Source organism: Prinia subflava, chromosome 16 (assembly GCF_021018805.1).
Source record: "Prinia subflava isolate CZ2003 ecotype Zambia chromosome 16, Cam_Psub_1.2, whole genome shotgun sequence".
In the NCBI taxonomy this organism is placed as follows: Eukaryota; Metazoa; Chordata; class Aves; order Passeriformes; family Cisticolidae; genus Prinia; species Prinia subflava.
The window spans coordinates 7,338,448-7,399,395 of NC_086262.1; the positions used below are offsets into that span (position 1 = coordinate 7,338,448).

A 60,948-nucleotide genomic window follows, 5' to 3' on the forward strand; every position below is an offset into this window, starting at 1 on the left:
AGATAAATCATGTCCTGTATATAAAATATCTTCCACAAAAATACAGCCTTCAGAAAGCAGAGTAGACATACAATCATTTCATGCATGATTTCATAAATCTTTCATCCCTGCTTAGAGCATTTCTTTGTGACAGGCAGTGAGGTATGAGTTATGAATTCCAACAGGAGCTGGAGCTTAGTCCCATTGAAAACTACGGCAAAATCCTCATTACTTTTGAAGAAACTGGAACTTCTTCAACACTCTTAAAAGCAAACTTTCACTTGGTCTCCCATGAGAGGTTATTTCTCTGGGTCTTCTGCTATGATACAGAGCCTTATTACACATATATATTATTCTTTACTTTTGTGCATCTAGTTGTCTGGTTTCTTTAAGCTGAATTGACTTACAAATTTGATGAGCTCTCCCTCTGATTTCTGTCTCATTGCTTTAATATCCAATACACTGAAGAGAGCTTGGGCTGACAGAGAAACTGAGGAAATACTTTATAAATCATGCACCCTGCACAGATATGTGCACCACTTTGCACATTTACAAGGGGTGTGGTCGTATCACAAGCCAGGTAGGATTTGATCAGCCATTTCACCGCCCACTGGGACAGGCACATCAATTAGGACACTGTGCTCCTACCTCAATGCAAACATTGAAGAGCTGACAGGCAGAGAGGAGAGGGGACGGTAGAAATTGCTCTTCTGTGTGCTCCTGATGACCTGTGCAGCCTCCCAAAGCCAGAACTCTGCTCATGGACAGGGCTCACAAAAGAAGGAGGAACATGCCAAGACAGGAGAGCTGCAGCACCCTCCATGGCATGTTTTTCTAAACTGGGAAATGTTCCCACTAGGAAGTGCCTGCTGAGATTCATACAGAGGCATTAACCTTCCCCCTAGAGCCTGTTTGTGTACATGAGTGCATGTACATGCACATATTTCTTATCCTAAAAGATTTTTGCTCCACAGTTGCAGAGGGCTGAGGTGTTGCCAGAACAGCGCACAGCCCCTGCAGCTTCGCTCTGTGTCCCTCATGACAGCCAGATGGCTTTTCCCAGTGCCTTAAAACCCTGCCAGAGTGGTTCTACTCAGGTTTATCAGTCTCTTAATTATTTTCCTGTGACTGGCTTTAACATCTGTGAAAAAAAGAGTCTCAGAGCCAGTGCAACAGAGTCAGACCCCACACAAACCACAGTGCACCCAGAGATTTGCTCCCACACCCCATCTCCTCTCATGCTTCCCTCCCCAGGACAAGTTCTCAGCTTGCCTGCACCCTGCCCTTGACACAAACAGTGCTCCCTAAGATAAATGCAGCATTTCAACAGGTAAAAACATTCCACTGCTGCCCTGTCAGCCAGCTCAAGTGAAAAGAAAGGGATGCAAAGTAGCACCAGGCAGCATGGTACAATTTCTCAGACAAGCTTCATAAATGGCTTCACTCTGCAGTCAGAAGTCAGAAAACAGGAAGGTTTCAAACGAGTTACTAAGGCAGGAAGTGAGTCAGCCCTTAGCAGGAGGGACAGCAAACACAACCCCTTCTACTGCAGACACCCAGCCACAGGCATGAGCCAGGCACCCAGAACCAGAGGGAGCGAGCCTGAGAGCAGAAAGCACAAGCAGGGCAGGAACAGAAAGGAAACAAAATTCCTTTTCTCCAACCACAGCCCAAAGGAGGAAAGATTTTCTTCATCCAGGGGACTGCCTGCTAAGCTGTCTTCCTTCTCCTTGCAGCCCTAACCACCAAGCCACCAGCCCATGCCCTCCCACCCTTGTCCAGGCACTCCAGGAGTGTCCAGGCAGTTCTGCTCAGGAAAAGCTCAAAGGAGTCCTCCAGAGCAGCTCAGCTGTGAGTGGGATTGCAAGTCCCCTCGAGCGTCAGGACATTTGAATCCTGGCCTCTCACACACTCATTTAGGTACTTGCTGTTGGAAATAGAAACACCAACACTTCCTCCTCAGCTGCCATCCCACTCTGCCCACATTCCACATGAGACAAAACTGCTCTGGAAACAGTCCCATCAGAATAAGGAGGCCAAGGAGCCAATCTTACCTTAGGTGTACAGAGGACTCCAGCTACTCATCTAGAAACAGATATTCATCAGATAATTCATCTACAGAAAAACAGAAGAGCCATAAGCCACCACAGCTGAAAGCAGATGTTCCCAGATGGGGACATTCCAGCACAGAGGGTGTCTGTGCCTGCCGTGACCTGCCCTATGCCACAGCCCATCCTTCTCAAACATGAGGGTTCAGCAGCACATGGAGCCAGCTCTGTGTCCTTCCCAGCACAGGGGCTCAGTGCTGCTCCTTGGGCACCTCTGACCCTCTGCTCACACCTCCCGAGCCACTTGGGAAGGAGCCTGGCCATGACTGATAGCAATTCACAGGCTGGGAGAGCAGTGTGTCTGCCCTGCAGAGCTGAGGGCTCCTGGGCCCTGCAGCTGGGATTTCCCTGCAACAGTCCCGGGAACGTCCCCTGCTGCAGGGCCAGGACATTGGGGCTGTGTCTCTGTGGACAGCCCGGAGTGTACCAGAGAAGAAAGAAGGGGAAGATTTGCACTTTGTGCCCCCAGGTCAGCCCAATCTCCCCGCACTCCACCGAGGGCTGGCTGATCTCCCCTGCACCTTCTGAAGGGCACAGGGCACACAGCAGCTGGGAAAAATACTCTAGGCAAAGTGAATATTTCCTAAATATTCCTAAGTATTTTCCTAAAACCCACGAACATCCAGCATCCCAGATGGCTGATTACAGAAGACTGATACAGCACCGTGCATAGATGTCAGAAGAAATTTGAGCAGCAGTAGAAAGAAAAGTAACAAACATGAAAAGGCACCTCCACTGCTGTGCAGCCACCACAGACACATAGGGGTCAGTGCCTGAGTCTCTCAGACCACAGCAAGTATCACCCTAGGGATACTTAGGAGGGCATTGTTGTATTTCTACTACAGTATTTTGCTAGCACCAGTAAAACTGCAGTATAACTCAGTTATGAGATTCATGGCTTTGCTAACCCTGGAGAGACCAATTGCCTCCAGGCTTCTCACTTCTGTTCTTTTTTAACAAGGGAAGATGAAAAGCGCTTGGCTGATGGCCTGTTCCCCGCAGTCACAGGGTGAAGGCGCTCTCAATTCCCTAGTGCCCGCTCTCCTCCTCCATTTCCCGCTAACGAGGCGCTGCGGCCACCGCGGCCGCCTCCGCTGTGCGCGGGCACCGAAGGCAGCAGCGCTAACACGGCTGCTGCCATGGTGCCACCCACTGCCCGAACACGGCACAGCCTCCTTAGCTGATGTGCACTGAAACAACTCACTCAGCCTGCTGAGAGGTTGTTTGCATGTGCATCTCCAAATTCTCCTTAGCAAAGTTCAGGTTAGGGGTTAAAGTGACTCACAGACAGCACAGCTCCTTTGCAGAATGATAAGCAACTGAAAAGGTTGCACTCCGTGCATTTCATTACAATCCTCAGCTCCCAAGCATGGACCCATGGGGTGTTAAAGGCTGCCACCACACAAGCGGTCATTTCCATCACAGCCATGCATTTTAAATCCCCAATCTCAGATCTTCGCAGGAAGCATACACTGATCAAGCAGGTAAACACAAATATTAAAAGCAGTGTTTAGTTAGACGGCTGTTGTGGAGGAAAGTACTCAAAGAGCATTTTGAACTCAAGGTGCTCAAGTCAGTATTGCTGACAATATCCCAAGAGAAAACAGAACTTGGCAAGTATAAAGAGCTGTGTGTGTTATAGCAACATTAAAGCAGTTAAGCTGATTTTTTTAGTCACCAGTAGAAGTCAGTGTCAACACCTACCTGAAGCAACACAAAATTCCCAGTGCTCCCGTGTCGGCCCTGTGACATGGGCTGGCACTGAGCAGGCTTGCAGCTCTGAGGCCATGAGCTTACATTTCCAAAGGCAGTGCCTTGGGAGTGGGAATTCTTGGAGTCACCAAGGGCAGGAAATTCCATCCATAGATGGAGTCTCACCACAGCTTTGTCCCAGAAAGTCTCAGGAATGTGCATTTCCCTTAACCTTGGTCAGAGGAGTGGAATAGTAAGAGATGAGGAAAATAAAAGCTAGCTGAAACAAGTGGAACTTTCTAATGAATGTTTAGAAAATTAAGCTTGGTAAAAGCTAAAGCTCTGACTTGCATTAAGCCAGAAATCCTAACGAGGGCAAAAAGCCTGAGACAAGGTTCACTGTAGCAAACAAAAATAATTTAATTCTACCACTACCATCTTATTTTCTACACCACAGCAGCACTCATCCCTATGCAGACCACCAGTATTCCCAAGCCTGACTCACCCCATTTTACTGCACACCCATTGTACCAGCCCCACAAATAAGTATTCAAGCTCCAAGATCAGTCTATCTGAATCTGAAATTTATCACCTCTGTAAACATTATGCAAATACTTGTTCAGTTTGCTACAAAATTCTACAAGCATGTTTTAAAGTGCATGTATAGACATATGTGGACATGGCATAAAAGGTTTATTTGATTGTGCTAAGAGATCTAGGTCCTTGATCATAGTGACTATTTCAGAGTAACAAAAAAATCTTTTCACCCTGATAAGCTTCCATAATACATATGAAGTACCAGTGTCTCTCTCCCAGTGAGGTGTCTGTTTGTACATACCTGAATTTGTTAGTGTCACATCCACACTGTCTCACCCCGCTGTCCTGAGGTCTCACACACCAATGCGTTTTTACCTGTGTGGCTGCCTACCAAGAGGCCATGTGATGGTACTGTGTGACCACTTTCAGTGCCTTAGTTACAGGCATTTTTCTGTAAAAAGTAGTCTACAGCTGCATGAGAACCCAACATACACCACCTTAGTCACTGTGAAGAGTAAACAAGTTCAAAGGGAAAACACCAGAAGAGTACCAGCTCTAGGGCTAACTTAACACTAGATATACAAACTGCTTCAAGCCCTTGCTTTACTGGATGTTTACTGGATCAAGCTCAGCAGTGAGGTCGGGAGGATTTCAACCTATCACACACACTCCAACCAGCAGGTACCACCTCCTAGATATGGGTGACAACAATGCATCACAGCCTTGCTTAGAAGCTTATCCAGGCTCTGCTTTGCCTGCCTGTCAGATAACCTCCTCCTCAAAGCTCTATTTCACTGCCTACATCTTGGGCTCACTGAGAAAGAACAAGCACAAGAGTATATAAGTTAAACTAGTCTTTATTGAAATATAGAACTATATGAAATTTGACCTCAAAAGAAACTTGAGCGCACACACTAAACATTATAATTTGGAGGTGGCATGTCAATGATCTCATCCAGGGTAGCAAGGAAGTCAGCAGTTGATTGTAGCAAGTCTGGAAGTTAGAAATAAATCAAATCAGTTTCTCAAACTCAGAATGCACACTAACATAATAAGGTAGCTCCCAGCAGCTCAGCATAAACCTGTTGAATAAGCAAGGGAAATATCGCTTCATTGTATAAGCCAATGCCACCTAACTGATCAGTTTACAATGCACCACAAAAGATTGCTCAGGGTACTGCTTTTCACTGGGTAATTTTCTTTACAGCCACCAGTAGGGGCTGTGCTTTGGCTTTGTGCTGGAAGCACTGCGGATAATTCAGGGATGGTTTAGTTGTGTGAGCACTGCTCAGCAGAGCCTTTTCTGCTGCTCACCCCACCAGTGAGAAGGCTGGGAGTGCTCAAGCATCTGGAAGGGAGCACAGCCACAAGAGGTGACCCCAACAGGCCCAGGGGATATCCCAGACCATACAGTGCCATGCTCAGCAGATAAAGCTGGGAGAAGAAAGGAGGGACATTTGGAATTATGGCACTTCCCAAGCCACCACTGCATGTGATGGAGCTCTGCTGTTGTGAGGATGCTGAACACCTGCTGATGGGAACTGAATGAATTCCTTGTCTTGCTTTTCTTAAATGCATGGTTTTTGCTTTAGTTACCAAAAGTGCTTTTATCTCAAAGCAGGAGTGTTTTCACATCTCCTCTGATTTCCTCCCCATCCCACAGCAGGGGAGCAAGTGAGCAGTTGTGTGGTGCTTGGCTGCAGCTGGTTTAAGCCACAGCAGAAGCTGTTTGATACTGGTGTACTGCTCTGGTAGCTCAGACAGCAACAGCAACTCACTGCTGTCTTCAACTGGCTTTTTGCCCTACCCACTGATGAGCATTGTGTGCACTGAAAATCATGCAAAGTTTCCACTTACTGGATTCCCAGGAAATCTCTTCAATCTTCACAGGTGAAGGAACCATGCTCACACATCTGTCATATGTCCTTTCAAATACCATCAGGGGAACACCACACAGGTTGATATTGCTGAGTTTGTATTCTTCAGGAAGATCAAAACTCTCAAAGTCTGTTTAAGAAAGACTGTAAGTGTGCAGTAGCCTGGGAAGCTGCAAACTCTTCTAGACTAAATGAAATAGGAGCCCATCTAAAACATCAGCCTCATCTTATTTACTTGCAGTTACATCTTGAAAACACTAGACTGCTCTACAGAACTGATAATGTAATGCAGTTAGTAACTTCAGCAAGCAAAGCATATATATTTCATCAACACCACAGTCTTTGGCACAGTAGTTTTCACACACATCCACATGAAGAGGAAAGCTTTAGGAACACACTTTGAAGGACTGAGCTAGAATATCTAAAATGGGCTGGCCTAAGAACAGCTTTAGAAGTTTCATCTTCAGCTATTACATCCTACAGCAGCAGGAATCTCTTCAGTTACAAATCATCTTGGCACATACTCTTCTGTATTTCATTGTCCATTCAATACTATTTATACTTATTTTAATATTAGTCACTATTTAATTAACTACAAAGCTAATACATGGTTATTTGGAACTTGTTTCCTGTCACCACAATGAGAGACTCAGAATAACAAACCTGAGGCACAGCCATTACTGTTAGAAACACCACCTCATTCCTGTTTAAGTATTTCAGAAGCAGCAAGCCCCCTGATGTTTCAGAAGGGACTCAGGAGAAATGCAATGCTGGCTTGTGTGCCACAGTAGCTTGGACAAATTCTTAGAACAACGCCACCACCCATGAAAGCCTTATTGCTAATTTTAATAATTACATCAATAGTTCTTACCTTGAGGATCTGAAGGAAACATATTTTCTATTTCTGGCCAATCTTCTTCAGCCACTGTATGGCAGCTTTCTAATCCAGTCTTTTTGTTAGCCATAAAAAGAGGAAATAACGTTATTTGAGCTACTGTAGAATATTTGTAGTGGCTTTCTTGTGCTGTTCAGGTTTACAGACAAGCATACCTGTCATACTTTGCTCAGTCAGACTTAAAATTCTAATGCCTTGAACACAAATAAGATGAAAATGGGCAAGTGTTTCAGCTGAGTTTATGTAGTGCAGTTCTGTATGTGGTGGTAAGAGATGACTGCACTAGAACAGGTAACTCCTAGGATGTGGGTAAGGCATTAACTCAGACTGTTTTCTTTAGAACCATCTACATAGGTGGTTCTTTAGGTAGGACAGAGTTATTTTTCTTCCTAGCAATTCTTATGAACCCATGCTTTGGATTTATGATGAAAATGGCAGTGATACACAGCTTTTTCAGCTACTGCCAAGCAGAGTTCACACAGGCCAGGCCCTCTCTGCTTCTCACAACCCCACCAGTGAGGAGGCTGGGAGTGCACAGTCCTCCCAGAGGAATATCCCACACTGCACAACATCTCCGCAAGGAAAACTGGCGGGAAAGCAGGGCTACCACTGCTCTGGGGCTGGCAAGGCATTAGTCAACTGGTGGCAGGGAATTGGGTTTGTTTTTCATGAGATTTTTAATTACTAATTTGCCTTAATCTCAGCCTATTATTTTTCTCACATTCACCCTTCCAGTTGTCTCTCCCTATCCCATTAAGGAGGGAGTAAGGGAGCACTTGTGTGGTTCTTAATTATGTCAGAATTAATCCACAACAGCAGGAAAATTATGATTTCCCCTCCTCCCCAGCATAAGTGTGTTGTACTCACTTTGTTCACAGTGCAAGGCTGACTTTTCTGTTTTATCTTATCCACCTTGCTCATGACTCCTTCAGTTTTATTCACATTTCCAAGAGCCTTTCTGACAGAGCGAGATGTGACTGGAGAAGTGCTGATGACTTTCTTAGGAAGTGGAGTGTTAACTTGTGTTCTTTCAGCTAGCACTTTTGCTGGAATGGGGAGGGGGAAGAAAAAAAGCAAACTTCAGCAACATTAAAGCTTGCCTAAGTAAATGCACATGCTGGAAAACTAGCTGTCATGGAAATCACTGCTCACCACCTATAACTCATAAGATAAACCACACTTAGGACAACAAGCACAGAGCTATCTTCAATGTTATACTAACTGATGAGCTTGGAAGAATTGGTTGGTAAGTGGATTTCTGAATAGAAAACTATTACCATTAAAAACAGTGAATAACAAAATGTGATTTATGCCCTTCACTCAATCCCTTAGTGAACAGGGCAGCAAATACGCACAAGAACCTGAGTGGAGCTTCAGCTGACTCTTGGGAGCATGAAGTTCACCATTCTCCTGATCAACAAAGATCAGAGTTGCCATCTTCAGATTGATGAGACTACCCTGTAGAGTCCATAGATAAAAAACGGAAAACACTTTTTGTCATTTGTCTCATCACAAAACACTTCTTAAGCAAGTCCCTTTAAAAACATCAGAGCTATCACGTACTGGCCTCTAGACAAGGAAACAAACCCCTACTTCCCACCATTATACAGCAGTTCAGCTAGAGACCCGCAGGTCTGAGGGCACTATTGGTGCTCCTGCATTGTGCTCATCGCTGCCATTACACAGGTGAGCAAGCAATTCCCCATTAAAGAGATCTGCAGGAAAACGCAGGATCACAGTCATTGAGGCTAGAAAAGATCTCTAAATAACCGAGCCCAACCTAAACACCACCATGCCAACCACACCACGATACAGTGCGTCACAGCCAGCCTTTCCTCCAGGGACAGTGACTCCCCAGCCCCCCGGGCAGCCCGTTCTAACGTCTAGCCACCCTTTCGGCCAGGAATTCTTCCTGATGGCAAACAGTACGGCTTGATGCTATGACTTTTCACCCTTTTGCTGGCTGCCTGAAAGGAAACACCGATCTCCACCTGCCTGCAACCTCCTTGCAGGTGATTATAGCGAGCGATAAGGAAGCCTGCTCTGCAGGCTGAGCACGCCCACCCCCCAACAACTCATCAGACTTGCGCTCCAAACCCTTCCCCAGCTTTACTGCCTTTCTCTGGGCGAAACTCCTTTTCTTTGCACAGCTTGAAGCAAGTTTCACAGTCCCAGACCGGCCCTACCCCCGAACTCTCAAGCTCACCTCAGAAAACGACAGCACAGGAGAGGCTAGAGAGCAGAAACACTAAACCCAAACCCCTCAGACGCACCAGGGCACCCCCTGCTCCAACGGCGCCACCTTTTAAACCGGCCCCGAGCCGCCCATTGGCCGCTTCGACCCACGCGCGGCAGCTGATTGGCTGAGCGCGCCGTGCGCGCGCCGCCGCACGCGAGCTCAGGGGCGGGGCGGAGCGGACACTGGAAGTGGCTCCGCCCCGGAAGTGAGCGCGGCCGCGGGGCATTGTGGGGCGGAGCGGCGGCCTGGCAGGTAAACAGCGAGGGGGGATCGGGACCGGGAGTGGGACCGGGATCGGGATCGGGACCGGGACCGGGACCGGGACCGGGACCCGGACCCGGACCCGGACCCGGACCCGGACCCGAGAGGGTGGCTGCTGTAGGCTCGGAGCAAGTGCCGGTGTCCCCCGGCCGGGCCTGGCGCGGTTCCCCGCGGTTCTCTCGCGTCTCTTCCGGGCTCGGCGCAGGCCCGGGTCTCACGTACACAATAAGGTAATTTTGTGGTTTCGGCATTGGGGCTTATTTTTCAGCACAGAGGTACGTCAGGAATGGATAATATGGACTTCCTCATTTCACTGAGTGACACAAAATCACGTTGAAGAGCTGCGATGGCAGAGAGTATTGATCTGTAAAGCTTTTCTTTTGTCTTCTAGGGTTTTGGTTTTTTTGCTAACGAAAAAAGCCCAAATGGCCTCAGGCGCGGTAGCGAACGCCCCTCCTGCAGGAGGGGCAAATGATGTGAGCCTGGAGGAACCAAAGAAGATGACAAGGGAAGATTGGAGGAAAAAGAAAGAATTAGAAGAACAGAGAAAACTAGGAAATGCACCGGCTGAAGTGGATGAAGAGGGAAAGTATGTTTTACTAAAGCTGTGGTTATTCTAAAGCTGCTGAGGAAAAAATGTCTTTTCCTGTTGTGGTTACAGAACAATTGTGAGGGTAGCACATGATTTCAGTGTGAGTCCCTGTAGAAGTAAATAGTTGAACTTTGTCTTAATCTTCCAGTAATGAGATATTTTCTAGAAAAATGTAGGTTCGATGTTTATTTCTGTGAGGTACTGACAGTTCTGCTAAAAAGCCCAATCCATGAAGCTAATAACATGGTATTTTAAAAGTGGGCAGAACATAGTACAGGGGTCTTTCACCATGTACCACATCTGTTGCCTCTCTCTTGCTTTTACAGGTCTTGTTGCTTCTGAGAAGTGCTGCTAATTTTTTTCTCAATAACATTACACAGACTCAGCCTCTTGATTTGAAGGCAGGAGTTTAGTTGAATTAGGTGGCAACAAAATCTCAAAGTCTGTGTTTATCAAGCTGAGAATTTATTTTGAAGTGCATTGTACCAGCTTCATTATTTATTATCACTCCTAAAGCACTTGAATTTTAATGTGAAGGTTTGTTGGACTGAGTTATTTTGGGTTTTTTCCCTGTGCCATGTGTTCACTGCACAAAATCTTTTACAGAGACATCAACCCTCACATTCCTCAGTACATCTCCTCAGTACCGTGGTACATAGATCCTTCAAAAAGACCCACCCTGAAGCATCAGAGACCTCAGCCAGAGAAGCAGAAACAGTACAACTCCTCTGGAGACTGGTACAAACGAGGAGTTCAGGAGGTATGCACAATGCTGTTCTCAGGAAAGAAGGATTTGGGGTTGATTTGAGGAGATTTCTGGTTCTGTGGTTTTGAGAGGGGCAGGAATTTCTATTCAGCAGGCAAATCTGAATAATAATGCAAATATTCTGGTGATAAAACACATGTGTGGGCTGTGGGGAAGGCATGCACACTTGAGTGGTGTTGAAAATATGAACTTGTTACTGGGAGCCCTGCTGTGACTGTGAGTGTCCCCAACTCTGCCCTTGTGTCCCCTCAGCACGCTGTGGCCACCAGGTACCGCAAGGGAGCCTGTGAGAACTGCGGGGCTCTCACACACAAGAAGAAGGACTGCATGGAGGTGAGCTGCACTTGTTCATGTCTTAATGGCTTTGAATGCCATGGGAGGGTTAATCTGTGTGGAATACAGCTGGCTGTAGATGAAATACTGGGTTTGGAGAAGCTGTTTTGAAAAATGTTACACATAGTGAGAGGTGGCCTAGAAATTTCTAAAGAAATTTTTATGTAGGAAAGGTGAAGGGGGAAAGTGATACAATTCAGTGTGTCATCCATCAGTTCTGTTTGTAATAAGATCTGAAATAATAGGTGAAAACGGTACATTTTTATTAATTGCATTAACTCAAGCGCTGTTGTGTCTGTCTTTCTGCTTCATTTCAGGTATAAGCCACCTCCAGAAATTGTTTTAATTGCTTTCTTAATTGTAGAAAATACAAACAAGAATTTGTTTGTAAAAAGAGAAAGTTTGAAGTTTGAAGTCAGTTGTTTTACATAAAAGTGCAGAACTGCTTGCATTTATTTACAACACACAGCACTGAATTTAACTTGCTTTAGAGGAGCTTGATTGACAGTATTTTTAAAGGCATGTGTGAGTAAGCTAACAGACTGATCTAACCATTTTATTTTCCTTTTAGAGACCCAGGAAAGTTGGAGCAAAATACACAGGGATGAACATTGCCCCAGATGAGCACGTGCAGCCGCAGCTGATGTTCGACTACGACGGGAAGCGAGACCGCTGGAATGGGTACAACCCAGAGGAGCACATGAAAATCGTGGAGGAGTACTCCAAGGTCGATTTGGTGAGTAGGTGCTGGGATTTACTGGGCAGAGAGTTGGTGTTTGGTGTGGCTGGGCTGGAAGGAGGGACACTTGTAATGTGCTCTGTTGATGTTAGAGCTGGTGCTGAAAATAAATATTTAAACAAACGCATTTTCGTGCTGCACAGGCCAAACGTACACTGAAAGCTCAGAAGCTTCAGGAGGAGTTGGCATCAGGGAAGCTGGAGCAAGTGGTAAGTAAATTTACCTAATTTATTTTTGCTTAGGCTGAAAAAATATAGAACAGATTATTTCTGGTTTCTAACTCTTTTACTCTCTATACAGGGTCTGCTGTTGGGTTTTATGCCCTTCAATAATTTAAAGGTTTTCCTAGCATGTTCCGTGTCACACTCAAGAACTTGAAGCATCTTTTTTCAAATGAGAATTGCTTTGTGTTCCCCTTATAGGCAGAAATTCTGTGTGATTATTACTGTTGCTGAAATAAATGGCATGGAATTTTGGGTCAGAAGAGCTTGTTTTCCATGTAGTAACTTTCTTTCATATCCTGAAATGCTTTCCTTGTATTTAAAGATTGGTACAGTCTGACTGGCCCTGAGGTGATGACTGTACATTGATTTAGTAATGTTTAATATAAATTGGGATAGGAAGGTGTTTCCTTAAGAAGAAGCAATTTGTTTTAAGATAAAATCACTGTGCAGTAACTTACAAAATGAGGAGAAAAATAAAGACTGCTGCTGGTCAGAAGTAGGTTTTTTAAAGCCTCCTTGCAGAGGCTGTGCTGTCCCCTCGTGGGTCGTCACTAGATGGCACAGTGAACTCAATCTGCCGCCCAGCCCAAACTGCAGTGCTTTGACCTCCCCAGTAGGAGAGATTCTTCCTCTTTTCATGCCCATTTTATGAAGCAAACACTGCTGGCTTCTGTATACCTACTGCTATTCAAATGGAACTGTAAGAAAAGTGTGTTTGAAATTTAAGAGCTGTGTCTGAGGGAGAGGACTGAGACTGATTTGCAGAATCAGTGCTGGCCAGTTGCTGGTCTGTGCCCAGGGCTCACAGCTCTTCCCATCTTTATTGCTGCAGATGTTTTTCAGTTTAAAGACTAAGCAGGTTAAAAAAAAAAAAAAAAGTGGCTGTGTTTGTCAAACTTAAATTCTGCCTTCTGTTTTGTGCTTAGTGTTCCTGTAGATCTTGACTAAATTCTTGAATACACAGCTCCTTAATTCTTTTTTAAGCTTTCAGAGTTGAAACTTGGTTACATTTCTATATGAAATGTTATTGTCTAAATCCTCAGTGTTCAAAGGCATAACAAGCTCTAAATAACAGCAACAGTTTTAGAATTTGCTGTTTTTGCAAAGAATTAGAAATTTTGTTGTTGAAAACTTCTGCAACGTGTGTCTGTCACAGGGACAGCTAAGAGCATTTTCCTAGAATGTTATGTAGCAGTTTTTCTGCATTTGGGGCCAGTGGTAAATTGTATTTTGTATCCAGCATGAAGCTCTGCTTTGATTGCCCTCTGTATCCCTGCCATCTTGCCTTTTTGCACTGTCTTGTCTTCTCTGCTGACGTGCTCTTTGTTTGCTGCAGAACTCCCCAAGACACCAGTGGGGAGAAGAGGAATCAAATTCACAGACAGTAAGATGATTACCCACTGCATCACACCAGGGGCAAAGAAAGAACCTGTAGTTAGTGGAACAGTAAAACAAGGGTGGCACAAGGGTTTGAATGTTGTCTCCATGCCACTGCCTAGATCATCTTTGGGCAGAGGTTGCTGGATTTCATAAAGAGGCTTTTTGGTTTAATTTCTATCTGTTGTCAAATCTTAAAGATGCGAGCACATAACTAGATTTTAACATGTGGTATATTTTGACCAAAATAACTGTTTTGTTAATATCATCGTAGTTATGTTCTGATAACTATTTCCATAGAAGGAAGTGAAGATTCTTTAACAAGAGTGCTTCTGAAGTGTTGAGTGTTAGATTAGCCTGAGAGCACACTTAAGCACAGGTAAACTGTGCCACATCCTAACTACAGGGATTGCAGAACTTTAAGGAAACACTAAAATCAGGTTCTGGTACGTGTCTCCAGAGTGAAGGAACTCTTTTAGTTAGAAATTTTCCATTTCTCCTCAGGAAAGAGATCATAACAGTGAAGATGAGGACGAAGACAAATACGCAGATGACATAGACATGCCCGGGCAGAACTTTGACTCCAAGAGACGCATCACAGTCCGAAATCTGCGTATCCGAGAAGACATTGCCAAAGTGAGTAAAGAATTCTCTACAGTGTTCTTGGGAGTTAATTTCAGCAAATGGTACACTCAGTTATTAATGACTCTGTTTGTGGAGGTTGGAAGTTAAGGTCTATTCTCAGTTCTGTTCCTACCCTTGTTACTTCTTCAAGGTCATCCTTTTGCATAGATAGAGCTTCTTAAAACATCTAAACTGGAGGGTGCAGGAGTAACCTCAGTTCTTTTAAAATCATAAATATTAAGTACCTTTTATGTTGGTTTTTTTTTCCCTAGTACCTGAGGAATCTCGATCCAAACTCTGCATATTATGATCCCAAAACAAGAGCAATGAGGGAGAATCCTTATGCCAACACAGGCAAGAATCCAGATGAGTAAGTAAAAATGAGGTCATGCTTGTGTATCCAACAAAATTCTTAAAACTGAGATTAATAGTTTTATATTTTCTTTTACCTGCATGTCCTTTAGTGAATGAATCTGTAGTCAGTTATGTATACACATATTAGTAAACCTGGAAAAAAACTCTGTTTTATTTAGAAGTACATTTTGGTTTAGTATATAAAAGTGATATTTGTGATCTGACTGATCCTTAATCTCCAGGGATGTGTGGACCATGGTTTAGTGTAATTATCTGTACAAGGACTAGGGCACTGCTGCATCCAGAGGTGATGCCTGTAAACAATAATTATATTTATGTAAAATATTTCAATAACCAAATCTTAAACTTTATCCCTTGGTTCTGGAGACTAGCATGATGTGTTTGTGGTACCGAACATAATATCTGAATTAGGAGTAAGATCTCCTGTATTAATGGATTCTGCATAGAGAAGGTGTGAAAGCTTTGGCATTGTCCAGATAGCCTAATTAAAGTTGTTTTAATTAAGGCTGGCTTCTGGCTGCACATTGGCCGTCTCCCTTAAACCTCAGGTCAGGCACTTGACTTGTGTTGTGCTGGGAATGTACAGAGCAGACAGGCTGTGAGTAAAACATGGATTCAGAGAACAGGAATTAGATTAGCTCACTGCCTAAAGGAGAATGGCAGTACCTAAATGACAGCAAATAATGCTCTTTACACCTCTCCTTGCGCCCCAGCTAGAGCACTGCCAGTCAATTCTTTTTTTTAGATGCAGATGCTTTTGCTTCTCTCTGAAGTCATAATTTGACCTTTGTTGAATCTAAGTTTCTGCCACAGCCTTGCAGACTGTAAATTTTTCAGAGTGGCTTTGGGAAGATGAAAGGAGGGGGAATTGGATTGCTGGCATTATTTGATCCTCAGTGTGTGTTTCATGTACTGACTGTGCATCTCTTCAAGGGCTGTGCACAAGGGTCTCAGCTCAGTACTGAGAGCAGTAAAGGCTTTCTTTAGCTCAGCCAAATACGCCAGGTCTGAATTGAAGAGTCAAAATCCAGAAGTGAGTCACTGTGCTGGAATATCACAGTGATATACACTGTGCTGGAATATACAGTTGTATGTGTTTATTTATTGTGTAATTAGGTACAAGTTTCACTTCTAGTGCTTGGCATCTCAGACAGAACTTCAGGTGTGTGTCCTGTGTCCCTGTGAACGCAGCACAGTTTTTGAGTGGCTGCCCAGTGCTTTCATGGCTTTACAGGTTTTTGTTTCATATATTGAGTTGAGAGCACCTTCTTCTTCTGTTCTTAACTCCTAGTGCACAGGAGAATTTGTACTTGCCTGTTGCACTTTTATGTTTGTATGTAAGAGGAAATCACATTACAAATGCTAAGAATTGTGTTCTTTTCTGCAGAGTTGGTTATGCAGGTGACAACTTCGTTCGCTACACAGGCGACACCATTTCAATGGCACAGACACAGCGTAAGTGGGGTTGGGGTTGGGGTTTTTGGAAGGAAAATTACTTAAAATGCTTAACAATGCTGCTTTCTTGCAAAAGAGAAATAAGTAAATCATTTAGATAGAGGCCTTCTTTCAGATTGCTTCAAAGAATGTGATTTGAATGTGTATGTCAGTTTTAGAGTAAGTATTGAGTAAAACCTCTTGTGTGCACAGTGTTTGCCTGGGAGGCTTATGACAAAGGCTCTGAAGTTCATCTTCAAGCAGACCCTACAAAATTGGAGCTCCTTTATAAATCTTTCAAAGTGAAAAAAGAAGACTTCAAAGCACAGCAGAAAGAAAGCATCCTAGAAAAGGTAATAAGTGAGTTTATTTAAGAGGGATTCTATTGAGTTGGAAGTCTGGGTCTTGGGGAACAAGTCAGATTACTAATCCTATGTGACAGGGCATCAGCTGTCCTCAGCAGCTTAGACTTAAAATATTTTTATATTTATACACTATCTCATCAATTGATGAATTGTATTATTTAGTATAGGGACCTTTGAAGGTCTGCTGGTATTTATATTATTGGGAGCTCTTCCCTTAACTGTCAGAATTTCTCCACCAAAAAAATCTGAATTTCTTTCTGACTCAAATTTTGGGTACGGTCTTTTAGATAAACACTTATTTTATATTTGCAACTTGTTTCTTGGACAACTGAAAAAGAACTAAATAATCCATTTATATTCTAACTGTGTCAACATTCAAGTTTGGACAGCTTGGTCACTAAAATTTTTTTTGCTTTGAGTGAGGGCTATCATTGTTGTCATTCTCCAAGCATAAAACAAAACAAAAACAAGCAAACAAAAAATACAACAAAAGACCACATGCACACCAAAAGCCTCACAAAACTAAACACCAAAAGACACCACACAGGCCATATGAGATGATGTATTTCTGTCTTAACTCTTCACTAAAAATTAAACTGTGTCTGTCCACTTTTGTGCCTGCTTGACAAAGTACCAAAGGTGCTGCTTTTGAAATGTTTGGTTAACTGTATAAAAGATGGCTTTTTTTCAAAAATATTATATGTCATTTCTATTTGCATTTTAGTATGGAGGACAAGAACATTTAGATGCCCCTCCAGCTGAACTGCTGTTAGCTCAAACAGAAGATTATGTAGAGTATTCTAGGCATGGAACAGTCATCAAAGGACAGGAGAAAGCTATTGCTTGTTCCAAGTATGAAGAGGATGTGAAGATCAACAACCACACAGTAAGTCCTAGGTTGTGTTAAAATTTTTTAAAATTGAATACCATCCCATTGGAGGTATATTAGGATGCAGTACAATATAATTAATACACCAAATATATTTCTCCTGTCTCAATGTGACACTCTCCTTTTTCTGCTAAGGAGAAAGTTCAAATTGTCATTGTTTTGATGTGAATTTGAAGAGTTGCCATGGCAATCTTAAACTAGAGGGGAAGTTACTCTGTTCACCTTCCACTTTGCATATAAGTTCACCACATTCTGTTGTGGTTGTTTGATTGACAGTGTACCTGTAAGGCTCATGTAAAATAGCAAAAGTATTTCTGTTAACTTCCTTTTGGACTGTTTGAGTAATTTACTTACCAGGATATCAGCTCAGGGGTAAAATTGAGCCTGCCTCTTCCAGGAGTAACTGTATGCTGTGTTCTCTTGCAGTGCATTTGGGGTTCATACTGGAAAGAAGGCAAGTGGGGTTACAAGTGCTGTCACTCCTTTGTCAAGTTCTCCTACTGTACTGGAGAAGCTGGGAAAGAAATTGCTGTAAGTATTCTCTTGTTCATTCAAGTGGAAAGAGCTAAAAAGCATTTATATTCCTTACTTAAGGTTTAGACTGTTTTGCTTTTTGGGGGAGGTTGGTTTTTTAGCAATTTGTGGGATTAGTTTTGTCCTTCCCCTTTCAGATGTGGTCAGTAACAGGGTATCCTTGTTCTTGTTGTACAGAATACAGAGGCAAGTTTAATGGAAGAGCAGCCTGAGGAGGAAGAACACATGACAAAACCCAAAACACTAATGGAGGTAGGATGTTTCCCCTTCTCAGGAAGACAGATACTTCTCAACATTTTAACTACAAAATTCTGTGCAGTCATAATAAGCCTGGAAATTACTAGACGTGCATTATTAGAATGCATTATTAGAGCATTAACATCTCCATTGAAAACTAAGCTCTCAAATAGCATTAATAGAAGTTTGGATTTTGTGGTTTGGGCATTATTCATTTTGGCAAGTGGAATCTTAATAGTAACTTGTTTCCCACCTTCCAGATCCACCAAGAGAAACAGAAAGAGAAGAAAAAGAAGAAGCACAAGAAGAGCTCAAATTCTGACAGTGAGGGTGAAGAGAAAAAGAAGCAAGAAAAGCTGAAAAAGGTACACTATAATCTTCAGTGGCTTTGTGGCAAAAGGAACAGGACAGATTTTACAGCATCAGTTTTATGAAGCCTATAATGTAGTCCTTAGTGATATACTATGGGGTAGTTTGATGCTAATTTTGAGCTAAATTCAATTGAAAATGCTGTTAGATGTTCTAAAGTCTATCCCCTATTCCTCAGGCAAACCTTCAATAAACATTTAGTTTTGAAAGACTTGATTTAGATAACTTAGAACATTTCATGTCTAGGCACCTATTACACCTGTAGGTCTATAAAAGACCCTGCAGAACACAATAATTTGTGTATTGAAGAAAGATGGAGAGATCAAAGGCAGTGTCAAACCCTGGCACTCTGTATCCCAGGCTTGGCCCAGTCTGTGGTTGATGTGATAAATCCTTGCCCCAAGCCAGGGCTGAGCTGTGCTCCCAGGGCACAGCAGCCTGCCTTGAACTGCTCTGAGAGGAAACCTATTAAAGCCGTGGCTAATTAAAGCAGGGTACAAATGCAACTTCTATTCCAGTAGCAACAGCAGTAATTTGAGGAGTGAGATAGCACAAAGCATTTAAAAATAAAAACCCCAAACACAACAAAAAATAACAAACAATTCATTTGTACTTGCTAGGTCACAGTTGTATTTTAGGTAAATGCTGAGAGTTTTTTACTTGATTTTGACATTTGGAAAGAGATGAAAGTGTCTTGTTTACTAAGTGGCATTTTACCATCATTTTATATTAAACACTAAAAGATGATCATTAAGTGAAATGTGCTCTGGGTGTGCATTGCTTATCCTGCCCTTGTGCTTGCTTCTTGTCCATCATATGAGAATCCAAGACAAACCTTCATTGCTGGGGTGTATTTGTTTAACTTTCATTGCAGAATTTTTGATTCCCTTTGCTCTCATTTCAGGCTCTGAACGCTGAAGAAGCTCGACTTCTGCACATCAAAGAAATCATGCAGCTGGATGAGAGGAAGAGGCCGTACAACAGCCAGTATGAAGCCAGGGAGCCAACAGAGGAGGAGATGGAGGCCTACAGGATGAAGCGGCAGAGACCTGACGACCCCATGGCCTCTTTCCTTGGGCAGTAGTCACAGGCATCATTCCAGCACACAAGGCTTTTTCCACAGTTGTTTACAACTCTATGGACTCTTGATTCCCTTGCACATGTCTAAAAGAGGCAAAAACCCTTTTGTACTCTGAAGAAATTTCTGAAAGCTTCTTTCAGCAGACATGAGGAGTCTCGTACTTCCTGGAGTTTTGTAAATGTGTGTGTATGTATGGATACAGGCACATATATACACACATATAAATAACATATGTATGATAAAATATATACACCTACTCTGTAAGTTCTTGAAGGAGATCTGACTGAAATCCTGGCTTTATTTGGCCAGCTAATATATATGTGTGTATATATATTTATATGGCCAACTAATGCATAAAGTTGTGATACAGTAAAAGGGACTAGTCAGAAGAAATGGTCAGCAGGTGTCAACGTAGAACAAAAATTATTGGCAAAAAATGGACACAACTGCTACTAGAGCTTCTTATTTGTAAAGCCTGTCTCATGACTGTAAAAATACATAGTTTCTTGATCACTTTGCAACAAGCACTTTGGAAATGTAAAATGAATTGCTTTGTTCTGGTTAAATCAATATAAAGTTCTTAAATGCTGTCTAGCCTTTTAAAGGAAAGGGATAGGAGAATCTGCCTATTGAGTTTTAAATTCCAGTTGTTACTTCTGATGTATTTCCACCGAAATCTCAATTGCAAAGATCTGAGTTCTTGGGTTTCCTTTTGATAACAGTATCCTGTTACATGGTGTGACACCAAGGGTCAGGCTCTAATCCCATGTGAGAATGTGAAGCAGCATCTGCTTGGATTTGGCAATATTAGTCCTTAAACTGGGAGGTTTCCCCTGTTAATAATAAAAGTTGAAGAACTGGGTAAAAAACTGCACAGCATGACTTCAGATTTGGAAGGCTTGGGAATTACTTCTGTTGAGGCTTAAGCTGTCTTTCCAAGGAGAAACTGCTCTTTTCCACAAATGATTACACACACAAAACACCTCTGTGTGTCCTGTGTGATTTCACAGACACTTTGAGGGCTGACTGTTTTGATTTGGCACACTGATGCCAATGATGGCAATTCTGCCCTGGTCTGCAGTGTAGCTCTGTATTAATACAATATGTGATATTCTCATTGGTGATTAAATTTTGAGTATTTTGAGCAAACTCTGCATTAGCTGGTTTGAACTGTGAGGTGTCTTCTGCTCAGGGCTGTAGGACCTGTGCCAGCATGTCCTGCAACTGCTGTTGGCTTGCTCAGTGCCAAGTTCAGTTTGAGGGAAGAGGAGCTGTCAGAAGGTTTCCTTAAGCTATTTACATACCTTTCTCAAAGCTGCAGTTTAGTCTAAAAAAAAGTTAAGTCTGAAAGACTTTATTCTTTATAAAGGAGGTAATTCAGGAATAACACAGGAAATAACACAAAGGAAATTTCAAAACTAACTAAGCTGTGGATTGACTGCATGGAAACTTAATACATCAAGTCTCTCCTCAATTTATGTGAAGTGATTGTTCAGGGATTAAAATTCAGTCCTAAATTTAGAATACTTAGATTTCACCAAGGAGTCAAACCCAAGCACTTGGGGCAATAGTTGATCCTTGCCAGATCTTCAGTGTGGACTGTAAAGGAAGAGAGCTCCTTTAAAGGGTTGTCAGGTTATTTATTTTAACCTTGAGAGTACAGTGTGTTATCCTGAGACTTGTTCTTAAACAGCTGCTACATTTATCTGATGATTTAAAAAAACCTCATGCATACATTTCTAGCTAGAATACTCCAGTCAGATGGATAAACATTTGTCAGAATAAATAGGAAATGTGAGGCAATGCTGATATACTCAGAACCTTTCAGGAATAAGCAGACCTGTCTGGTTTTCATAACTAATATGAAATGGCATTTTTCCTCTTTGAGAGTTTATTCTTGGTGCAGCATTTCATGCATAGAACTATGTAGGATTATTTCTAGGATCGTGAACTTTTTTGAACTTGCCCCTGTTACTATACAGGCTTCTCCAAGAATGGGAAAGGAGTATGGTCAGAATCAAAAAATAACATTTTTCTCTTCACCTGCCCAGTTATGCATTGGGCTGTCCACTGACCCTCATAACATACCAGTCCTGCTTTGAAGCAAATGTTTCATGCTAATAATTTTTATGATAACCAATATAAATCAGCAAGGGGGTTTTGTATGGAGAAAAGTTACTAATATAAAATGATAAATGCTTAGTTTTAGATTATCAACAGCCATTTGTTGTGAAACAAATGGTTTAGATAGTAAAATAGTTTTTGAGGTGAGTTTTGTGACAGAGAGTCTGTAAAACGTAAAGGTTTGACCCAAGGGTTTGTCATGACTAATGGCATAGTCATTTCTAAATAGTCATTTCTGTGACTAATCACCATGAAGTTAATTGCTGGGGTTTGCTCTTCTGCCTTTGTAATGGTCACACCAGGCTGCATATCTATTGCTACAGTTGAATTTTCTGGTATCTAAAATACCACAAGCCATTTTTACAGGCCCATTGGTAGAGGACTCAAGAATTACTTACTTTTCACCATACATTGCAGCAAGCATTTGCAATTTGAAGTTACTGACACTGTCAAAGCTGTCCTGAGAAGTGAGCAGTGTCTGAGCTCTCCACGCTGCCCTGTTGAGCTCTGCAGCCCAGAGCAGCTTGGCTTGTGCCAGCAATGCTTGTTCTCCATGCTGGGCATAGAGCCCCCATTGCTGAGGGATTCATACAGTCAAGTGTCCTTCCAGCGTAAGATCAGACACAAAATTCACATTTCTGTCTAATCCAGGCCCAGTGTGGTTGTTCTTGTGGCAGATGTGCAGTTTGCTCCTCTCTGCCTCCCTCTTCCTGTTCCCCCACCTGGCCCTGCTGCTGGAGACCATTTGTAGGTGCTTCAAGACAATTTAATTGTAAGGTCAGAGGGATGAGAGTTCTGTGCTCGTGGTGTTTGCTGCTTTAGCTGCCTCCAGTGCTGCCAGGAGGCCTCAGCAGGAGTTAACTAAAAAAATTGTTCCACTAAAACAAACTAACTAAAAAAAGTGTCCCATTTTCAGGAGTGTTTTGCACCCTTGCCAAGTTACTGCCTCCTGTGTACAGTTTGGTCATTCTGTGATGGTTTTGAATACCTTGGGGGAGAGAAAGGGGTTAATTTGGGGGGGAATTGGCACAAAACCAAAATCCCGTACTTTCAAGTTTTTTGTAGATAAGCTGAAAGTGATTTCTGATATGATTTGAAGCAATTCTTGCTTAACTGATGCATTTGTCAAACTGAAGATGTGTGTGATGGGACAATGCCAAAAGGCAATTCCAGGCAGATCTTGGCTGGCAAGTTTCACGTCTCTTATGCTTGTACTGGTGCAAAATTTTGAGTTTCCAGTTCCATTCTTAGGAGAATTCCCAACAAACCCTTGACTGAAGTAAACTGATTAACTGGAGACTCTGACTTTGTCCGTAAGCAGCATCTGTTCCTGGGGAAGCTCAGGTAAAATTTCTGCCATGTGGCATTTCCCAGCAAGGGCTGAACAGCCCCACAGAGCCAACAGATGCAGAACCAGAGCCAAGCTTAGAATTCCATGGATGTGAGCGACTCTGGGATGTCCCAGTCCCTCCCTGCCCTTCCCTGGGCACCAGCTGCTCTCCTTTCCCCAGAGCAGATCCCAGCACAGAGGGGACACCTCAGCCCCTGGTAACAGCATGGCCTGTGGGATTGCTTTGGTGGCATTCCAGAGGTGGCTCAGGGGGAGGCTCAGTAGAGCCTCTTCCAACACACCCATGGAATTTGAGCTTTCATGGCACGCTCGGGTCTCTTGGGCTCAAGAACCTGTGACCATGACCTGAAGTGACCCTGCCAGTGCCCACACAGCTCGCCTGGGGCAGTGACCTAACACCAGAAATCTGCTCTGCTCAACAGAGCAGGGAACTGAAATAAACAATTTGCCCCCTTTTGCCTGTTACTTACCAGGTGAAAGTGGGTAAACAGCTGTGTACACCCAAATCTGTCCATTGAAGAGCTCTCCTCAGCTCTGTGTCTGAGAAGTGTTGAGTTCAAAGCACCTTTCTATATACAAATATATATATTGCAAGTAATTCTGCCCAAATTATATAAAACAGAATGGTAACATATCAAATAAAAAAACCTTTTCCAGGTTTGTAAGTCAGTTGTCATCATTAGATGAGACTAATAGAATTTCACATGGTGTATCTAGGAAAATTGCTTCTTTTAATGTAAATAAAATCAAATTTGAAAAGCAGAGATCAGTTGTAGTGTCTTGTATATCCCCTCACAGGATCTGCAGAACTGGCACTTTGTTTGCATCCTGTTTTCTGTTAATATCTTCTTACAGTTTTACCACATGAGAAGCATCTTGAAATTTGTTCCCAAGTTTCTTTCTATAGTGAAAACTCTTGCAAAATTGTTTGGAAATTTCCATTGTGCACGGCTAGCAGGATAAGGTTCTTATTAGCAGGAAAGTTTCATAGAAAAGAAAATATGTGCTTCCTAAAATATTACGTGTAAAATGGCTTTGATATCACCCCTTCTGAATGCCTTCTGAAGTTCAGGGAAACTCCAGGATTTAAATGATTAACTGGCATTTCCAGACTCCTGGCCAAACTAACACTTACCATATCTGAATGTTCTGTTATTAATGAGCCAGCTTTGCTTGGAGCCCTCTGAGACCCTTTTTAGTGTTTGATTACTAGAATAATATTGCTTTTACTTGTGAAAATATGTGCTCAAGTTGCATTGGGTGACAGCTTGGGTTTGTTTGGTTTTTTTTCAAGACACATTGATAGAATCACAGGATGGTTTGGGTTGGAAGGGACCTTAAGCTTCACCCAGCCTGCCCTGAGCAGAGACAACTTCCACTGTCCCAGGGTGCTCCAAGCTTTGTCCAAGCTTTGAACACTTCCAGGAAGGAGGAGTCCAAAACCAGAGTCCACATAGCAGAGATCACATCCTGCTGGGTCTGCACATTAAAAGCTCCAATGCAGAAAACCAAAGCACATGAGAAATACCTGTTGTCAGTCACTATTCTAAATTAGTCTGTCCTCAAAACCCAGACCTTCATGTTGTGTGTCTCTGTTGACCCCTGGTAATTTTTGCTTTAACATTTTTGTCCTCCACTGCTGGCTTGGGGCTTCATTGCTGTTTATGTGGGACCATGGCAGAGCTGCCCAGTTCTGTATGTGGAATTTAATTGTGTAATGCTCCTTTTTCTTTGACATCTAATGCCCACATGATTTATTTAGCCTCCTGTAACAAAGCCCCCATTGTGCTGAGTGTTGAGGGAAAGCAGAGTGCCTTGCTCTGTAACTGGAGTGACAGCCTGCCAGGAGCCCCCCTTGGAATTTATTTTTCTAGGTGCAGAGGAGAGCAACACATGCATGATGACAAAAGCAGGCAGCAGCTGGCATTGCTGCTCTTCAGCTGGCCCCTTGCCCCAGGGGAACCATGGTGTCCCTCTCTTCTTATTTCTCTGGCATTTTACAGTGCTTAAAGAAACAAACAGCTCACTCTTCCTATGGGACCTGTTTATTTGCACTTTATGCTACTCTTTTAATACCTGTCTGCAAGTGTGGTACCTGAACACATTTTTTTTAATGTAGTGACAAGTTGTAGTTAAATTCTGGTTTTATAAATATATCTGGAAAAATGAGAGCATCCAGCTTCTGATGAATGACACGTTCCCTGAGCAAAATGCCCTGATTCTTTTATGAAGGCTCTCTCTTTTAAAGAAAAGAGTTTTGCCATTAATTTGTGTGGAATCATTGTCAGACTCAATGCAGATTTCTGGTAAAACTCTGTTTGATGGTAGAGTGCTGGAGACACATGCATGTTCCAGGTACAGACTCTGCAATGAGCTCAGGGCATCCCAGGTTGGAGGGACAGGCCCTAATGCTTTTTATGGTCCATGCCCACACTCCTTTTCATATTGAAGGAAACTCAGCAGCATTCTCCTCTGTCTTCTCTCTCCTTTCTCCTGACATTGACTCAAAATTCACCCAATTCCTCTGTTAACTCTTTCAGCTCAATAAACCATCAGGAAACTAAATAAAAGCCCTGATCAGCCTCTGCCAGATCAGCAGAATGAGCCAGCTCAGCAGAGTTACCAGAGTTACCAGAGTTACCAGAGTTACTGGAGTTACTGGAGTTACTGGAGCTGCAGCAAGGCTGGCGGGGTGGACAGGGGAGAGAGGGGGTGAAGGCAACCTCTCCCTTCCAGCTGCAGCTCGGACTCATTTCCATTTAAATAGCTAGAGCAGATTCTGCTCTGAGTCCCAGGGATCACTGTTTATCTGTGAGCCATATGAAATGACATTCAGCTTCTTTGAGAAAAAATATGAAACGGTGAAATTAATTAAAAGCACTTATCCAGGCTGGTACAGTGGATATCAGTGAAATCACACTGATACAGTGATATACAGTGGAATCAAGAAGTAAAAATGTCCCAGTGCTGTGTGATAGGATATTCTCTTCCTATGGTTCAAGGAGCCCAGACACTGCTGGTGTGGTACTTCAATGTGCCCACAACATGGTTTCAGATGGAAAAACAAAATTCACTTGTCTAAATATTTGTTCATTTTTCTAATGAGGCTTCCAGATATGATTTAATTGTTCCCACCTGAAAATCTACCCTTATATATTTTACCAGGGACAAATCATGTAACCTTACTCAGTCAAAACTCCTAGGGAAGATTTACATGACTAAAAGAAGCCGTATCAATTTAAGGCAGTTTTTTGCAAGTGTGCTTTCCCCAGCACATAGCTGCTTCCTTCTGCTCCGTGCTGCAGCCAAAAACCCTGTTCCTTGCAACTGCTTGTAATGCTGAGAATTGGGAAACCAGCCTTGGAAGAGTCATGAGGAGAGGAAACTCCCCTAAGTTGCTTTGGCTGCAGAACACTTTGTATTAAACCAGGGACTGCAGGAACACAGGGACCTGTCTTTGATCCATGCAACATCAGGATGACTTAGAACAATAGCAGTGACTTTGTTAACCTTTCTTCTATAAACTATTACAAATTAACTAGATAATAGAGTAAAAAAAAACAAAAGTTGGTTATGTATTGTTATAAGGTCATGCAGAAGGATTAACTCCTGTAGGAATTATTGGATTCTAGTGAAAAAATAATGAATATGTGTCAGTAATGACACTGCCTTAGTGCTCTGTCCTGGTGTGGTCCCTAGGTAGGGCAGCCACATCTGTGAGGAGTGGGGTTTATGAGCCCTCTCTGGGATACTATTTTATTCCTTTTGTCCACTAGACTGCTGTTACTTGGATGATTTTGGTGGCCAAACCCCAGAATTTTTATTTTTCCTTGATATCAGTGCTGCCACTGACCTAATTCCGCAGTGAGTAACTGCACAGCCATCTGCATCCCAGCTGATGCCAAGGAATGGAAATAACCACGAAAAGGTAACAGCCCTCTGGCTGAAGGGAGAGTTTATGGGCAGTATTTGCTATTTGTGTTGCTTCCCCTTTGGACTGCACTTTCCAGCCCCTGGTTAAAAAGGCTGGGAAGGCAGAAGAGCCACAGGGCTCAGGGGGTTTGGCCAGCCCTGCCCACAGCTCCTCACAGAGGTTTACCTTATCCTGCCTTATGGGGTTCAACCAGTAATGATTGGGTGTATTTGAGGCTCTTGGAGAGAAGAGTCAGTCACAGCCATGAGGAATTATTTTATTGTTGAGTTTCCCTGCTGTCCCTGCTGCCTGTACATGTTTCTCTGGTGCTGGCACTGCCCACTGGCAGTAGAGGGGCAGTGGCAGAATGTGGGGTGGCAGTGAGCAGGAAGCAGGACCCACCCCTGCTTGTGTTGATCACTGGTGTCTGCACTAATGTCTTCTGTTTTACCCAGAATTGCAAGTTCCTGCTTTCAGGAGCACACGAGTGCAGGGCACATCCCAGCACAGTGCAGATTGGGAAGCAAACCTGTAAAGTCACATGAAAATGCACACTTATTAGGCCTATAATCCTAATTATTGGTTTTCTACTCTCAAGCAGTTTTGTGCAGTGACCGTGGCAGTGCTCGGAAATGAAAGTCATGCCAGTGGCAACCCCTGACGTGGTTATCAGGGGTGTCAGGAGATTTTATGCACCTCTGAAAGCACCAGCTGTAAAAATTCCAGGCTTTCCTGAAAGTCTCAGCTTTCAGTTAAGAAACCCACCATGTACATCAATATTTCTGGGTGTGAAGAGAAGTTGGAACACGTGTCAATGTACTCTAAAAGTTTAGGTACCAAAGGACAAGTAAAATGAACATCAGCTCTGTTGCTTTTATAAAATCCCTTGTTGATTTTAACTCTTGGCCCTATTTGTTGTGGTTACTGTAAGTTTGTCAAATACAAACCTAAGCAAACTCTGTGATTTGTAAATATCCTGAGAATCCTTTGGTTATTTCCTAGTGGTGATAAATGGATGGTGGAGCACTCGTGGCTGGTACAGGGGTGAGGTTTTAGCTTTGGTTCTGTCATGTTCTCTGACACTAAGGTGTTCTAGTGTTCTTATTGCCAAGGGCAGCTCTAAATTCTCTCTTTGGGGATGTCCCCATCACATCTCATTCAATCATAATTAATCATTACATCTTACCCTGTGATTGAATCCATGGATAGAGCAAAGGGCAATTATTCTGCCCAAATCTACAGTGCTGCATGTGAAGGCAGTGGGAAGGTTTAATTGCTAATATTTGTGACACAGGGATTTACTGTGACAGTGGGGGCCCAAAGGAGCTCCCACCTGCTCAGTGCTCCATGTGTGAGTGTGACTGCAGAGCCCTCCTGGAACCCAGCCCTGGAGCCACTTGCCACTGTGAGATACACACCCCTAGAGCTGCAGACCATATGAAACACTTAATAACTTCTTTACAGCTGGTTTATAAGTGAGGAGGAACGTTTGGAACGTGTGATTTATAGTTGGGAATATTTTGTAATTGGTGAATGCTATTATCACACTCACAGTGCTGTGTGTTAGTACAAGTTACTGGTGAAATCCCCACTGGTTTAGAGCTCAGGTTTGGTGACACCACGGTGGGAGGGCTGTTTTCCCAAGGCTTTGCAGTTTTGCAGAGTTTCAGGTGATGTGCTGACACTCTGCACCTTGCAGAGGCTTCCAGCACCCTCAGGTTATGCGGGGATTGTGTTTGTTATCAAGACTCCCACAATTTTTAATGGGTTTATCCTGCCAACAGTGTTGTAAGAGGAGTGTTGTTCATCCCCAATTAACATACAAGAGACACTTCATTTAAGGACCCTTGCACTCAGATGTTTGCATAGTTGTCTCACAGAGACAGAAACTGGGCACTGTGCTGTGTCTGGAAAAGCCTGGACAGTCTCAGTTCTGATGTGTTGAAATGTTTTAAAAATCTATATATATAAGGGCCAAACCTTACAAATATCAGTGAGGAATCCCAGAGCCAAACCAAACTCTCACAGCTCTGAACAGCTCTGCTGCAGGGTTCAGCTGCTCCAGTCCTGGGACAGGCAGAAGCTGCTGAATTAACTCTCTGAGGTGCAGGGTGGGAATGATGGCTTTGCCTTCCTCTGTTTTCTCATGTGATATGCTGGAACCTTGATTTTTCCTGTAGGACTGAGGCCAGGCTTGTCTGCAGCACCCAAAGGGGTCATTCTCTGAAAGACCTGCAGAAATGTTTCACTGGCAAAAGGAATGTCCAGAAGCTCCTGTGCAGAGGAGGCACCACTGGAGCTGCCAGCTGTGCCCCCAAACCAGAGCTCTGCTCATCACCTGGCAGGAGGATTGCTCAGCTTTGCCTTTCTCCCACAGTGCAGGATTGTTTTCCTCATCATTTCTCAGACTGCTTAATGTCCCCTTACTCCTATTGCAGAACCCTTGATCAGATACCAAGCCTCTGCTGGGTGAAAATAGGATTCAGTGCAATGACTAAACACTGAGTTAGTTACTGAGTAACTTCTCAGGAGCCCTTCTCCCTACCTGGGGAGTTACTAAACTTGTGCTGGTGAAGAAGGACGGAGCTGTGGGATGGCCTGCTTGTATACAGGACTTTGAAGAGGAGCCTGGGTGGGGGCTCACAGAAAAACCTCGAATATGGATTAAATGAATAATCAGCTGGCACTGCCCTGCTGCAGGGCAGGGTGAGGCCAGGCACAACCCAAAGGCTCAGTCTGTGTCCCACTGGAGACCATTTCTGTCCTTCCCAGCATGGAAAAACAACACAGCCACAGGGGAGCAGATTAATTTTGTAGGAAATGTGGAAGGAATGCCCAGTATTCCCTTGAGAGACAATACACAACAAATCAGAGCTGTGGTCTGCCTGGCATTATCCAGCTTAGTTTGAGGGAAAAAATAGTGGCACAAAATCAGCTTATTTTTTAAGCCCATCTGGAAACTAGCAGGAATTCATCTCACTGAATGAGACCATTATAAATTACATCAGGCTTCATCACATATATTTGGAGACAGAAAAAACTTATTGCAGAGCCTTGAGTTGATTCAGCCACACAACATAGAAGAAAGCCTCAATCTGTGAGCCTTCTGTCCACTTTTATGAACCAAATATTTAGAAATAATTTTAAAGCCCCACAAACAAAAAGTGTAGCATATAAAACAGGTTCAGAGTTGCTTTGAGCTGGATTAACTTTTACTGTATAACACTTTTTCTCTCCCCCTAAGAAAACAGTATATAATCCTTTAAGAAAATCAAATCTAACCCCTTCGTTGGATTAAATCTATCTACTTTCAGCAGGATTTAATTAGTTTTTGTCCAGCAGTGCTTCTCAAGTGCCCCAGAGCAAGGTGCACGGGTGAGCTCGGGCTGGGGACAGCACAGGATGCTCCCGGAGCGGGGACATCCCGGTGGGATGCAAGGACAGCTCTGGGTGGCAGGGTGGGGAGGCCTCCCCCGGTCGCTGCTCTGTGGCCTTGGCAGCATGCTGATGGAATTTTTCAGCCGTGCCCACGTGGGAGCCTGGCGGGCAGCCAGGGGCTCGGGCAGAGCCAGCCCCGCTGTTAATGATTGACCGTGAGATAATGAACCGGCCCGGCCCCCGCCTGCCGCTTCCCTCCTGCACTGCTGAGCGCCGGAGCGGCCCCGAGCGACACTGCCCCGCCACCGCTGTCACCGCGGCTGGGCTGGCCGGGGACTGCCCGCGGGGACAGCCCGGGACAGCCAGGGACAGCCAGGGACAGCCAGGGATACCACCGGGACAGCCCGGGACAGCCAGGGACAGCCAGGGATACCACCGAGACAGCCAGGGACAGCCAGGGACACCCCCGGGACAGCCCGGGATACACCGGGACAGCCCGGGACAGCCCGGGACAGCCAGGGACAGCCAGGGACAGCCAGGGACAGACCGGGACAGCCAGGGACAGCCAGGGACAGCCCGGGACAGCCAGGGACAGCCCGCGGGGACAGCCCGGGACAGCCAGGGACAGCCAGGGACAGACCGGGACAGCCAGGGACAGACCGGGACAGCCAGGGACAACCAGGGACAGCCCGAGACAGCCAGGGACAGACCGGGACAGCCAGGGACAACCAGGGACAGCCCGAGACAGCCAGGGACAGACCGGGACAGCCAGGGACAGCCAGGGACAGCCAAGGATAGCCCGGGACAGCCAGGGACAGCCAGGGACACACCAGGGACACACCGCGACAGCCCGGGACAGCCCGGGGCTGCGGTGGCCAGGTGAGGCTCGGGAATCGCCTCTGGCACTCGGAGTGCACCGGGAGCTCCTCGGGCTGTGACCTGCGGGAGCTCTGCCTCACTGAGATCTGTTCTGCGGGCACAGCTGGAATGTGAACCACAGCACTGCTTCCCTTCTGGAAAGAGAGCGCTGGAGGTAGAAACCTGTCCTGTCTGCACTCACAGGGACCATGCCTTCAGATTGCTGGAGCTGGCAGGTAACCCGGTGTGTGCAAGGTGTCCCTGCGTGGCAGGGAGGGTGGAGCTGGATGAGCTATGAGGCACCTTCTAACCCGAACCACGCTGTAGTTCTGTGATTCTAACAAAACCAAACAACATCTCCGTGTGTCTGTGTGTCTCTGTGCATGTGTCTGTGTGTCTGTGTGCGTGTGTCTGTGTGTCTCTGTGTGTCTGTGTGTGCCTGTGTGTCTCTGTGTGTCTCTGTGTGTGTATTTTAGACACCTGTACCTGGTACACATTGTCTCCAGCAGTTGCTGTGCTGTCTGTTTGTATATTTGCTTTACGCAAGGAAAGAATGAAAAGAACATTCTGGTTGCTCTGTTGTTTATATGGTGTTTGCTGTAAGTCTGGAGAGCAGGACTCTGCTGATCCATGGTCTAACTGCTCCTTAGCCTGTGGATAAGTGCCTGTGTTTGGGGAGGGATTCAGTGAGATCCCAGCTGCAGACCTTTAAGGGTCCCAGTGCGTGGTGGATGAGCTCACTGGTGTCTCCTGACCAGCAGATCTTTTATCTCAGCAGTGTCCCTTGAGCAGCTGGGGGACACACAGCTGTCCTTGCACCTCAGAGGGTTTGATGCAGAGTTTGTGTGGTACGTGGGTTCAGATGCTTGAGACACTCCGGCCGTGCCAGGCACTTGTGGCACTGTGGCACATGTGCCAGTGAGTGTGTGTGTGTGTGTGTGTGCCTGTGGCACTGTGACACATGTGCCAGTGAGTGTGTGTGTGTGTGTGCCTGTGGCACTGTGACACATGTGCCAGTGTGTGTGTGTGTGTGTGTGTGTGCCTGTGGCACTGTGACACATGTGCCAGTGTGTGTGTGTGTGTGTGTGTGTGTGTGCCTGTGGCACTGTGACACATGTGCCAGTGTGTGTGTGTGTGTGTGTGTGTGCCTGTGGCACTGTGGCACATGTGCCAGTGCCAGTGTGGGTTCCTGTGGCACATGTGCCAGTGTGTGTGTGGGTGCCTGTGACACTGTGGCACATGTGCCAGTGTGTGTGTGTGCCTGTGGCACTGTGCAGCCACTTGCAGGTGGTTTGGAGGTCTCAGCAAAAGAGGAGGTGCAGGGTGAGCTGTCCCAGCTCAGCACCCAGGGCAGGCAGAGCCACTGGTCCCCCTGGGGAGGGATGACCTGCACGTGTTGCAGGAGCCCATGCAGGGCCAGGCATGAGCTGGTGGGTGGTGGTGAGAGAGGAAAGCCTCATGTTGGACAAACAGGTGTCCTGGTGCTGTTTCCTATCAATCCTTTCTCCCCAAGGGCTGGCTGGGTTCCCAGGTGCCTTGCAGAGCATCTGCTGCCAAAGTCCATGTGCTCCCACCTGAGGCACCCTTCTGTAACAGCCAGCCTGGAAACAGAGGAAGGGGCAGGATGTATGTTGGAAAATATTAAAACCACATTTTGAAATGTTTAACTTTGGGCTGGAAGCTGTCTTAGGCACACATGATTGCACCGGGCCAGCTGAACTTCAGGGCTTGCCCTCGGGATCTCTGACTGTGAAAGTTGCCATTTTCATAGGGAAACCTGTGAATGTAACCAAACAATTGAGGATTTCTATAATCATTTGTAACAGAAAAATTATCAGTGTGCTGTAGTGTGTCAGGGACCAACCACACCCCTGCTGTGGATGTGGACAATCTATGGTGTCACCTGAGCCTAATGCAATCACAGGAGCTCTGCTCTGCCCTTGAGTGTGCAGATTATGTGGGTTTTCTTAGAATAAATAGGTCTGTGTTAAATGGGTCAGGTAAAGGGTCTGGCAGGTAGACATTCTTACACAGAAAATAGCTACCTTGGTACAAAATGTTCTTAATGATTCTGCAGCACAGGTTAGTGGTGAAATGCAGGTTATAGAGGACTGATTTGGGAACTCAGAGGGGAATTTCTGTAGAATGGGTTAAATATAGAAAGGTGGACCTGCAAAAACTCACACCTTTCTGTTTGGATGGGGACTAGTTGTTATGAAGTGCTCCAGACAGGGTCCCTTGCTTGTATGTACCCAGCAGAGCCTCTCACTGGCACTGCCACTGCTCTCTGAATGACTCACCTGTTCCCAGAGGTGAATACCTGTCCTGGAATCACCTGCTTAGGGAAAGTCTCTCACAAAAGCTCTGAGTGCTGCCTTTTCCCAGAATTGAATTAATTTATGCTTCCCCCAGCATCTTTTCTCTGTGATCTCCTGCCAGCCTTGCAGCCTGTCTGGAGGGAGGCTGAAGGAGGGTGGGTTTAGTCTGGATACTGAGAAGAAATTCTCCCTGTGAGGGTGGGGAGGCCCTGGCACAGGGTGCCCAGAGAAGCTGTGGCTGCCCCATCCCTGGCAGTGTTCAAGGCCAGGCTGGATGGGGCTTGGAGCAGCCTGGGACAGTGGGAGGTGTCCCTGCCCATGGTGGAACAAGGTGACCTTTAGTGACCCCTCCAAGCCAAAGCATTCTGTGATCCTGTGATGCTCTTTGCAGACCCAGGGTTTGATTTCTGCCCCGAATTCCGAGCAACCCCCACCCCACCACTAAACCTGCTCTAATGTAACCACTGGATATTTCCAGATTATTTTTAACTACTAATCCAGGTTTTCATTTTTTGTTGTGGAAACCAGAGATATGTTTAGTGAGATTAAGCATAAACGCTTATGAATTCTGCCCAAACAAAAGCTGTGGGAAAATACTGGAATGCAATATTTGCCAAAGGAACAGAGCTGTCTAATATATTATTTCTTGTGTATATTTGGTGGTTTCCTCCTGTTCCAGTGGAATGCTCTGTAGTAACTGGATATTGCATTACTGTCTGCCCCAGCCCAAAAGCAGGCACAATTATGCTTAACATCTGGATGAATTAGACTGAAAACAGACATCCTCTGGAAAGAAATAGTTTCTGTCTCCTGTGTCAAAATAAGAAAGAGCTAATAGCTTTTTTTAAATACCAAATTAATTGATATGACTTCATAATCCTTAATTTATATACAAGAAAATGGAAGTGCTAATATTGTTTGCCAATTATGTTTTAGATTGCTGCTGTGAAAGACTGGAAAAGTTACATGATTTACTGAGGGTAGTAAGGTATTAAAAAAAATTAATTGGTAGTTAGGAGGGGTGCTGAGAAGGTGAGAGGCCTGGGTTCTGCTCCTGCTGAGGGACTCAAATGATTTCATGGTAAGGCAGAGTCCTACTGGTGTGGCAGTGTATAATTGAAGTTTGTAAGATACGCTCTGAGGTACAGGGAGATTGTTTTGTTACATGAAGCTCCATTTCCACATCTGTGCTTGCTTTCTCTCTGTTTCTCTCATGCTTCCAGCCTCCTCCTCACTGGGGTTATGTGTGGGGAAATTTTCTGGTTCCTGTGCTCTCCTCAGGGATAATCCAGGTGAGCCAGCTTGACCACATCACCTTCTGCTCTGGGAAAGTCTGGTAGGATTCTCTACCCCACATTTCACCTGCTGGTATTCCCGAGATGGAAATGTCTTTGGGAATGTAGTGAAGAGAGTGTATTTCTGTATCTTCATGAAGTTCATAGCACACAGTCTAAAGCTTGTAAAATTCAGAAAAAAGCTTCTTTGTACATTTAGGGACCAGAGAATTAATTTTTTGATCCATCTGAAGCCTTAATTTAAATTATATAAACACATATATTTATATACATAAATAATATCTATAAAATCCCACTTCATCAAGGCAAACTGGACACTGCCCCTTCCCCAGTCAGTGCCTCTGATTCCATCCTTGCCTAAACTGGAGCTGCAGCAGGAATGTTTGCTCTCATTGCAGGTTTGTCTGTGGAAAACATAACTACAGCATGTAGAAATTGGAATCTGCAGTGTTGTTCTGGCAAGGACTCTTGGACTGCAATTACAGAGCCATCCATAAAACTTCTGAGAATATTTTTATATTAGAATAAAACATATGTAGGTGCCAGAAAACCACAATTCTTCAAAGATAAGATGGCTTCATGATATTTCCCAGCCAGCCAACCCTCACTAGTAAGTCTGAGTGAGTGTCAGCTCTCCCAGAACTCTGATAACGCTGGAAAAGGCAAATTCTGATCCAGGCAGTGCTGGGAATACGCTGGGTTTGGGATGTGTGGCAGCTGGAGAAGCTGCCTGGTATAAGAACTTGGGTTTTTCTAATTGTAAGCAATCAATAATGAACATGTTTTTAAAACTGCTTGAACAGACTGCTAACCAACCACCAACTCATGGGATTCTGGACTAAAACCATGCCAGTGAAAGATGGTGAACTGATTACCCCCATTTAAAGGCCAGTTTTTTTGTGAGCTTGACTCACTGCCTAAGCCAAGGGGAAGCTCAGTGCAGCCAGGAGTAGGTCAGGGTACTATGAGAATTTTATTTTTCCCTGATGTTTCTTGGACAACCTTGCTGGGAAGCAATCAACATGGTAGAAATGAGAAATCTTTATTATATATATTAATTTAATTAAATTCTATTAATTATTTAATTTAATAATATATACATTAATTCTAAAGATATGTTTAAAAATCAACAATGTCATTAGATTTCTTTTATTTTTGATTTTTAGTACTTTAGAGTCTGTATTTTTTAATGCTCTTGTGGTGTTTTTGTAGCCTGTAAAAGCAATATGGGGCTACATTTATGGTCTCAAATGAACTTGATTAGATTCAAAAAAGAAATAAGAAAAATATGATGACATTAAAAGGGATAAAATGGCTGGGAAGAAATGCATACATTTGGGATGAAACTGTGATTTCTGGCAAAATCATTTTCTGAGAAGCACTTACAGAGGTAGAAGAAACAAAAAGTATTTGGTGTTTAATAGAACACACACTAATGGTGATGGAAATCAAGAGAGATTTCTGAGGCTGAATAGGGAAAGTCAGGGAATTCAAGGACAATGGAGAGTATGTAGTGGGTAACTGCTCTAATTAAAAGGTCAGGCTCTGCTGGGTGCTCAGAAAAGGTTTCTCACTGGGCTGTGAAGAATTGCTAAACCTGATCTTCCTCACTAAATCCTTGGCCAGAGTCTGGGCCATAGCTCTCACCTCCAAAAGCAGTTTATTTGGGCCACAGCTTTTCATCACCCAGTAGGCACATTAGGCAAAGGCCAAATGTCCCTGTCCCTGTGGGAAGTGACACCAGGAAGGTGTGGGATGGACCCATTCCAGGACTGTGGCTCCAGCAAAGCTCCCATGCTGGTCACTAGGGAGCTCTTCCTTCTCTAGAGAGCCTGAGGAAGTTTAGGAAGGTTTGTCAATGCCCCCACACAAAAAAGGGGATCCTGAGATGCATTTTATTATTATTCCTTTCATCCTTCTCTAAATTTCTCACAGCATTTTGATAGTTCCAGAAAGCCTCAAGTGCGTATCCGTGGATTTTACTGGAAGTGTTTACATTCCTCAAACTATGGTGAAATTTATTGCTGTGCACACAAGGCATAAACTTCCTGTAAACCCCAGTGAGGCTCTGTGTTGGGACTGTGTGACACTTGGACTTCCCTGGCTCCCAGCAGCAGGGTGAGCCTTCCACTGGGCCTGGAAGCCAAATGGGAGATTTTGTCCTTGGGTGTTGGTGTGCAATATCCTTGGTGATATCTACTTGCATGATAGTTCTGGAAATTGCACTAAATGAGAAAAACAGTGATTAGAGTCTTCAGAAATCTTAGCAAAAAAAATACAGATTAGCAGAACATCTATTTTTTCAGTCAACCAAAGGCAATGCTATCTGGTATGTTTGCCTTCCTGTTTGAAACCTAAAGTTGAAAGTCCAAGGGGATAAAAATGTTGATTACAGGCTAGAAACAATAACAAAGGAAAAGTATCTATTAAAAAGGCAGAGAAAGAGAGAAAGGGTGACTTTCAGAGATGCTGGGCACAAAGGCAATGCCAGCCACACTTTCCTCGATGCAGTATCCTTCCATTTCTCTCACCCTTTCAACTGTCATGTCAAAGTGATGGAATTTGAAGACTTTGGACATTTGTCTGGAATTTCTGGATATTCCAGAGCCTGGTCAAAGGAGCAGCTCTTATTTCCAGACATATCTCAGGTAGAGTCACTGAGAATGCATCCATGTTGTGCAGGGGCATGGGTTCTGTCCTGGAGGACTTGGATGGAGAACTGGCAACCTGTGCTAGGTCACCAACCATGACCTGCTGAAGGTTTCTGGGATGCCAGAGACTGCCCCTGACTCCCCCAGGATTCTGCCTCTCCGGCTGCCCTGGGGGAGCCAGGAGGATCAGTTGCTGAAGCAAGAGCCTCTCAGGTGATCTCTTGGTAGCAATGAGATCTCACAGTCTGGGGAGCAGATGGGTCAGGTGCAGAGTGTGCAACAGATTGGAATCTGAAGAATTTCAGTTAATATTTACATCCAGTGTTTACCCTTTGATAAGGAACAGGTCATTCACAAATGTGGACATGACATAATATTGGTAGGTTGGTCAAGGTGTTTGCTTTGCGTTTTGAACACTTGTTCTCTTCTGGAGAGCACTTGTGTGCTGCAGTCTGATCCAGATTAACAGCTGTGGGTTTCCCCTTTATTTTCATGGAGCCATTTGTATAAAAAGGGCAATTACACAAAAAGAGAGCTAGCAAGGTTTGAACTCTGCTTGTGTTTATTACGGAAAATTCTCATTCTTGCTTCTGTGAAGGAAAGATTGTGTTGGTCACTTCAGGGGAACCCCACAACTACACAAATCATTGCAGACTGTGTTATGTGCCAGGGGCTGTTTTCCTGAGTTGTTGAGGGTAAATCAGAGACTTGATAGAAGAATACCTGTGTCTCTGATGGACGATGATTTGTTTGGACAAGCATTGTATATAAGTGCAGGTGAGTTACGGACCAATTATGGCACCTAGCAAACTCTAAATGAGGTCAAACAGCACCAATAATAAATCTTGCCCTTATGTGGCAGGTAAGTTGTTCACTGACTGTGCTCTGGAGTCACTAGGTTTTCTCAGTACAGAGTTCATTTGCCAGACATGAGGCTTTCACATACTGAGTTGTTGCAAAGAATTCAAGATTGTGCAATGCAAATCACCTTGCCCTAGAACAGAACAGGGGGATGTGGATGGAGGTTAAGATAGCCTCTGTTTTTAACAACAAAAAGCAACAAGCAAACAACTTTGGAACTTAATAGGCTGATAGTGGCTTTATTTCTTCCTTGGGCATGGAGTGAACACACCTCCCTGGATTCCTGCACTGTTAATACACCTCTGTGGGAGGACAGACAGAGACAGTGCTGAAGGCAATCTTGCCCCCAATATATTGCAGCTTATTAATTACCAAAGAGTGGAACAGCCTTGCCCTCCCAGCTATGGGTGTGATAGAGGGTGAGTTAGAGAGGCAGTGGGAGTCTGCTGGCCTTGCTGTGAGGAGGGAGGGACTGGAGGGCATGGCAGGGACAGACAGGGTGAGATGTCATGCAAGGGTCAGACAGGGTTGGGTGGCCATGCTAGGGACAGGAAAGAGCCAGCTAGAACTGCAGGAGGAGAGAAAGAGCCCAAGCTGTGTGGAGCTGCCCATGGGAGGCTACACAGAAAAGGCATGAGGGACCCTTAGATACAAGGAGCTGATGCTTGAAGCCTTCTTCAGTGTCAGTCGTACCTCCTCCATCACACTTCCCTTCATCTTTTGGTGGTTTTGGTTCTGATGTACTTTAATTTAACATTTTTCTTCTTGCTTTCAGTGGTTTACTATGCAAGTATTGCAAGCCAGTCTGGAAAGGCACATTGTATTCCAGCCTTGCCAGAATATATCTGAGACCCAGAGACAGCACAGTCCATGAAGGAGCTCTACCACCTCCCCACTGAGAACAATAATGTCATTGTTCCTGTCAGTTGAGTTTTAAGGACATTAATGATTTTCTGTTATATGGAAAAGAGAGAGCAGCTTCCACATAGTTCCTTGAACAGATTGAGATAAATGATTCTGCTGCCAGGGTTTAGAAAATACCCTCTTCAAAAGAAATACATTTTCCCTAAGGTGTTTTTCAGTGTCAGTCAGAGGTTCTTACCTCAGTCTTCTAAGATACTGAAAATCTATTTCCTAATACTTCTGGTATCATCGTAAAAACCTGACTCAAAAATTCTGCTCTCTATTGCCAACTTCACTGTAAATGCCAACGAGGAGCTTGGAACAATGGGGGAAAAGAGATCTTGGGAAGGAGTGGTATAGGAAACCAGGAGAGTCCTTCCATTGATAGACATAAACTAAATGACAATACTTGCTTGGATTCTACACATTGCTGTGAAAAGTAGAGCCAAATTCTCATTGTAAATCAGGGTGGCTCCATTAACTTCTGTGGAACTCTGCCAGCACAGCCCAGACAAAGACTTGGCTGCCTCTATTTACAGCACCATCAGTAAGAGCTGCTTGGAGAGGCTCCACTGGGAGAAAAATTTAATTAAAACAAGGGAGATAAGAGTGACAGAGCAATCTGTCTTCTGGGTCTCTTGTGGAATGGTTTGATCCTGTGCACCCACAGCACCTTCAGGTCCTGCTGACCTCTCCCAGCTCAGTGAGGTCACTGCCATGGGCCAGGCTTCCAGGGCCCTCTGTTTGCCTAGGAAATGCATTGTTATACACCATGGTACCCTCCCAGTCTGCAGTTAGGGTCACTGAAGTCATTCCACTGCTTTTTTTTACTCAGTGGTTTCAGAAAATCCAAGGTTTTCCTTTCAGTAGTATCTAAGGTTTTTATTTCTTTAAATTCCTCAATACACCATGGTGAAAAGATGGGGAATGGCATCACCAGCCACTGATGCTTCCTATTTCCTTTGTGACCCTGTTATTCACAGACAGACAATTCAATTTCACAACTGTGTTTTAAATCACCTGTAAAGAGGGAGAGAACTCCAGATATCCTTGAGTTGGTTTCTTACTGAAACGTTAAAAAAACAGACAAACACTCCCCCCAGAAAAACCCCAAAACCAGCAGGCAATTTACCACTTTGTGGTGTTAGGCTGTTTTCATTTCCCAGAAACTAGTTAATTTATTTAGTGTGCCCCATCAGTCCAAGTTTCATTTATAGATTAACTTGTGTATTTTGGCTCCTATCCTTCTCTTCCTTTGGCTCAAAATGAATGATACCAGGACTGTCTTTGAAATAAGGCAGGAATGTGGGGGTTTTTATTTATTTATTACAGAGAAACATCACCCTGAAACCTCTCTTTCTGCCAGCTTTTTGAGGTCCCACCACAGGAATATGATATTGGGAATTGGCACTGTAGTGCCAGGTTCAGTCCTTTATTTGGGGCTCCTGCAGCCTGGGACAGGTCATGGGGTTTGAAGCTGGCAGAGGTGGCTGAGAGGGTCACACTGTTGTGTGAGGATTTCCTACTTGTGTTCTCCTGGCCCATTGGGTTCCTGCTTGTGGAGATCCATTTGTTAAACTAAACCTATGGGCATCATGCACAGCAATCAGAAAGGAGCAGTCAAGTGCTGCTGATAAGCACAGGCTGTTTCCCAGACTCTGCAAAAACTGTGTATTTGTCGTTCATAATTCTATGCTGGTGCTTTGTCCTGGTCCATTTGGGGGTTTGCAGAGGAGTTCTGAGCTGCAGCCATAAATATTTGGCCATCTTTTAAAATCTGTGACTTTGGACTGACAGCAGAATGTCTCATCAAGATACTCTGTCAGGCTCAAGCCACTTTTTATAGGACTCTGGGAAAGGTTTTCCAAGATGTGCTGTGAGAATCCTCCCGGTGAGTCTTTTTCACACATTTCTCTTTCTTTACAGGATCCTCTAGATATTATTGGAATGTAACTGTAGAGAAAAATGTTCATTTCTAACAATTCCGTTGTGGACTGTTAATCAGACTTGGATTTCTGGAAATACTACAACATGACTTCATCTGGGAGTGAGACAGAACGATGGACTCACAGGCAAGGTGGCAGAGCTGGGAAGCTGGCAGAGCCTGTGGCCTCTCCTGGCAATGATCATCTCTTGTCAGTGAAGTCACTCAGCAGCATGGACCATCCCCTGCACCTCCCTGGAAGGGCAGACTCTGCTTACAGCTCTTTCTCAGGAGGATCAAATGTCCCAGAGTACCCCCCAGCATTGTGCCATGGATATTTCTGTGTGCCCCCAGAGCAGGTCCCGTACATGGACTCAGAATATGTAACAGGAATTTATAACCTCAGTGACCTCAGATCCCCCCAGCCGTGCAAGGCACCACACCTGAGCCCCCACAGCTCTCCCAGCACTGCGCTCACAGATGGCTCTGGAACCACTCCTACCCAAAGGGCTCCACATCAGGGAGCCCTGGCAGCAGCTCCGCTGTCCCCTCCCACAGGACTGGACAGCTGTGACATCCCCAGCACACACTTGGGAAGGGCAGGAGAGAGGGGAGGCTGTGCAGGGCACCCTGAGGGCAGTGTGCAGGCAGCTCCTGCTGTGCAGGACAGCCAGGCAGCAGACAGGGACCTGCCAGGGAGCCAGCACCAGGATACAGCTACAGAGCAAGGGGTAGGGCCTGACAGGGAAAAGATGCTGGAAAACAAGGGCCCTCCTGATTTTACAAATGAGGGATCAAAAGTTCAGGCCTTAAAGACAGAGGAAAGTGGAGAGCGGAGCCCATCACATCAACCTACAAAGAGAAGCAATCCACACATTTGCAGGAGACCTTCTTCATTCATTTTTCAAGAATATTTAAAGACAGACTCTGTGGCGAATATCCCCAAAATACTTTCTGCTTATGATTCAGGTCATGCTAATAAAATTCCCAAAGAGATGAACTCCAAATCCTATCACCAAGCACATTCCAAGCCCAGTGCTGTTAATGATCCACAGGAAGGCAAACAGTGTCCCAGGGGTGTGCCTAAGGCAAGTGCCAGAGAAGCAGCTGTGCCAAGCACTGTGCCAGGGCCCTGCCACAGGAAGGAGTCCCTGCCCTGTGCTCAGGGCCCACTCCATGCTGAGTGGCATTCAGACATGGATCAGGATGTGTTTGAGGACAGTTCGGAATTAAAATATGTGGAGAATGATCTTCTAAATAAAAATGTTCCCAGGAAGCTGAACAGTTATGCAGACAAAAATCAGCGCTGTGATTCTGAAGGAAAAATTACAAGCACCATTAAGGAACCAGTGCCAAACCAGCAAAACAAAGTGCAGAGATCACCACTGTCCTGCAGCTGCAGTGCTATGGAACTGGAGCACCCTCAGTGTGAGCATCTGGGTCAGGGAAGGAAGCAGTGCTGTGATGGCACAAGCCAAATGGCTTTTTTCAGACCAAAGGAAGATTCCACATCTCAGTCATTACATGAAGCTCAGAAAGAAAACCAGGGTAGCAACAGCAGTCCCGACCTCAGCAGGTGTCTGGAACAGGAGGAAGCTCCTGTTGAGAAACACCAGCCTGTATTTCAAACACAGCTCTCAAAACAGCTTCAGGAGGACCATGCTGGTGCACAAATCACCAGGCAGGCAACTCCCATGCTTTACTACCTTTCTGCAGGGAAAACCAGCAATGTCCTGCACAGCAGCAAGGACTCAAGGAGGCCACCAAAGGAAATTCCATCAAGCAGCTGTGCTGCCTCAGCACAGTGTCTAGAGACACAAAGAGAAGACCATCAGCCTCAGAGGAGCAGCCACCACCACCAGCGCAGTGCTGATGATCTCCTGCTCCAGAACAAAGATCTCATTTTTAGGAGTGCTGCCTCATTCACAGAAGAGAGTTTCCAGAATGACTATATAGAGAAACTTAAAGTGGCCCAGAAAAAGGTTCTCAAAGAAACCTCCTTTAAAAGAAAAGACTTGCAGATGAGTTTGCCTGTCAGACTGAGACAGAAATCCTCTAAAAGGCCATCAGTTGAACACCTTCGGTCTTTCTCGTTGTCTAGTGCAAGCGAGGATGCCAAACCTGTTCCTTGCTCCCCTTCTCATCTAGAATCCTTGGAAAGTTTCAACAGAAATGAAGAAATAAAAAGGCCACAAAAAAGTCAGGCAGGGGGAAGGAAAAAGATAACCCAAGAGCAAAAGAAACTGTGCTACTCTGAGCCTGAGAAGCTCAATCACCTAATGGAGAAGGAAGTATCATGGAGTCAAGTTAGGGATGAAATCACTGAGCAAGATGCAGTGGCATCCAGGAGAAGGGATCTGGAGAACAGAGGAAGGGCACTTTCCAGTTCAAGTGTGTCCAGGACAGAGCTGAAACAAATCCAGCACAGTGCACTGATCAAGTACATGGAACGAAAGATCAGCCAAAGGCCAGGTGGTTCACAACACCTCCCCCTGCATAAGCCACCCCTGCAGAAGAGGCTGTCAAATCCCAAAGGTCCTCCTGGCCAGATTTCCAACCCAAATGGAAGCAGGAAGATGCAAAATGATGAGGTTTTCTGCCAATTTCTCCCTGAGCAAAAATCACCAGATGTTTTTCCTCCTGTGCCTTTTGCCCCCTCACTGAACGTGGCCCGCAGGTGCAATCCCAACAAAGGGGATGGAAGCTGCCCCAGCAAGTGTCCATCAGCTGGGGGTCTCCCACGGGCAGGGGGTTCTGCATCTGGGAGAGCTCCTGAGAGACCAAAATCCACTTCCTCTTCCACACAGGTACGAAACTCTCGCTGTGGAGACAAAGACAGGGGTGCAACATTAACACACTGAGTTTGTGCAGGAATAACAACCCTTTATTGCCAGGCAGCTCCCTTTATGGGGCTGTCAAATTTCCTGTGCTCACAGACAGGGCTGGTCAGGGGTCTCAACTCTGCCCAGCTCACATATGGGTGCTTCAAAGGGATTCAAAGGCTGAGGTCCTCTCTTTGGGCTTGAATCTGACCTGTTGTTACCAAGTCTGTGGATTTGTTTACTTCAAGCTAGGCTGGTTGATCTGCTGTCTGTCACACCAAATTATCTGTGTAGCTATAGACCAGCCATATCTGTCACAAGAAACCAGTAAAAGAGGGCATTAAAAAGTCAAGAAGGGCTCTGGCACTTGGAAGATGCATTTGCAGAGAACACATGCTGTGTGCAGGGTGAGGCTGTTTGTGCTCCAGTTATTATCATTAATGACAGCAACTTCATTAGAGCCCTATCCCAAAAGAGGTAATTACAAGAAAAATTTATAAATGACCAGTCTTTTTTTGGCTCTTGAATTTGAAAGACAGTAGTTGTCAATACTGTTGAGGAGAATAAAGAAGATAAAGGGCAAAAAACAAATAATTTAACATACCGGTAAAATTACCCTGCTGAAGAGACTGGCAAACTTCCACCAATGCAGAATTTCTGAATTGTTGTGAGAGTAGAGGTGTCTTTTATTGACAGCTGTTCTTTTGGTTTTCTAGAGGGAGGGAAGGAGAATGGATGCTACCTAGGAAGAGCATAATAGCAATTTAATTAATAAAAAAGAATTCAATTACTAAATTAATTAATTGATTAATTAATATTAATTAATAAAAATAATTAACAAAAACACCCCCAAAAATTAAAATTTTTCCCTTCCAGGACCCGTGCAGATGCGCTAGCGGTGCGGCAGCGCCGCGCCCGCGCTGCGGGAGCTGCCCCGGCAAATCCAGGTAAGGCTGTGGGAGCTGTGCCCGGGCACCCCAGCGCTGCCCCCTCCTCTCTCGGGATCCCCCCTTGTCCCCATGGGAATGTTCATCCCCTCCCGCCTGGCTCGGTCTGAAATCTGCCGGGTCCCTGCACAGCCCTGCTCCATCGCATCCCTGGGATCGCAGCTCCCTCCTCCGAGCTCTGCGCAAAACAGCATCTCCAACAGCCCGGAGATGCCCACTCCTGGAGAGTATGTGTGATCAGGGCTGGTGCAATACGGGATTTTGGTGTGGTTTTTTAAAGGGAAAAAAAAAACAACAACAACGAAAAAAACCTGTGCCATTTATGCATCACTAAATAGGAATTTTGTGGTTTAACTCTCCATATTTGCTTTGCTAATTTGAGGAGCATCAAAGGAGGTAAACATCTGAACTCTGTCTCAGCAAGGCAGTGATGCTGACTCTTGTAGTAAAAAAATTTCCACTCTTTCAAAAATACCCCAGCGGTTTCTGGAGACTTGAATGGCTTATGGGGAAAAAAAACCTAAATTTTTTCTTAAATTTCCTCATTTAGGAGGTTAGCATAAAAGTAACTAAAAGTTCCAGACAGAACCATAAATCAGAAACATTTGCTCATAGCTCTTAAACAGTCTGCAAAACTATTTGTTACAGAGGGAATGTCTCAAATAAAAGGAGCTGTCTTCTTCCTTACAGTTTCCGTGATCCTGAGAAAAATGGATCCAAGGCTCATGAACATAATGACATAGCTGGACGTGTGTGTGGTCAGGATAAAAAGGAGCAGACTCCTGAAAGCTCTGTTCATGTCCCAAAAGGTGGAAGCAAGGAGAGTGTTGGAGAGGAGGAGCAGCACAGGACTGAGTCTCTGAGTGCTGCACTCGAGCACCCAGAGCAGGAAATGCATCCCCACACAGCCCCAGCCCAGCCTCAGCACGGAGACAGAAACCCAGGCAAAGGCTCCCCTGGCCAGGAGAGCTCCGTGCACAGCAGGCACGGGGATGCTGTCCTGGGCACAGACACACGCCTGCCCGGGAGGAGGCTGCAGGGCTCTCAGGACCAGCGGTGCCAGGAGCTGGCTATGGAGATCATTGCCAAGGACAGCTCTCTGGGGGACGTTCTCATGCCTCATCCTCTTAGGAAAACTGCTTTGGACCTGATGGAGGGTTTGTTTCCTGTTAACATTTCCATGCTGGATAAATCACGCAGGAAAAGGGGAAAGGTACAGCACGTGCAGGAGAATGAGTAAGTAGATAAAGCCAATTATTTAGCACTTTGTTTTAATGTATAGATACCATACATACCAGTAATATGATGAACTTGAGCACACTGTTTTATTTTTGTGTCATTGGAAAAACATACAGCTTTCCGATTTACATGCCAAAAAACACTGAGGCTAAGGGTATATGATGGAAGAAAAGTGGTTCAGTGGTTCCTTATTAAAGGGACTGTGACAGACCTAGGCTGCAAATCTTTTGCTATATATCTTCTGAAAAATTAGATCTCATGTGGTGAGAAGAAAGGAGAGTGATCCTGAAGTTAAGATGGATAAAACCATGAATTCAGTGTTTGTGAAGAAAACTGTGTTTGCTATGGGTATTTATTTTCTGTTCCAATAGCAGGAAAAGTCATGGAGATAGACCAGAAGAATATCTGCAATCTGAACATGAAACCAAGCAAAGGAGCAAAGATCTTGCCTCTAGGGGAAACCAAGTCCTGAAGAGGAACAGAGACAGCACAAACGAGCTAGATGACATCACATCTAAGAAAGTATGTAGATTGCCATCACAGGAACCACTCTTTCTCCATCATGACAAAGAAATTCTTATTAATGTCATTATTACCATGGATATTTTCATCCCAGTAAAATTTCACAGGTAACTTTGAATCAATTTTTGCCCGTAGGTGAAGTCCTGGAAATTGGCATATTGATCATAAATGGTAGTATTTAAATCCTGCCTGATTTGACTCAGATGTCTCATCTATCATCATTAAAGGTTTCCTTGCACAGCTAGCTCCTGTGCAGCAGCAGCAAACTCCCAATTTAACACTCACATCTAATCTCAAAATCCATAAAATAAATTAGAACTGGCAGCCTAAATAAGAAATATTCTTTACTCTGAGAGCTGGCAGCAGCTTCTGCACATTCCAGTGTCCAATTAATTCCATACATGCAGAGAATGGGGGCCTTAGCTGGGCAGCGATAGAAGTGTGGAGCTTGGAAGGGCAATTATGGAGCTTTGCAGAGTTGGGTGGGCTTTTTCCCCTGGCCATGCTCCATCTCAGGTAAGGACAATCTGCTTTCCTGAAGCTCCTCCTGCTGTGCACATTTCCTGCTCTCTCACTGCTGCTCCTCTTCATGGTGGCATTGTCCAGCTTCCAAAGCTGATGCTGTGCTCCCACAAAAGTCTTGAGGCCTTTTTCCTCATAATTTCCTATGAAACAGCCTCCTCTGATTACTTTTCTACCCAGGCACCATGGCCTGCTTGAATTGCCCATGGAACTGACTTTTTTCTGTGCCCATGATAAGTGAAATTCCAGTCTCAGTTCTTCCAAAGCTTGGTACAGAGCTGAGACTTCATGCTCATGTCTTAGAACAACAACTCTGTGTAATCTTGTTGTAATCTTTATTGCAGTTCCCTTCTGACTGACTGGAAGCTCTCTGAGCCAGAGAATATATCACCAGCTGAGGTGATTACCAGTAATTTGCTTTTCAGAGTTTGAGAATTAAGTACAGCTTACAAAATATTACTGCTTTTTTCTCCCCTTTTTTTCTTTCCTTTAGCTTAAAATTATTTTAAAAGTCAAAAATTTAGCAAAGAGAGCATGAAGAAAATCCACTCTCTAGAACTGATATGGATTCTCTTTGGCAGTAACACTTTCTGTGATTTTTTTTTTTTCTTTTTGCAGCTGGAACTGATGGCCAGCCTCCAGTGCAGGCTGCAGGCGCTGTGGGAGGAGCAGGAGCTGCTTCTCCTGGAAGTCAGGGAGTGTGCCAAGTGGGGTGAGGAGCTGCAGGTGCTGCTGCAGGACCTGTGCAAGCCCAACGAGTTTGAGCGGTACCTGATGTTCATCGGGGACCTGGAGAAGGTGGTGAGCCTGCTGCTGTGCCTGTCCAGCCGCCTGGCCCGCGTGCAGAACGCCATCAGCAGGGTGGATGGCAGCACGGAGCCCGAGGAGAAGGTGAGGGGCAGCAGAGGTGTTGCTCTGGTTTGGTTCCCTTCTCTCCAGGTGCAGCCGTGCCCAGCTCCTTTGTCTGGCAGCTCATTCAGCTCGCTGGCTGTGGCTGTCCCCAGGCTGTGCTGATGTCCCCAAGGCTGGGGCAGAGCAGAGCAGGGTTCTGGTGAGGACCAGAGCACAGCAGTGCACAGTGAGCCTGCAGATGGGTGCTGGGGATAAGCAAGCAAAACCTTAGGAAGCTCCAAGCCAGAGTGGGACCTTTGGGCTGCTCCCTGGGGAGTAGCTCCAAACCTGTGCTTTACAGGGCTTTTTGTGGGCTTATTTCTCCACTGGTAATTTCATTGCATTAATTACGGCTTTTGAAGTCATATTTCACTAAATGGGTGTGTCCTAGCGAGCAGGAAGGTGTGGTCATAACTTGAGATAAAACTCACTGTAGTTTAATTCAACAAGCCAGCGTTGATGGGAAATCAAGAATTTTCTCATGTCACCAGGAAATAATTTCAGCTCTTGGAAAGTCTCCTTTTTGCTGAAGAAGAAAAGCCAAATTTATCCCAGGAATTATGCTTCCTGCTGTCCTTATTGCTCTTAGACATGTTTTTATCAACACAATACCTGCTTTTATCTCTCTTTTGGAAATTGGAAAAGCATAGTGTTAGAATAATTGGGATTTTCTGGAGCTGTGTTGCTGCTGACCTGTATCTCTGCAGGTTCATTATAGTCACACAGACTAGCACTAAAAAGGTCCTTCCATGCAGTGTGACATGGAGAGCCAGGATTCTCCTCTTCCAAAATGTCAGTTGTGTTAATGTGAATAATTTTAAACAGTATTTTATACTTACTTTCCCTTTATGCTGGGCAGGGAGGCTGTTGTTTCTCTGCATATTACATTTATACATAGGCAAGACATTTAAATAATTACTTAAATATTTGAATGAAATGCCTAATAAAGACTTGGTTAAGTGCCAACATTTTTAACAACCATCTCCCACTAACTCCATTTGCCCTCGTGTCAGCAAAACCAGGAGTTTCAATCTTTGACTCCATTTTTAGGGTGTCAGTAGTGACCATTGCTCTGTGCTCTATTTATGGACACTGTCCTGGAACAGGACATTTTCCAGCAGCATAATCTCTATGAAAATTATTACAGCTGAATGAGAATTACCTAAAGGTGAATGGTATAAAAATCCTGTAGAACAAGCAAGGCCCAACTGTTTAAAAGAAGCCTTTGATGAACAGTTCCTGTCTACATCACAGTTATTTTATCACACTGATGCCTTTTGTGGTCTTAAAAAATTGAGAGCCAGACAGGGTTAAAGGATAAAAGGTTTTTACCTCGGTATTTAATAAGATCTTTATGGTGCACTGCTTTGCTAAGGTGGAACACGCTGAAATGCACACAATAGATCAGGTACACAATTTATAGACCTTACAAATTAGCATATCTAACAAAGATGCCCCAATGAGGGGCTTGGATAAATAGTGTGATCTCTCTCCACCTGAGGAATTTCCCCCTGGATGGGCTAAATCTTAATTTACAGGATATGTTCTAGAGTTCTTGGTTTCTGAAGGTGGCATGGGGCTTTGTGGACTCCAGCTGCCAGGTCTCTTGGCTGTTTGGTCCCTTGGCTTAACAGAATACCAGGCCTATGCTAAACTATCAGACTTAAGGAATTGCAAGTATGCAAGAGTACTTGAGTATACACATGAGTATGCATATAAGAGTACTAAGGATATATAAAAGGTATATTAAAAAAAGGCAAAAAATCATCTTGGCATCAACACAGAGCTTTTAATAGAAGCCACTCAATCTTTTTAATATATCAGTGGCACTCTGGCCACAGGCAATACACAAAACCCAAAGATACGTGCCTTAAAGAGCTTCTAATTCAATGAAGATTGTTACAGAATACTTTAAAATGACCAGAATGTTGAGTGTATTGATTTTTTTCATGAGGACAGCATAGAAGTGAGCCTTGATGGCATTTACTGTGTGTTTACCTTATAAGCCACAAGAATGAGTAATTCAACTGAGAAAAAACTCAGGTGGAACACAAAGCCCACAGGAGGAAGTAATTAAATTAAATTAACTGTGGCTTCCAAATGAAGAAATAGAGTCTGCCAGGGATGATGGGTTCTCACGGTGTGCTGCTTTGTGTTTTGATTCCACCAGCAATCCCTGGATGAGCGGCACAAGCTCCTGTCTCGACAGCGGGAAGATGCCAAGGACCTGAAGGAGAATCTGGACCGCAGAGAGCGTGTGGTCTCTGGAATCCTTGCCAAATACCTGACAGAGGAGCAGCTCCAGGACTATCAACACTTTGTTCAAGTCAAGACCTCCTTGCTGATTGAACAGAAGGACCTCGAAGAGCAGATTAGATTTTTCGAAGAACAATTAGAAAATCTCGAGCAAAGCATCCCCACCTAACACCCACCACCCACCACCAAGCCAGACATTTTTATATGTTATATGTGATGTTTCCCTGGAAAGCCACAGGCACTCTCATCACTCTCATCACTCAGTTTGGTGGATTCCTCCAATCCTGTTTGTGCCCCAGCATTGACAAGTGTTTGGATGCTCTGGGATGCTCTAAGCACACTCTGGACAGCGTCTCACAGTGCATAGCAAACTGCCTTGTGCACATGACAGATAGGAGCCATTGCTCCTATTAACTGAATCTGTATTTCCCCTTCTTCTTGTCTGTCCATCTGTTTCCAGATTTACATCATCTCAATAAAAGAACCAGACAAATATTTGCCTCTTGTGGGTGGGTTGAGTGTTCAAAATGAAAAATTATGTGGGTGTTCAGATTTGAATTGGTGATTGCACAAAACCATAGGAAATGTTATGGACCATTTCAGTGAAACTCCTGCACTTGTTTCTACTGTTTATATGTGTGACACAGTAAAAATACACTGTAATGAAAGAAAATAATTACTTCCTTTCTTGGCAGTTGCCACCCGTGAGTCTTTCCTTGTGTAATCCTGGTAGGCTGTTCAGAGGAGGTTAGAAAAGGGTGGTCTTCATTGACATCAAAGAGACAATCAGTGATGTAGCCAGTTTAAATGAACAGTTTTGGGAATCATAAACTCTGAGCTTATTCCTGCACAGTCATTTGCAAAGTCCTTGCTGTGCTTTTGAAGAATTTATTGTTCAAGCAGCACCTTCAGGGGGTTGTTCTTAGGTAGTTTTCAATTGTTCCCCCGTGAATGTGGGGGGCAAAAGCTCTGCTGCAGACAGCCAAGAGGAACCACTGGAAGAGATTATTCAGTTTCAATGAGACTTTATATAAATCCCTTGGCAAAAATCTTTTAGGCCAGTGTTTGCATTGAGTCAAACCAGCGATGTTGCTGTATTTAAAATCTCAGTGGTTTTTGTTTGCAAGAATTCAGTGAGAACAATATGCAGCCTAAACTACATACCTAGACCATGAATAAGGCAGCCACTAATTAAACTCAGGTTTCTTCTACAGTCAAAACAGATGCTGATTGTGCTATGATGCTGGGCTTTACCAAGAAATGTTCTACTAGTGGTGTGTGTCCTGGCTGCAGTAAATTATCACCACCACTGAGAGAAGCTGTTGTGCTCCTGTTGTGAGGAATCTTCTTTGGAACTGCATGTTGCTGGGCACAAGAACTCTGGGAGCACAGTGACCAAGCTGCTGGGTGTGCTGTGGTTGTCTTAATACCTGAGGGGAAAATGGCCAGATACTGTAGATCCTGTGAGTAATCTGCACAGTGGTTCTCAGAAGGCCATAAATACAGGCTTTTAATACATAAATCTGAAAGCTGCCTTTTGACAAAGGTCTTTGAAATAACGGAAGCAATGCTAATGGAGTCAGTGGAGAATTTATAAAATACAAGCAATGTTAAATGAGCTGTTTACATGATTTGAGAAACCTGACTTGAAGGTGCATTTTATTCTTATTATTCCTTGTTGAGGGAAAAACATCTGATTGGAAATAGGTGTTTTGTAATTGAAGCTAATGCTTGCTTTCAAGGGGAAAAATGGGTCTGCCTGGTTTAGGTTATCTTTTTAGGGCATTGTGCCATGGGGAGGGCAATTGCTACCCCTTCCACAACTGGCACTCACACATATGCTTCAAAGAGTAATAATTTAAAATAGCTTTTACTCCATTAAAAAAAAAAAATAGACTCCTTGGTATGGTGTTAGACTGTAAATTCCAGGCAAAGTGAAAAATGGACACATTTTCTGATGGCATCAGAACCTCTCTGCAGGCTGCCTTTCAAAGCACCAGCAGGTCTGGGTGGTCAGGTGGGTCTCGGTTTTGCTACTGATCATTTGTTTAAAATTTATTAGGAGGGTAATGGTTAAAGATCATGCTGGACCTCAGCCATGTGCAGCATTGCTGGCACACCAATGTACTAAGACATGGTAAGTGTCCCTTTCTGCTCCAGTCAGCTGCAGCTTCTGAAAGTACAGACTGAAGCCAAGAAACGTTTTAGGCACATGCTCTTGAGTCCTATTGCCTTTTGCTGAAAGTTTGGTATTTAGAGCACTAGTTACAACCTCCTACCAACACGTGGCAGCTTTTTCCTGACTTCAAGTCATGCAGCATAGAAGGCAAGATGGCCAGAAATGCAGAGCATCTTCATTTTACAGCACTGTGATCCCACAGTGCTGCACACAGGTTTTCCTGACCCTTTACCATCAGAAGACAAATTTAAGGCTTGAACTCTCAACAGCAGTAACTGGTGGTCTTCTTGGGGAAGCAGATCCACAGGAATTATGGAAATAAAATCCTGTGCAGTGCTTGTACATAATTACTGCTCCCAGCATCACCCACCAGCCCTCCGTTTGTGACCTCTGCAGCAATGGCACGGAGTGACCTCGACAGGAGCCCTCGGAAAGGCCCTTCCAGAGACTTCTGCCCCTCGGCAGTGCCCCCACGCTGGGCAGCTCCTTGTGTGAACAAGCTCGGGCTGTGTGAGTTGGGGAAATGCAAGGAATGAAGAACCTGCCCAGTGTCCTCCCCTGTGTGAGAGCAGGCAGGAGCCCCCGCTGCCACCCACCCTTGGGAGTCCCCTCCTGCCGCTGCCAGCCTGGTTCTTTCACAGGTAAAGCACAATGTGAGCCCGGCTCCATGGAGAACTGAAACCCGAGCCCTGCGGGGCTGTCTGTGTGAATTAATGACAGTCCAGGAGAGCGCAGAGCAGCAGGGCTGGGGAGAAGGGAGAGCTGAACCAGGCGAAATGCGAGTGCCCAGCTCTCCCTGTGGGAAGCTGGTGGCATTCCAGGAACCATCTCTGCATCTCGCTGCCCACCCACACACAAGTGGCGTAGGGGGACACTGCAGCAGCTCTGTTGTGCCAGGCAGGAGCAGGGGGGCTGGTTTTGGGATTGCCCGAGGCAGAGGATGCGCCGGTGGTGCGGGAGCAGTCAGTGGGCAGCAGTGTCCCGGCAGCACTGAGAGATTTTAGACCCTGTACCTCGTTCAGAGCTTCATTCAACATCCATTGCAATGTGTGGGAGGATTTTAATTATTTTGTTTTAAACCTCATTTTCTTCACTGGGGACTTTTGCGTGTGGAACTAATTAGGAACAGAGAGCTGCAGGAGTTAATGCAAATGTACTCTGCAAAAAGATTTATTTGGTGCTTGTGAGAGCTGCATTTAATAAGTAGAAGGATGTTCTCTCTGCTTTGAGAATTCATGGCAACCATCTGAGTAATTTTTTTAAACTAAACTCAGAGCAGCATTGCAAAACTAATCTTCTGTGCCTGGAGGGAACCCACATAGACATTAAAGAATAATCAGCCTGTAGGAATCATGCAACCTCTGGGGTGCACAAAAGGCTCTCAAGAAGCAGCACTTGAATTTCACTGCTAAATGAAGAGAGGCATTAAAGGTTATCAGAGACTCTAAAATACCACATGAGCCTCGAAGCTGAGTCATCTCATAGATAAATCCATAGAGAGAGAATATGGGCTGCTCTAATAGTCTTGATTTAGAGAATAAGAGACATTTCAAAAACTGTGAATAAAGACCCAGAGGTCTTTCTAATGGGCTCAGCCCATGGTGGAAGAGCAAGAACATCCCAAACTACCTCAAAAGGGAACAGTTTGTGAAACAATCTCTGCAGAGATCCCTGCCCTGTGACAGCTCTGATGGCATGGCTGGAGCCTGCAGGGCCCCTTTCTGGGTTTCAGCTGCTCCCTGCTGAGCACAGGGTCAGTGTCACCTCATGTCACAGCAGCTGCTTGGAGGGGCTGGCCCGGAGCTGATCCCAGCCTGGAGTGAAGCTGTAGCTCTTCGTTGAAAAGGGAAAACTACCATGGAAAAGTGGTGGAAGAAAATACAACACAAAAATCATGGTGAGAAAGTCTTTCTGTACCACTGCAGTTTGTTATTGTGACCATGTTAGTGAATCTTACTGGTGTGACCTCAGGCAGGAGCCTGTGGGTGAGGACACCAGGGAAGGCCCAAAGACCTCACACCGAGGGCTTGTGCATTTGGGAATCAGGTGCTGTTCAGTGGAAATGAATATTGTTTGGTCTGTGTCAGCTGTGACTCCACAGGGCTGGCTGTGCTTCTCAGCTGGAGCCTCTCACCTTGTCCAGAGGGTCTCAAGGTGATGGGGATGGGTGATTTTCCTCTTGGGAAATGGTGGTTTGAGTGTGGATAGGGACTCATGCTTTCAGGTGAAGAAAAGGAGTAATGCTCTAACTGGGACAAATATAGAGCAGAAGTTCTACTGAGAAAGAGAAAGCTGAACACTGCCAGCATCATTTTTATTGTGCACATCTCTATTTTCTCTTCACAGAAAGGGAAGAGGATGTACTAAAGCTGTGCTAATATTAACAGTGTGGATCTATTTTGCCTGGTTCCAGGTTACACACACAGTATAAAGGCACAATGTGCTTAATGACTTGCTTTGTCATACAAATTACTGCAATAAACCTTGAAACTGGAATAGAAATATTCTTCATTAGGAGGCAGAGTTTTTGATCTGTGTTGTCCTGCTCTGTCCCTGCTTTCCCCCAGCAGGAAACAAACACCACACTGTTTGTGCCCATGCTACATGCTGGCCAAGTCCCTGTTAACAACCTCTTAATTTGGGGAGTCCCACAATAGTACAAACAACTGGAAAGGGCAAAAACTGCCACGTTGCCATTTTATTCAGATTAATATGCAAATCAGGAGGCAAATACATCCAAGGAATGCAGGTCATTGTGGAAACATGAAAAGAGGGAGCAAGAGATGAGCAATGGGGAATTAGGGGATTGTCTAGAAATGCTTCCTCTACCTCCAGCTGGTGGCTGCAGTTCTCATTGGTCTTTTGGAGTTACTGCGACTCCTCCACTGGTCCGTGGGTTTGTGATGAAGCTGAAATCTCATTAAGACTCCTCTGCAGTGCAGGAGCAGCATTTCCTAGTTTTTCATAGTTTCTGTGCAGCACTCACAAGGGAATGGAGGCAACTAAAAACCTCTGTGAGCCTGACCAGAACCACACTGCTCAAACAGCCACATCCAGGAGGACAAAGTCTGTCCCTTTGTGCAGAATCGTGCTTTAAGGTTTGTTTGCAGATCTACTCAGAGCAGGTTTTTTAGCTGACACTCCTCAGAACAAAATGTGCCAAGGAACAGACAAACCAAGTCATCCTTAGCAGGCAGACTGAGGCAGGGTCAGGCAAACAGCAGCTTTCCTGCTCCCTAGTGCTGCTGAACTAAAATCTGAGCTAGTTTTCATTTGTGTAGGCGCTCCACTGAATACGCATTCACAGGGTGGGGAAATCACATTGCTCATGCTGCCTACAGGCCTAAAAAACATTAAATCATTATCTTGATTTCAATTTGCATATCAGTACTGACTGTGTGCCTTAAAGAAGTGACCAAGGTGATTATCTGCATTTTATAGCAGGAAGACAGACATGCTGAGAGGGCAGGCTAGTAACCAAGGCAAAATACCACCAAGCAGCTGAGTCCTGCTCCTGTGCCTGATCTGTGCCTTCCATCTCCAGCCTTCCCCACCACTAAGCCCTCTCCAGGAGGCAGGAGCAGAGCTGGGGGGCGGGGGGCTCTGACTTTTTGGGTTTTATCCTTCCTGCTATTAGGTTTGATGGTGCCTTGGGCAGCTCTGAGCTCTGTGCTGGGCCAGGGATTCACAGGCTGCATGCCCCAGGCCAGTGTGCTGAGGGAACCCAGTCCTGCCCTCAGCTGTTCCTGTAAAAACATCCTGGCTAAACTCCACCGCTGTCATTCGTTCAGGTGAAAATCCTACTTCACTCAGCCAGATTTGGGCTTGAAAATGAGAATTAGGGAGAATCAGTCAAGCTGAGGGATTCATAAAACAGTCCTGCTTTAGCCTCTAGCAGGAAAACACTCTCATGATCACTCCTTGCCTTACAGTGTCCCTTCCCACAGTTTAAAGGGTGACATTGGAACCGAAACCCAGCCAGGCTGACAGACTGGTTTCACTTCCAGCTAAAGGCACTATATATACCTGTAAGATTAGAGCAGTGTGTTCTCAATACCTCTCAGCATTTGTCTGCACCTGAAGTCGTACTGCACTTCATGTGCTCATCCCAGCCTGCCCAAATGCTATCTTTTCCTTCATCGGCTCAACAAGGAGGAGGAATGAGCTGAGTCACTGCACAAACTTGCTGGCAGAGCCTGGCCCAGCCTGTCCCACCCACAGCACCTTGTGAGCTCCTCACCTTTGTGGCCACCCTCCTGCCAAGCCTACAGCACTCCCTGGGGAACACTGGCAGAGGCCTTTTGCTGCTGGGCATTTTTCTATCACACCAGCAAATTGCTTGATGCCTCTGAGGAAGTAGTGCAGAATTTTCTTGGTATGTGTTGCAATGAAGTCTTATCTCAGCTGTGACTTCTTTGACAGAACAATAGAGAAGCAATGAAACATTCTCCCTACTTTTCCGGGGGTGAAATCACAATCACGCTCTCCAGATTAGTCAGGTGGGGTTTTTAAACACAAAACACTCCATCCTTGAACCCTGCCTCTGGCTCATGTAGGCTTGACTCTGAGTGAGCACTAAAGTTCAGCAATGTTGTTTGAGCTTGTATCAAGCCTATATCTATAATTATTGAACAAACTTCTCAATAAGGCCAATCCAAACGGAAGTGTTTGCAATTCCCACAGAAACAGAACACCTCCACCAGGCAGTGTCAGTGCCTCAGAGGTAACATGAATGCACACACACACTTCTGTGGTTTCAGGGGAGAGAAAAAAAAATTCTATGTGTGTACACTTGGAAAGACAGTTTAAAACAGAGCCCTGTTTTTCCCAGAACTCTGCAAGCTGACAGGGTGCAGCACAAATCAAGGCTTCAAAGGACCATGCTGGTCAATGGTCACAACAACAGAGAGCAAATTGGATTTTATTTTTTTAAACCCTACTCCAGATATAGAAGTCATGAGGTGCTTGATCATTAACCTTTGCTTAACAACTTAATTAGTTCAATCCAGAAGCAGACCAGTGCAGAATAATCCAGCCTCTTCCTCGAACAGGTGCACCAGACCTGGCTGCAACCTCTGATCACACTCCCAACAAATGTCATCAGCTCCAGGAACCTCAGGGAGAGTGTTTTGAAGTAAAGAGGGCAGTGCCTCCACCTTCAGTCCTACAGCATTCCTTGTGACTGTTTGGGACAAGTCAATCAGAACCAATTACAAGTACTTGGTTTAATGCAAGGCAGAAAAAACCATAACATTCCTGATGTCACTGACTTGGAACGAAAGGCAAAGCATGCAAAGTAGTGTTTCAATGCAGAAACCCAAAGAGAGCCAGCGCAGCACTGCTCTCACCTTCAGCACCTCTCAGTGATACAGGTTTCTAGTCACAGTTTTAGAGAAAACGTGCTTGTTTAGCAGACTTGCCCCCGAAGTTGGACAGTTTCTGTTCATAGCTCTGCCTCATAGCATTAACTTTAACCAAGCAGTAATTAAAAAAATAATAATCTTACTGCAAACCTAACATGCAGTTAGCATGCTTTTTGAGCTATGTGTAGTTCTAATATATAGAACAATTATGTTTATCATATAAAAGAAGAGTTCATTTTATGTCAATGATTCATGCTGTTGAGATAAACACTGCTTCAAGAGGTCATGCAGAGGTTCTATCATGAAACACCTAACATTACATAAAGCCCAATGTTTAGAAATATTTATTGTAAATAGGTCAAAATGGGCCAAGTTTTAAACAAAAAGAATCAGACATACAACCCTAACTTTGTTTCCAGTTGGCTACTCAGAAACTCTGACAGATCCAATTCCCAGTTTTTCAGGTCAGTTTTTCACTATCAACAAGGTTTTTTATTCAGCTTAAGTTGATTGAACTACAGTCAAGTTTAAATGTTCACAGTATCGTCAAGATGTGGTAAGTACCACCTGGTCAAAAAGTCTTTCAGGAAAAGAGAAAAACTTAACCCACTAGCCAAGCTTTCAAACTGAGGTAGACAAGTCATGGTGATTTGAGTGCTGACAGCCAGGGTCTATCTTTTTAAGTAATTTATCTAATAAAATGTATCAGGCAACAATTGAGATTGTTATCTTAGTATTTCTGATGTGAAATACTCTATGAGTGAGAAACTCTCAAAGTGAGAAAATTTGTTTTGAAAAAGTATACAATTCTTGTATATAGAAATATCCTTCTTCTGCTACCAAAATAATCAGAAACATCATAGAAAACTATGCATCTTTCCTCTGGTAATTTAATCCTGTTAGATAACAAGCTTTGTTATAAAGTAGCCAGCTACCAGCTTGCTGTTCACAGTGCAAAATATGCAATCCTTCACCTTGCTTCTGCTCTCCAGCTAAAGAACACAGATCAAGAAGGCTGTACCTCAGGCATTTTGACCTGTCCACACACAGATAAGCTGTTTTAGTTTTCCAGCCATTAAGTATAAAGTTTGTGGTCTCCACTAAATCAGCACGATGGTACACACAGCATGGATAGCACTTCCTGGCAGCTCCCTTTCCACAGGCACCTGGGGCTGGGTTTCATGCTGTGGGCTTTGGATGTAGACCCTATCACTGATTCAGTTAAACACCCAAAAAGACAGACACAGAGAGAAAAAATCCAAACTGCTTCTACAAGAGAAAGCTGAGACACCAGCCATGCTATTAAACCATTTTGATCACAGTAAGGCAGAGGCTAGCGGCCAAAGAATAGCTCAGAAACGGGTCTGCGTCTCACAACAACCTCCTCCTCCTCCTCCGCTACCTCAGAGAGTGAGGAATACGAAGGGAAGCCGCCTCTGATCTTTGGCTTCCTCCTCGGGCCCGTAGTAGCAGTCAGAAGCTTGTTTAATGTTGAGGGCCTCCTTAAACCTTTGGTGAGATCGTAGAAAGCCATGTCATCGGATATGACTCCCAGGAACGTGCTGGTGGAGCTCAAGATTGAAGCCGCAAGCTTTGTAGACTTCTTGATGGGCACGGAGTGCTCCATGTTTTGGGAAAGGCTGGGATCCCCCAGCAAGCGCCTGATTGTAAGCGACGTCCCTTCCTTTAAGTACTGGTGCGGCTTCTTCCCACTGTAGTCCCTCAGGTCAATCTTGGCGTGGTAGCTGTAGACGAGCATGGTGATGATCTTCTCCTGGCCGTGTATCGCAGCCAGGTGCAGCGCCGTGTAGCCCCCGTGCGACCTGGCATCCACATTGACGCGGGACCCGCCCTTCTCGGCCGCTCGGATGATGTTGGTCACCATGTCGCAGTTGCCGCTCTTGGCGGCCCAGTGCAAGGCGGTGAAGCCGGAGATGAAGTCCCTGCGAGCCGCCAGGCTGGCGTCGCCCAGCAGCAGCCCGTGCATCTGCTGCGTCCACTGCCCGTCGGCCGCCAGCACCAGCCACTGGTGCTCCGCCTGCTCCAGCGGCACCACCGTCTCCTCGCTGGCGCGGTGGTTCTTGGGCCCCCTTCGCAGCCCGGGCGAGCGGTCCCCGGCCTCCTCGTCCAGCGGCGGGGGGGACAGCGGCGTGGCCGCCTGCTCGGGCGGCGCCGGGGCGGCGGGGGGCTGCACGCAGCGCACGGGCAGCATGCAGGGCTTGGGCGGCGGCTCCCGCCGGGCCCCCGCCGCGCCGCCGGGCACGGGCACCCCGCCGCCGCCGCCCTGGAACAGGCCCCGCAGCTCGGCCACGGCCCGCGGCCCCGGCGGCTCCTCGGGGGGCGTCCCGGCGGGGCCCGCGTCGGGGACGGGAGCCGGGTCGGGCACGGGAGCCGGGTCGGGCACGGGAACCGAGACGCGGACGGGAGCGCCGGCATCGCCCCCCGCCGGCGGGGCAGCACGCAGCTGCTTCTTCAGCACCACGAACTTGACGCCGTCGATCTCCTTCACCGTGGCCACGGCGTTCACCGCCGCCTTGAAGCGCTCCCGGCGCGCCGCCCGCCCCTCCGCGTCCCCGGCATCGGCAGCGGCGCGGGCCCCGCCGGCCTCCAGCAGCGGCCGGAAGGCGCTCAGCAGCTCGGTGTTGCGCACCCGCCCGCCGCGCTCCCTCAGGAAGCCCATCACTGCCTCCGCGCTGATGTCGAGCTCCGCCATCCCGCCGCCACAGGTGGTGGTGGTGGTGGAGCCGCCGCCGCGCCTGCCGCCTCCGCCCGGCGCAGGGCGCCCGGAGCCCGCGGGGGTGGCTGCGGCTGCCAGGCGGGAGGCACCTGCAGGGAGCGCGTCCCCCGCGGCCGCTCCCACGGAGGTGCCCGGGCCGCCCCGCCCCGCTCAGGGCGCAGCGGCCCCGCGCCGGTCCCGCCCCGCCCGCGGGCGGCGCTGCCGGCGGGCCCGGCCCGGGCAGGGCGAGCGGGGCGGGGGCCGCGGACCGGCCCCAGTCGGGGAGGGAGCGGCGGTACCGGAGACTCCGCGGGCAAGACACAGAGCTTCATCCATTTACGCGTCTTCCAGCTTCCTAAAACCTGCGGGGTTCTGTTTATTTAGGGGT

General features: G+C 45.3%; 4 protein-coding genes across 12 annotated transcripts; 2 read left to right on the plus strand and 2 right to left on the minus strand.

Annotated features, from left to right (window-relative positions):
• Positions 1–5,157: 5,157 nt before the first annotated feature.
• PTTG1 (PTTG1 regulator of sister chromatid separation, securin) lies at positions 5,158–9,407 on the minus strand. The gene is made up of 6 exons (XM_063413432.1): positions 9,295–9,407; positions 8,444–8,546; positions 7,956–8,134; positions 7,065–7,143; positions 6,174–6,323; positions 5,158–5,310 (listed from the first exon to the last, which is right to left on the minus strand). Exons 2-6 carry the CDS (start codon positions 8,523–8,525, stop codon positions 5,231–5,233), a joined length of 570 nt encoding a protein of 189 aa, XP_063269502.1. The 5' UTR covers positions 8,526–8,546; positions 9,295–9,407; the 3' UTR covers positions 5,158–5,230.
• A 106-nt stretch (positions 9,408–9,513) lies between these two features.
• On the plus strand, positions 9,514–20,676 carry SLU7 (SLU7 homolog, splicing factor). Of its 4 annotated transcripts, none has more exons than XM_063413428.1 (16): positions 9,514–9,579; positions 9,980–10,177; positions 10,787–10,940; positions 11,199–11,279; positions 11,851–12,015; positions 12,162–12,227; positions 13,579–13,626; positions 14,124–14,255; positions 14,516–14,613; positions 16,006–16,073; positions 16,266–16,405; positions 17,142–17,303; positions 17,733–17,837; positions 18,018–18,092; positions 18,338–18,442; positions 19,351–20,676. In XM_063413428.1, the coding sequence occupies exons 2-16, from the start codon at positions 10,014–10,016 to the stop codon at positions 19,528–19,530; spliced, it is 1,743 nt and encodes a 580-aa protein (XP_063269498.1). In that variant the 5' UTR covers positions 9,514–9,579; positions 9,980–10,013; the 3' UTR covers positions 19,531–20,676. The 4 variants fall into 4 exon arrangements, with proteins under 4 accessions (XP_063269498.1, XP_063269501.1, XP_063269500.1 ...); XM_063413430.1 differs by having other exon boundaries at positions 9,534–9,580; positions 9,986–10,177; XM_063413429.1 differs by lacking the exon at positions 9,514–9,579 and adding an exon at positions 9,649–9,818.
• Positions 20,677–30,572: 9,896 nt separating this feature from the next.
• LOC134558949 (protein Shroom1-like) lies at positions 30,573–50,797 on the plus strand. 6 transcript variants are annotated; one of them, XM_063413313.1, is made up of 9 exons: positions 30,581–31,387; positions 34,693–34,761; positions 41,106–43,910; positions 44,802–44,872; positions 45,563–46,108; positions 46,483–46,740; positions 47,500–47,554; positions 47,774–48,046; positions 50,217–50,797. In XM_063413313.1, exons 3-9 carry the CDS (start codon positions 41,211–41,213, stop codon positions 50,469–50,471), a joined length of 4,158 nt encoding a protein of 1,385 aa, XP_063269383.1. In that variant the 5' UTR covers positions 30,581–31,387; positions 34,693–34,761; positions 41,106–41,210; the 3' UTR covers positions 50,472–50,797. The 6 variants fall into 6 exon arrangements, with proteins under 6 accessions (XP_063269385.1, XP_063269383.1, XP_063269382.1 ...); XM_063413312.1 differs by lacking the exon at positions 34,693–34,761 and having other exon boundaries at positions 30,581–31,395; XM_063413310.1 differs by lacking the exon at positions 34,693–34,761.
• Positions 50,798–54,791: 3,994 nt separating this feature from the next.
• On the minus strand, positions 54,792–60,727 carry SOWAHA (sosondowah ankyrin repeat domain family member A). Its single transcript, XM_063413413.1, has one exon. The coding sequence runs from the start codon at positions 60,555–60,557 to the stop codon at positions 59,178–59,180; it is 1,380 nt and encodes a 459-aa protein (XP_063269483.1). The 5' UTR covers positions 60,558–60,727; the 3' UTR covers positions 54,792–59,177.
• Positions 60,728–60,948: the final 221 nt, after the last annotated feature.

Coding starts and splice junctions, on each gene's coding strand:
- LOC134558949 (XM_063413312.1), top strand. CDS start 41,211: ATGACTTCATCTGGGAGTGAGACAGAACGATGGACTCACAGGCAAGGT. Junction 43,911..44,801: donor CCACTTCCTCTTCCACACAG/GTACGAAACTCT, acceptor TTTCCCTTCCAG/GACCCGTGCAGATGCGCTAG. Junction 47,555..47,773: donor AGAATATATCACCAGCTGAG/GTGATTACCAGT, acceptor TTCTTTTTGCAG/CTGGAACTGATGGCCAGCCT.
- SLU7 (XM_063413428.1), top strand. CDS start 10,014: ATGGCCTCAGGCGCGGTAGCGAACGCCCCTCCTGCAGGAGGGGCAAAT. Junction 12,228..13,578: donor CAGGGAAGCTGGAGCAAGTG/GTAAGTAAATTT, acceptor TGTTTGCTGCAG/AACTCCCCAAGACACCAGTG. Junction 16,074..16,265: donor TTCAATGGCACAGACACAGC/GTAAGTGGGGTT, acceptor TTGTGTGCACAG/TGTTTGCCTGGGAGGCTTAT.
- PTTG1 (XM_063413432.1), bottom strand. CDS start 8,525: ATGGCAACTCTGATCTTTGTTGATCAGGAGAATGGTGAACTTCATGCT. Junction 7,144..7,955: donor AGCCTTGCACTGTGAACAAA/GTGAGTACAACA, acceptor GCTAACAAAAAG/ACTGGATTAGAAAGCTGCCA. Junction 5,311..6,173: donor AGAGATTTCCTGGGAATCCA/GTAAGTGGAAAC, acceptor TCTAACTTCCAG/ACTTGCTACAATCAACTGCT.
- SOWAHA (XM_063413413.1), bottom strand. CDS start 60,557: ATGGCGGAGCTCGACATCAGCGCGGAGGCAGTGATGGGCTTCCTGAGG.